The sequence below is a fragment of the Falco peregrinus genome, chromosome 2, assembly GCF_023634155.1.
Source record: "Falco peregrinus isolate bFalPer1 chromosome 2, bFalPer1.pri, whole genome shotgun sequence".
In the NCBI taxonomy this organism is placed as follows: domain Eukaryota; kingdom Metazoa; phylum Chordata; class Aves; order Falconiformes; family Falconidae; genus Falco; species Falco peregrinus.
In genome coordinates, this window is record NC_073722.1 from 6,882,242 (window position 1) to 6,954,330 (window position 72,089).

At 37.9% G+C, this 72,089-nt stretch overlaps 2 long non-coding RNA genes across 2 annotated transcripts; both read right to left on the minus strand.

The window, feature by feature from the left end:
* Positions 1-2,112: 2,112 nt before the first annotated feature.
* LOC114012481 (uncharacterized) lies at positions 2,113-13,060 on the minus strand. Its single transcript, XR_003554945.2, has 3 exons — positions 12,910-13,060; positions 3,868-3,930; positions 2,113-2,518 (listed from the first exon to the last, which is right to left on the minus strand). It is a non-coding gene; the product is annotated as an uncharacterized LOC114012481 (long non-coding RNA).
* A 37,661-nt stretch (positions 13,061-50,721) lies between these two features.
* LOC129783959 (uncharacterized) lies at positions 50,722-59,899 on the minus strand. The gene is made up of 3 exons (XR_008746163.1): positions 59,699-59,899; positions 59,260-59,323; positions 50,722-50,840 (listed from the first exon to the last, which is right to left on the minus strand). It is a non-coding gene; the product is annotated as an uncharacterized LOC129783959 (long non-coding RNA).
* Between the last annotated feature and the right edge of the window lie 12,190 nt (positions 59,900-72,089).

Consider the following 72,089-nt stretch of genomic DNA (forward strand, 5'->3'; position numbering starts at 1 on the left):
CTGTTCCTCACCAAAGCCTCCGATTTTGAGCACTGCACCCCTCACCTCTCTATTCTATGCCACACGTGTAAAACATCCATGGCTCCACCTTCTTTTACAGCTAGAGTATGCCTTTCTTTCTCATTAGCACATATCATGTATAATTACAGTTTTCAACAGTGTGGGAAAATAATGTGAATGGGATCCATATGTTCAAAATAAAGCTCAGTGTTTTGTTTACATATTTCATGAATTAAGGCACTCTTTCTTTTTCCTTAGCTGCTGGTAGGTTATCTTGATAATCATCCTGTTTGATAGCTACTACTTGTTGCTATGTAAAATGAAATTGTCACATATATAATCAAGTTGGAGGTTTTCTCTGCAAGATACACATCACAGGAAAAGAACATGTATTAAAAATCTCTGCGTTTTCATGGAGGAAATAAAAATACCTGATTATAATTCTACCTGTATTACTACTGAACTCAGAATGAATAATGACAAAACTGAATCCCCTACCAGTGACATGATTTTCAACGCTGATCTCTTCACAGAATCACGGTAGGTTAAGTAACATGAGAAGACCATTAGGGATGGAAAATCTTGACAGCATTAATAAAGGGGGATATTTACAACTTATATTTCAACATGAGTAGAAATTTCATCAAATACCATTCATTACTATAGCAGGGTATCCAGTTTCCTTCTTCACATTTATAAGTTTGATGCTTAACATAAATACTTGTTTGTTACATACTTAATCAAATATCTGAAGAGTCAAAAAGAAGCATTAGGTCATGCAGTTATACTAGAGATGAAAATTGTTTTGCTCTACTTTTGTAGAATTCTTCATTATAATTAATTTCGCTGGGTTTTTTTCTGATAGTGAAGTGCGTTTTGAATTGGGCATCTGATATCAAGTAAAGGCTATTACAACACACAGCTGAAGACATATATGGTGGTAAGGTGTTTTACATTTTAGTAGTCAAAATACACCTTTATATCTGAGTTGCCTTGTACTTAATGTCATATAAGATCATTTCAAGTTCAACACCTCCATTGTTCTCATTAATCCTTTTAATATTCAGCATGGAGAGTGCCAACAGGTCACAAAAGTTACTTTCCCTTGTACTGTGAAATTTCAATTGGATTTGAAAGAAGCTCTGAGCTCCTGGGGCTGCGACCTCAGTCAGGAAGCCCGTAATTTCTAGTGTTCAGTGGCAGGAGGGCAACGAGCTCCTCTGTCTCACGACCAACCTCAGAAACAGCCACATCCCTTGAGACTGAGTTTTAGAAAGGGCAGCTTTTCAGCTCAGTTGGTTAACATTTATGTAAAACCTCTTAAAATCTCTAACAGTAATGCATACTGAGATTGTTATATTTGCACATAATGGCATTCTGTTCACACTTTTCTCCATTAAAAAACAGGCACCTCCAAAAAGAAGATGTTGCACCCCGGGAATGAAGCTCAGTTCTGAATTTAGGATACCCTGCCCCTCTAAGCTTCCTTTTTTGACTAGGTTAAATGTGCCCTGATACAATTTTAAAAGCTCTCTCCCTCTCTTAAGGTTCTCTCTCTGTAAAATGGAAATCATAGCCCTGTATGTCAAAAGGAGATAAACACTTTAATATTCTCCAGGTACTTAGCTGGAACATTGATAAATATCTTAAATGAGACAAAAAACAAATGTATAATTCCACATTTAATTCAAGCTTTAAGGATGTGAAAGGGCTTTGCAGTGAGTGAAAACAAAGAATAGTAGGAAATTGCTTAGAGTATGTGTGAACGTGTAATTAAAGACTATACCTTAATGCAAATGGCAGATGAATTAGGACTGCAAATCCACTTACTGTTAGCACTCCTTGCTTCAGAGAATTTCACAGAATAATGTTCTTTTAATGTATTTGCAAGTAATGATGTACAACCCTATACATACATATATATATATATATATACACACACACACTTTTAAGCACTGAATGAGCAATGGATCAAGTCTTTGATTCAGGAAAGATTTACTGTATAACAACTATAGGAAATAAAATCTGGATAAGAAATGTCTTTTGTACTGAAAATTAATTTCAAAACAATTTATTCATGAAGTGCTAATAAAAAGCATAGATTTTGCTTTCCAAGTTAAAATTCAAACAGGCATTATAAAAAAAAAAACAAACCACACCACCATCTTAAACCCATTTGAACCAACTCAGTCAAAAACTGCATTTATTACAAACTGTAACCTTGCGGTCATACTCCTATTGTTATTTACCCACTGTTATGATGATTTACTCAGCTGCCACCCCACAGCACGCATTCCCTTTGGGTGCATCTGCCCTACCCTCTTGGTGATCTGATGGCACATTTCAGACACAGTCCACTCATCACCCACCCTGCAAACACGGTGGTGCACAGTGGATTCCTGCTTTCAAGCTTTCGGGCTCACCACAGGCAGGGTTGAGACCAAGCTGGAAAACACACAGGGAAGGTAGGAATACTCTGTTTCTGTGGTTTTATGCGGTGTGGGTATGACCATACCTGCTGTTGTTGAGGGAGAAAAAAAGGCAAAAAGGAGAAAAACAAACAAGAAACCAAAACAAAAATGAGAACATACACTCCAGCACAAGAGCAATGGTCTAGGTAGTGACTATTTTGCCTCAAAGTCCTTCTCAGAAGCTACCCACTCTGCCTCTTCCCTCTCCTTACAAACATCAGTTTGCTACAGAACAGGATGCACTTCAGAACTGCTCTTCAGCTGATGTTAATTCAGCTCAGTTAATTCAAAGCTTCAATGAAGGGAAGGAACAAAGGGTAAAATAAATAAAAATAATGAACGAATTGCTTGGTTAGTGTAATTGCATATGCTTCAATAGAACTACATTAATTTCCAGCAGCTGGAGGTCTGGCTCTTTATTTTTATTTACTTTACCTCCTGTTCTTAATTTCCCACCCTCCCATTTGTTTGTTATTTTCATGTTCTATGGTGGCTTCATTCAGAGTGTAAATTCCTTGGGGAACCACCCTATTTTTTAAAACAACCACGCAAGTCTAGGGCACAAAGTAAATGCATTCCAGTGTATGATAGGTAGAAGAGATGTGGTAGGTATAGGGACTGTACAGAACTGGAACAAAAGGTACATCTAAATCTGGCTCCATGTATATTTACTACCTTGGACGAGATTGTTGACAGCCAGAATTTTTATTGCTAAGGATTATTATGACCAGCCTGTGACAGAGCTCCTTAAAATTAGTAAGTTAATAAATTGACCTCTGCTTGAAAGTTCTTTCTGAATAGCTGAGGTGAGGTTGATAACAACATTTTTTTATTTGTGTTCTCATTTTTTCCCAGGGATTGTTATATCTTACACATTAGAGAATTAGGTATCATTCAGTATTGTATAACTATCATTGCAAATTACCATCTTATTAAAAACACTTGCATGTCAAATTAGCTTTCTTAATTTTTTGGGGAAAAAAATTAATCCATAAAGCAATAACAACTCCTAGTCAAATAGTCCTCTCGGTACCAGTTGCACAAAATGCTTAGGACTAGGACTCACAGGACATAAAACCTGCAATCTTGTAATGAAAATGTGATTAGACCTTCACTGTTCCCATGGGGAGGGAAGGCTTTTTTAATGCATGTAGCTGTCCGGCCAGTACACATGCAGCAGGAGGCTGGGATTCAGCATGCAACATTACTACATAGAAGTATGAAGTTTTTTCCTCTAAACCACTCTGAATTATCTTTATGCAACAGAGATGCAGGTTTCAAAAATGGTTCTTGCTTCTTTCTCTCTGGCAATTTTCAGTTATATTCCTCAGATCTATCTATTGGATGCTAATACTGAAATATGTTAACATATAACACAAAAGAGTGTTTTACTTACCCCTTTACTTCTGTCCTCTCCGTACAGTGTTTCCACAGGTAAAGCAGAACTTCAGGTCACAATCTGACAGGTTATTTTTGAGACATAAGTTTTTACCTTGAAGTTGTATTATGTGGTCAACTTAATGATAAAATATTGTTCATATTAATTTTCTAACAATGCGTAGGAATGATTCAGGTCAAAGTAATCTTGTTGCATGGTTTTTGTAGCAGAAGTTAAAATCTTCTTCTACAAGCCAAACTCATTATCAAAGTGGTGGTATTCAGCACTATCAATGATGGTATTCAGCACTATCAATGAAATTTTAAATACAAATAACAAAGCACTTGGTACATTTTAGCCCTAAAGCTAGACTTATTTGGCAAACCTGCTCATAACTTTAAAAATAAACTATTTTGAGTTAAGTGGAAACATCAATGTATCCCTTTACCCGCCCCCCCCCCCCCCCCAGAAAAAAAAAAAAGAATAAAAAAAATTATTAAATAGGCTGTAAATCACTGTCACCCACATTCAAAGATTTTGCTTGCAGTTATTTTTACAGACCATTTTCATGTAAATATGCCATAATCATTTTCCCACTTGGTTTCCATTTCCTTATGTGCAAATGTCATTCTGAGATATAATTTACAGAACATCATCCCACCAGTTTATACTAATGTGGCAGTGTAGGTGGAGGAAAGTGAAAAAAATTGGTTTGTGGAAGAAAGACTGATTGCAAAGGAATCTGTTGCTACTCTGTTTTAAATGAGGACTCCTCTGTCAGAAATTAGGTTATTTAAATGGTAGGTAGGAATTAGATTCTTGACAGAAGAGTATTACTGTTATTTTCACATGAATCTGTTATTTCTAAGGTTTTGTGTTAAAACTTGTGGATGATGTAAGGAACCTAAAAAATGCAAAACTCACACCATCTCCTACCGATCAAAAGCCCCTGTATTCCCCCCTGAAATTAAGCTAGCTCTCATGTAAGGATTTAACAAGGACAGCGGGTCAAAGACTGAGCTGAAGACGGAAGTTGAAATGGAAGTTGTAAAATTTGGTCTGGGACTATTACAGAGCCAGTAGTTAATGAGTTTAGGCCAACAGTAAATCAGGAAAGGTCTAGCAGAAAAGGGACTAAAGAGCTCAATGTTGTCTATAGTGTTGTTCTCTTATTTCAAGAGCTTTCACTCTCAAAGTCGTTAGGGTAGATGAATTTGTTCAAAGTCCCAAGGGATTTGATCTTTTACTATCAGACAGGAAGAAGAGTAATTTTTTCAATACAGACTTTATCTAGTTTATGATTCCTCTGAAATGTATTTGCATATATATTTACTATGAGAACCTTTTCCATGAGAAAAGATATAAACTGTTTTTACCAATAATTCATTAAAATTTATCATAGCTTTACACTGTAAATATCTGTATGAAAATGTTCCTAAATATAACCGACTTTATTACTGACATAAAAATGACTATCAGGTTTTGAAATTTATTTCTCTTATCTCAGTTATTTTGTGTTGGAGAGGTCTGCATGCACTTCGAATGTTAGCGCTCATTAAAGTCTTAGTCTTAAAATCCCTGGTGAGACAGACAGTTTTCCTGGGATGAAGCCCACCTAAATGAGACCAGACAGATCTGGTGAAGCAGGAGACAGGGAACATAAGAGTTTACTAGGGGGTTACTAGGTTTGTTTTGCTCTTCTTGTCTGCTTTTGTACTAAACCTTTCAAAAATTGCGTCTTACTGACTTGTAAAAAGCTCAGCCATAAGTTCATCTAGGTACAACCTATGAAAGACCTCTAAATAAAGGTTATTGTATGGAAAATACAAGTTTTATCATATTTCATACTTAGTTTTTCATCAGACAAAATACAAAACATAAAAAACCCTAAAAAGCCTATAAAACCCAAAAATATGCAACGTTTTGCCTTTTTCTCAAATTAACAACTTGGCTTTTACATCAGTAAAACTGAACTGTATTCAACAATGTTTATAGATGATTCTTCAGCTTAAGCACAGGTTACTAAGTCTTTATTCCAGTTTTCAGTTGTAAAAATACAATTTTAATAACAATTTTTAATATTCCAGTATCTTTATAATTAAATTCAAAATTACTCCAATTTAACTTGAGGCCAAAGATTTTATTCATAAGTTATTAACCCTATTGTCAGCAGCATTTTTCCTATAAAGTACTTATTTTTACTGTTCCTGAAATCTGTGAAGTAAAAATGTAACAAAAATTTAAAAACAATTTCCCCTAGTTAATTAGTTCATCATGCCGTAAATTCCTATCACAATTATAAAATGCCATAAGTACCACTGACAATGTGTATTTCCCAATTATTAATTGTTGCTGTCATTATTAATTATTTTGTGCTGTCAGGTAAGAACTGAAGTTATCAAAGTAAAATGAGAACTCATCCCATTTGACTCAGTCTGGTCACATAATTAGTACTCATTTATAGACTCTTCCATTAATGGTGTCACTGCATTTACAGACTACTATAGGGAGGGGAAATAAATGTCCCAAATCGTTTCAGGCCTATATAATGTGTAAATTGCAATTCCAGGTACAGTGGTAACGCCATTTATAGTGCAGTTCTGTGGGGGAAAAAGGAGTTCATTATAACTATGCTATATATTTTTATTAACCATTCTACTGCAGCTGAGATATTGATAAGCCTCTGCACTTTAATAGTTAAGGCAGGAGTCTCTCAATATTGAAGTTTTCCAGTACTAGAGAAGAAAATTAATTATTTTACTGTAATGGTAAAATTGGGAGAACCCAGAGCGCACCTTTATAACCAGTTGGCTATAAATATATATGCTTAAAGTGCCTTTAAGTGCCATAAAATACAACATGCTATCTGACCCTGTAAAGTAAATGTTATGTTACTGTAGCACAAACCATTTTCCTTGTCCTGCCAATAGTTTAAAATAGATTCCTCGCAAGCAGGCGGGGGTGTGGTGTGTGGGGGTGTGTGTGTGTTATGTATAAATTCTTATTGCTCAATAACAACAAGTAGAAGAAAGGCAAAAGCCGTGAAATTTTTAGGTCTTCTTTTTGCCTTTCCCAAATGTAAAGCCCTTTTCCATGGCACATGTGGTTAACTCAGCACTGCATGAATTTTGGTCCATTTCAGGGGCTGAGGGCAGGGTAAATGCGTGCAACAATTTGCCTTTGAATGTCTTTTGCACCGCCTGCATTAATTGTAGCAACAAGTAATACCTGTAAGTCATCACCACCGTGCAACAACTACAGACACTTAAATTCCGTTTAGGTTTTTCAGACTGTGGAAAAGATACAGAAGTAGATTGTTGAACTTAAAGAGGTAGATTTTGTTGTATGTAAGCGTTCCAAAGAAAAGAATTAAAAATATATTCTGCTAAAGGGACTCATCTGAGCAAATAGTTTAAACTCCAGAATTTTGAAACTCAAGCCCATAATCCTTGTGTTTATAGACTAATGTAGCATTAGTTGCATTTTATCAGAAAGCAATTTAATTTTCAAAAGGGATAAATGAAGCAAATGAAATAAAACAGCAAAGGACTCTGATTTTTTTTTTTTTTTAAGTTCAAAGTTTTAAAACTGAGCTTTAAGACTATACTACAGTTTTAAAAAACAAATAGGGAAACATCAGAAAATAAGTTTTTTCCTTCTCTTTCAGATGGTATGTGAAAACCCTTGAACAAATGCATGTCTCTGTATTTTTACAAGAGTTTCAAGTTACAAACTGCATTCTCTAACTATTACGAAAAACCATTGTATTTGGTGGCAGTATTAAATTATTTTATTGGCCTAGGATGTGTACTAGTCAAAGCAGAACTATTTGGTCAACCACACATACAGGACTGTTTACCCATGATTAATATAGCACAAGTTAATCACACGTGAGTAGTATGTGCAGACAGATAAGGGGCTGATTGCAAGTCCCAGATTTACCTCCATGATCCGTAAATTGTCTCCAGTCAACCACGTTTCCTCCAAGCACAAGGAGATGGAAGGAGAGATCAACTCTGAATACTAAACAACCCAGCTTTCGAAAGAAGATCCCCAAATTTAAAGCTACTTTTACTACCTTCTCCTCCTGGCTGTCACAGGTTTGATGGCTTCACTGCTGCTTGAAAGGGCCAGTCTGTGAAAGAACACAAGCCTTTTTGTGTTTGTTTAGTGACTACATAGCGCAGAAGAAACTCGGGACCATAATTTTCAAGTAGGCTGGAAATAGCAGCAGTTACATTCTATTCTAAACCAACAGAGTGTCAACATTATTGTTGAAAGTGCATGAAAAACCACAAAAAGAGAAATACTTAGGAAACTGGGAAAAAAAGGTGGGCAGAAGCATAATACACCCAAATATCCTTTTTATCTTCCTGTCAGCATCTGTAGTAGTCTCAGGAGCTTGCCCGTTTTAAGAGAAAACAGAATCTGTGATTCAAAGATACTCTAAAATCTGAATTTGATGTAGTCATAAAATAATGCAAAACAAGGGAGACACTGGGTCTACACAGCTAGAGAAAGACACCCTTCAGTGACTGAAATAACCGCTGCAAGGTGGACGGGGACAAGCCACACGTGGACCTGAGAACATATCTCCACCCTGATTTGCAGGCACCATCATTTTGTCGCTGTTACTGTTGTCCACAGAAAAAGAATGTTAAAGGCTTTCAGTGCTCAACCTTATACAACATTTGTAAATATATAAATGTTAGTCCCTGGGTTCTAGAAGACACTAATCCCTACAAACCTAAGGGTCATATTCAGAGACAAAATACTGTAAATAGCAGCAGTGTTTACTCATTAAAACAGTTTGCAACACCACAGTTCTTGCTGATTTTAAGAGAAAACAGATTAAGAGAATCTGTGATTCAAAGATACTCTAAAATCTAAATTTTGTGTAGTCATAAAATTATGCAAAACAAGGGAGACACTGGGTCTGCCATGTTATCTGACAGCAATTAAAGAATGTGTAAACAGCATGTATATCCTATAAGGCTGCCTGGAACTCCTAGTTTAATATCTCACATGAATATTCACTACATCTTAGGAAGCTTTTTTGCTGTTTGCCAACTTTGCTTCTAGTGCCAGATTGAAAGGGACAAGGAAATTTTTCTAAGCACCCTGAATGCTAGATTCTAGATGTGGTACTTTGAAATACTTCTAAAAAGGCCATTTTATTTCAAATTCAAAATGTATAAGCATTATGCTTCCATTTCTGCAGTGTCTGGGAAACTGTCCAAATAAAACCCAGGGTTGTACTATCCACATTTTGCAAACATTTCCCAATGTTCTATGCTTTTTTCCACAAGTACTGTAGCCAAATAATTTTTGTCCAAATTAGCAGCAGCCACTCATCCAGAAAAAAAGTTAACATTTTGACATGTCAAAGTTTTGGAGAGGAGGGTGAGGAAGAGGGAGAGACTGCTGTCAAATGCCTACTCTTCTTACGGGTCATGCAGAGACACCAATTTAGTCAGCTGAAGATCCACTGTGAAAATAAAACATTGTACCCTTGTGCACCTTTAAATAGGTACACCAATACAGAGATGTGTACACGTTCCTTGTAAGTCATATGAAACTGTTCAAATATAAAAGACCAGCGTTCCCCCTCTTTAGCCCTAGCATAATAGCTTCTCTTTAGCATGAAGCTTGGATCATTTCTGATTATTTTTTTTTAAACCCTGTTCCCTGTTCTCTAACATACCACCCAGGCAGGCTTTTGGATAGACCTTGTGTGTGTTTAGGTCACAGAAAATTAGTCCCTCTGCTTTTTATGTTATTGAAAGTTTGGGACTGCAGTGCAGGCCGTTAATATTGACATTCCAGGACGCACAACTATTGTTCTCCTTTGAATTTCTCTTATTACTAGTCAGGGCAACTGGTATTTGGACTTCATGAACTTTAAAAATTAATAACCACAGGCTTGTTCCTGTTCCCATTTAAGCTAACAAAACTTTTGCCACAAAAGTAGAGTCCTGGGCCCTCAAGGAGGACTTTCACAAGATTCAGCTTCAGCTTTTGAAGTTCCACATGGTTCAATTCAAAACTTGAGTCACTTGGCAGGAGCAATTTTTCAAATTCTTTTTTGCACACCAAAATTCACATTCCAAAAATTATAGAGGCCAGTTTAAAATAGAAATAATTTCACCAACTATGCCATCCTTTCTTCTCTGTTTTTCCATAGTACCTTGCTGTTTACCGTGACCTCGGCAAATTCACCTGTGACTTGCTGTTATTCCGAGAGGATGCGGTCGCTGTAAGAGCTAACCAGCAATAATGTGCTCTGTGTCACTGGGCACCAGTTCATTTGTACAGATTTACCTATCAAAAATACAGGCAGTGAGGGTGGCTTTTATGTCCTTACAGTCTCACTATACTCTGGCTAAAAATAATACCTGAAAGGGGACTCCTTCCAGAACAGAAATATTCATGTTTGACTGGACCGCTTCCTGTGTGCATCACCTACCCACAAGACGTATCCAGCTAGTGGAAAGTTCTTCTATTTAACCACCAGGATGTACCATCACTACACCTTTGCTCCACAGTGATCACATGCACCACCTTCTTGTGACCCACACCTCCACTCCAAAGGAACAGACTAATTTTGTCCTTCTAAAGAAGTGTGGCTGGGGATTTATACTGTCTGAAGAAGAGGTCACTTTCACATGAAAATCATCTGTGCGATCATTTCTACTTCAGTGCAGGAATAGGATGATGTTCTCCCATGATGCCAAGGAAAATAGCATGGCTGCTGCGGCAAGGGTGAAACAGCTTTCACTGGGGAAACTGACATGTTATTTCTTTTGCAAAAACCTTCAGAACTTTCTGAAAAGGGACTCAGTATTTGGTGAAGCATTAAGGACCTTTTGGAAAATGTGCTTTGCTTCCTAAGAAGTTACTCAGAATGTGGTTCAAAATGTGTTTTTCTAACTAAAGAGAAACGTGTGGTGCATATGAAAAAATACAGAAACCCATGAAAGATATCTTTGTTAAATGTCAGTGATATGTGTCTGTTATTTTTCTGTCTTGCAAGCTAATAAACTTAAGACCAGTTGCTTTACGGACAGGGTAGTTATTAGCTCTCAGTAGAAAATAATGCACCACAGGGAATTTACAGTATAAGAAAAATGCTCTTAAATATTTGGGGCCATCTGAGCCACCCAGGGTAAGTGTTTTCTGGCAGCAGAGGTGTTATTGTTGCCATAGCCCTGCCACATGATGTTATTCTCCTAAGTAAAATGTAGTTTTCCTATTAAAGGACTCTGCTTAAGCCCAGTGGCCAGTAGCCATGATTTCCTTCTCATACCCAGGATGGAGTAGGTGGTTTAGAGGATTGTGCAGCAGCGGCAAAGGAAAAGAGCAAAATTGCAATCTGTGTTTTACATAAAGCAGGTGGACTGCAAATAGAAAGGCATTTCATTTCTGACCATGCTCACAGCAAAGAGAATAGTTGAAGGACTATATTACTGATTAGCGACTGTAAAAGGCAAACTTGTTGCTTCTGTCTTTCAGAAAGAAGACATCCAATCACAAAAATCAGACGCTACAAAAACAAATCTAGGAGGAAGTATCTAACCCTAATGGTTTTATTTTCATGGAACCTTCTTTTCGCTGTTAGGTGTCTCCTGGTTTTTCTTAATTGTAACTTGAACCTAGTTATTGAAGATCCAGACTGGCCATAAGAACAGCTACCGTGAAAAACCCAACATCCGGATTATGTGGTGATTGTCAGGATTATCAACCACCTTCCAGACAGAAAAATAAACATGAAATTGTGTTTTCAAACCTCCAAACAATGTCTGGCTGTATACATTCTTGGCCTTAAGCTCTGCTTTTAATAATGTAAATATAAAATGATTCTGCATTAAAACTTGACAAAATTGCTTCATCCCTTTATTCCAGGGCACCCATAGTGAAGTTGAGGGTAAATAGATTAGACCCGCAATGTTATTTTTAGTCATGTGCTTATTCACAAGCAAAGGTCTTTTTAGGTACAAACCAGGTGCAGACCAGCTGCTTTGTTTATCTGTGAAAATGGCCTCAAACCGAACAAAAAAATTGCAGATACCTATCTTTGAATAATAGCATTTCTGTGTCGTACAATTCCTCTGTGTTACTCTTGTGCAATATTTTTCCATAACTAAATAATTGCCAGGCTCCTCAGCTACAGTCAAAGCGTGCGATACCATCTGCCCGAACATGTTTGATCGTCTCCAAAGGACGCCAGCATGGCCATGCTGGGGTGGTGGCCCCGCTCCTTCCCAGGTCCATAAACTGTCCCAGGAGCTGTGCTTCTGCAAGTGCCGCCATAGGCAGCTAGAGAGCTGAGGGGTGGGAGGGGGCACGCGAGCCCCCTGCCTGCCCCTTGCTTCTTGCCACGCTGACACGCAGTTGGTACATGCTGACAGAGCCATACAATAGCGGCACGGATAGAAAACCAGCAAACTGTGCCAAACAAAACAAGCTGTTTTAGACAAGGACTGTAAATCCCAGTGGAGGTCAGTGTCTCCTTGACCACAAACAAATGATCATGATTAATATTAACACCTAAATTTGTGTATGGGGAAGGGAAGAGATGCCTTAAGCAAAGCTGCTAATAACCTAAACCTTCATTTCACATATCTCACAGTGATTTGCAAGCGGTAGCTTCTGAATAAAGGCCGGAAGCAATATCTGATTGGAAAAATATTATGCAGCCAGAAAGCGAGAAGAACTGAGAGAAGGGAGCCTACAGCACTTGGGACTAAGGGCTGAAAATTTCATCTGATAGAAAAATGAGTGCCTGTTGATCTGGAGAAAACATAATGCAAAACATGTTTGCTGAGTGAGAAAAATGTTGATTGGGCAATATCAAAACCAGCTGTGGTGTGACAGTGGAAAACCAATTAAACAAATGTGACATGGCAGCAAAATAGTCCATGTGGATTGGGGTCTGTGACGTTACTAGAGAGGACAGTGACGGAAAAGTTGCTCACTAAGCTGTAACTGTGACGACAGCATCGGTGACCTGCCAAGGATGGGTGGAATTTGCATATTACTTAATGTTTTTACAAATCTTACCTCTATAATTATGATGCACTTCTCAGCTTTCCAGTGGATGAGACACATCCCACGCTATGGTGGAGATAAGTTACCAACACAAGTAGCCTTATTCACCTGGCAGTTACCTAATGTTCTCCTTTCCCTGGTCTTCCCTTTGCATTTCTTGACACTGATCCTGAAACAAACAAACCAACAACATACAACAAAAAAATGATATGCAATGTGTTCTGCCAGACAAGAAAAGTGTTAGATTGTGTTGTTGTGACTTTCAACTCAATAAGAATATATAAAAATATCTCTACATTTTTACTGTCAAGAGCAGAAGACCTTCTATACCTGTCATTCTTCTCCTCTGAAAGAATATGCAGTCTCTTTAATGGGATGGGGTTCATTTCTTTTTGAGCTATTACTACAAGATAAATAATTCTTCTGGGTTTTATAAGACCAAATATGACACATTGCCTCACAGGCTGCATGGGTGAGATACCCTGGTCATCAATGTTTTATAAGGTGGCATGGGATGAGAAACTGTTTTGCATACTTGAAAATACTGGAAAGCTGAAATCCAAACACAGAGGGACAGCAAGGTTTATGTCCTTTTTCTTTCTCTTTTTTTTTTTTTTAATTTTTTTATCTTTTTTGGTGAGTTTCCTCTTGAACAAAGAAACTAGTATTCAGTTTTTCTGTTTATTTGAATGACTAAATGTTTTGCCAATGAGTCACTGTCAAGAGACTAGATGAAAAGACTGTATCATAAAGAGATAATGTGAGAAAGCAATGCAAGTTTATGTTCCAGGTTATTACGTAGTAATTTCAACTTAATGTTAAGCTTCGGTGTATACTTGTGACACTTCAGTTAAACGTGGGATTTTTACGCCCCACAAGGTGTCAACAGTTCTGATTCCTAAAGCTTTTTACATTCCCATAGAACGGGAGCAACTTTCATTCAAGCTTCCCCAACACTCTCCCACCTTTTCCTTAAGGGACCACTTCAGGATGAATGCATGGTTTAGTCTCCATGACCCACTCACTTGTTGGTGCCACTGCGACTGCCAATAAGTGACTGAAATTAGCTTTAACTGCAAGGTGAACACTAAAAGTAGTTAGGCAGACAACATTAATTCATCCTTCACTTAATGCATATTTCTGCTACTGTTAATCTGCTTGAATCAGTGACCTATAGTTAATGGATTCACTAGGCTTTTTGCTTAAGTCTGATCAAGCCGTTACTAATACAGCTGGGAAAAAAAAAAGTATGGAAAATACTTTGAATTTGAATATGATTTTTTAATTACCTTCTCTGTTCCTAATGCCTACAGCCCACTTGTTTCCAGGTCAGGCTAATGTCTAAAGCAATCATCCCAAGCAGCAATGGGTTATCTTTGGTGCCTACAAACCATTCCATTTGGTGTTATCTTTTTTTTTTTTGGTTTTGGTTTTTTTTTGTTGTTTTTTTCAACAGCAGCTGGGAAAGTAATCGCTGGTGGAAACACATGGACACAGTGAGCTTTAGCATCGCCAGGACTGCATTAGACCATGTGGTTAACTTGAACTGCATGTGTTTGGATTCCCTGTCTTAATTCTGAACCCACAACATAAGGGGAGCATATTTCCCTGCTCCCACATCATTAATTGCAATCACTGTTATCCAAATAATCTGCTTCATAGATAAAAACTGTTTTTAAAACAAGTTGGGAGAGAGACAATAGATCGGCTAACAATAGACGGTCTAATAATTTAGGAAAACTAATAAAAAAATAGTGACATATTAATAAACCATTCTGACTTCTGGCTTGTCAAGTATTTGGACTATGAAGCATAACAAATCCAAAATCCATCCTCTAAATTCTACTGACACCAAAATCTATAGGACCTCTGATTCCCGTGTAAGGCAACGGGTCAGTTCAGAGAGTTCAGCCAAGCACTAAGGCCTGAAATTTGGCTTCAGAAATTCTGACATGACTCCACCTCCGAGCGATCGCAGAGGCTTACCAAGTGCTCTAAATAGAACAAGCACAAGCCTCTGAACGAGCAAATGATGCAAGAAGCAGCTGCATTAAGTTTTAGCAATAAAAACGTTGTTACCTTCTGCCTTAGACAGATTTTCTACGTGACAAACATCAGAATAAAACAGTTGCAATATTCAGCACATTTTTATCCAGATAAATATTGAAAACATATTTAATGCAATATTGAAGGGATTACAGAATTCAGAAAAGGGAAAGTCTGACTAATGCTGCAGCTGTGCAGCATTCCAGTGAATCCAAGCCATTGCCAGCATTTATTAGCCACTCAGCCTTTGACAATAAACAATCTTCAGCTCATGATCATATATCCAGACAGATAGATGTACAGTATTGCTTACACAGACACATTAACACTGTCCTGTCTATGTGCCATGAATACTCACAACCACTAGTTTTAAATCAGCAAGGCTGTTACAAAAGGTGTAGTTAAATTTTATTTCCTCTAATAACTATGGACAATTACAATATAGTATGTTTTGTTGTACAGTCACTTTTGTTTTCTGGAAGAATTACTGTGGGCTGAAGTACATGAAGACTGTTCATTGCTGGCATTAAAGACTTCAGCCATTTTTTAAAATCAAATTTTAGAAATTTTAGGTTGGAAAAGATGTTTTTTTCCCCACACTATTTGGAATCAAACTACTTAAAGTTGCGATAGTAATTGCAACAGGGACCAGGTTTTCATCCATTGTAGTAAGCATGCTTTGAAAAAGAAAACACCAGTGGAAATGACTGGTTTTGTATTTCTCCAGAGGAAAAAAAAAATACAATATTAGGAATACCAAAGAAATTATCATGATACTATCCCATTAAATCAGACACAGAAAAAACTCAGGGGTCTTTTTCAATCATCTTATGGAATAAGTAACAGAAGTTTTGTGAAGCCTCTTCCATTTAAGCATGCACTCCACATCACATTCAGATCACTGGGCACGCATAGGATGGACTCAGAAAGCTGCCTCTCTTATCTTCTCTCACCACCAAAGTATAAACTCCAGTTAAGAGCCTTATTTATATTTGGGGTCTGGGGAAGGTTCAGAAGAGGAAGCAAAGAAAGAATTGTCACTAACTAAACAAAACTGCTCAGTGTGAAAGTGTTTTGGTTTCTTGAAATACCTGGTTTACCAGGGGCTTGCTCAAGGGTTTATAATGGGCAAGCTGAGACACTTGTTTTGACACATAGCATTACAACTGGAATAATACTAGCCAAGATAAATCTCAGATCAGCTATTCTGAGAATAGCTAAACAAGAAAATAATTTTTTTCTAAACAAGAAAATAAAAATGCTTTGTAGAGGAAAGGACATGGACTTGCTTCAATGCTTCTGGTAATACAGAGCAGAAAGTCACACTGGAGAGCCTCTCATTTAAAAATAAATATTTTTTCAACACAAAAGATAAAATAACTTTTTGCCCTCCTTTCTCTTCTATCTCTTTTAGTAAATGAAGAATGAAATGTCACCGATATTATCTAATTATATTCTTATTGAAGTTCAGCATATCAGAGAAAAATCTCAATACTGAGAAAGGGGTTATTGTCAGCTGGACAGTGTTTTATTGTGGTACCTTGCTAGGATAGTTTTATAAATACAATTCAAGAACAAGTGGAAAAAGCAACAGAATCCTTGCAATATATGGAAGCATTAGGGTAAGAGTAATATATATATATATATATATATATATATATTCATTTTTACTCCAGCACTGAATGTTCCAACATTAAATACAACAGGTTAAGTTTTTGAAAAGCATATTTTTCATTAACATCAAATTTTGCCTTCAGTGCAACCATCTCTGGGACATCCAGACTTCTAAAAACGATGATTCTCAAAGTAGCTTTGGGTGGCGAGGAGGCAAGCCAGCAGCGGTGGGACCAAGAACTCAGGTGGGGACCCAGCAAACACCAACTCCAACCTGACCCACCACACAGGTGCCCGAGCCACCAGACATACCTGTTGTGAACTGCTGCAGTTCATAGTGTGTTTTAAGATCTATATTTTGATGCAAAGCAAACTGGATCATGCTACACCTTCAAAGAGCATGCCGTACCTTACAGAAGAAGTAGACAAGTAGTTCAAGCAGGTATAACTCACGAGCAGGACAGGCAAGTCCTGCTCATACTTTCAACAGTCATCCCAAATTCCCTGTGCCTGTTAGTCATTACGTTTCAAAACATGTCTCATGGTGGTCTTTTGGGTAAAAGATGGGCCTGTGCATCTTTCCACGTCCAGGAGTCACAAAGACCTGCAGCTGTATGGGCTTTGATCCTTTGGCCACTAGGACAGCAGGGCGGGGATGGCAGAGAACTGCCCCAGGGAGATGAGAGACATCTCTGACCGCAGCGAGCCAGTGCTGCATCGTGCCTGAAGCTGAGGTATGGAGCAAGAATTCCGAGCTCAGAACTGGGTACACCTGGCATGAGATAATTAAACACTATTGTGGTTACACTGAGCTCAGATATTTTTGGTAAAACAAGCATTATTATGATACCGCTTCAACCTGAACCTGCTCGGTGGCACAAAGTTGTCAGGTGGTCAACCAAAAATGCTCAGTGTTACAGTGTCATAACAGATCGTAACATTGATAGTACGTGTGTCCTCTTTTGTTAATGACTGAAGAATGCAGGAAATTTAACAAACTGAACATCAACTTTGAAAGTCCCACCATGGTTAATAATTCACATTTACTAGAATTTCACTATTTCAAATAGAATTCCACCCTGAAGAAGCAGGATATCACCCCTGAGTTCACACTGAGTTCAACTTGAAAAGCACAACAGTACAGTATGTGCTGCTGGATATAACAAAATTCAGAAAATGACTGCAGCTAAACTGAGATTATTGAACCTGAGAGAATTGCTGGAATCAATGATCTCCAATTGAAAGCCTACCACGGTGGTCTGATCCAGAGGACATTTATTACTGTATAAGGAGCACTAGCCCAAGAGACTAGACAAAACTCAATAAATACATTTTTCATTTATGAGTGCAGTGATAACCTGGACAGTCAACTAAGATCCTTTAACAACAACAAAAAAATCATTCATTTCTTTGGCCTTTGTTAAATCTTTTTGATGCTTCACAGAGGTTTAGAAGAAGCTGTGGTCAGGGATCAGGAGCTCAGATGCAACTGCCTGCAGGTGATAGTCATATGAAAGATAAAAGGACCATAATACCATATGGCATCCAAGCAATCAAAAAGAACATTGGCAGAGAAGAAAATAAGAAAAAAAAAAAAAAAAAGCCTGAGGTACACAATTCAGGTTGTATGTTTCCTTTCAAAAGAGATACAGAATAAATCCTACTTCTTTAACATTATAAATTACTCTTCTTTTTAAATAACTTATGAAATGATGACAATTAAGGTATCCTCTAAAGGTCAAAGTAAAACAGCAACAGCTTCTAGCTTGTCCTTTCCAGAATAAAGGATAATATTTGCAACTAAGTTTTTTTTTTTTTTTAATTATTTTCCTAAAAAGTCACATCTTAAATAAATGCTATTATTTTTCGAACACGTCACTGTGTTCTTTCCACTTGAAATTGTCAAATATTTATGTATATAATATGGTTTTACCATAGCCATTCTAAAGAACTATTCTTGCATTAGCCCTTTCTTAATGAAATGCTGCTGAGGTTCTCAGCTTAATCTTCTGATTATTTGGTTATAGGCAGAGTTCATTGTGGTTTTGAAGATCAATATTACTTTAAATTCAAACTCAGTCAGATTCTCAGGATCATCCGTAATTGCTGAATGAAGAAACTGAAGATAAGCTTGAATAGGAGTTGTTGTAAGGAGCTGTTATTTTGTCATACATTTTTCAGTGATTGTTTCAACTCTTGTTTGCATCTCCAGGATATCATACTTTGATAATGCCATGACAAGAAATCATTTGAGGACTTGTGGCTGCATGTCTGCATAATATAAGGCAAGGCCTGCGCAGACTTTATCCCTCATTCCTCCCACCTCAGTTCAGGCACCTACACTGGAATACAGGTCACTCCAAGCACCTTCTTATGGTGATTCAGGCAACTTCTATTTCAAGGCCTTTTAGAGACTCCAGCTGTTACATTCCAGGTGAAGCCTCTGGCTAAAATCAGGTGGAATGAAACAGGCCAGAAAGGCAAACTTTGGACTGGACTTCAGAAGAAGTCTCGCATTTATTTCAAAAGTTGCTTAATATTAAAATTCAATCTCTTTCTCGTTTCTTCATCCCTAATTTAGAAGATAATAATTCTTCTCTAGCTAGCCGAAGTAATTCTTGGGATAACTTCTTTAGCAATTTAAAACCATTTATTTCAGTAAGCAAGCAGGTAGACAGGAATATGTTAGGCATCTTATCAGTTGGCATTTTCTGTGAAATTCAGTTCATTGGAAAAAATGTCCTGTTTGAAGCTTGAGCGCTTCACAGAATTTGGAGCAAGTTTGAAGATCAAAAGCAAGACACAGATAACGATGAATTTGTGTGATTTTCTTATTTCAATAAAAATATTTTCCCTGCCATAGTACTTTGTGTATACTCTGAATACAGAAGTCTTCTTAAATTGAAGGAGGGGGGAAGCAACCAAAACCAAAAGGTCTAGACACAAAGAAGTTTGTTTCCTAACCTAATCACAGGAACATTAAGCATACACATCTGCATTTGGTGATATAGGAAAACTTAGAGAGCATTCCTTTTTGTTCTGCATGTCTCCTTATAGCTCTGATTAAAGCTAGAAATACTATTACAGATCAAATAATATTATATCATGTGCATGGTTTTGAGCCTACAAAATGGAGGTCAGTTTGAAGGACTTTGTACTTTTTCTGATTTATCCATTGATTTCCTTATTAAATAAAAGCTAAGGAGGCCTCATACTTTCATAGCCAAAACTACATTTCATTAGGAAAAAAAATCCTAACAATCCCTCTTTCTTGCAATGATGCAGACTGTTGAAGTGACTGTACTTTATCAGCTACTACAGCTGACATCTTCCCCTCATATTTGCCTTTGACTGGCATTTCTGCGGCAAACTTCAGTAATCAACTTGCTTGAGAATTTAGCACTAAGTATTATTTAATGTTATTCCTTTAAAATGCCCTTTATATGACTTTGCAACTGGCAATAAGATGGAAAAATAGCATCACAGACAACGAGCTTGCTTCCCAGGAATCACTAACAGACCATCAGCAAGGATGACCACAGTAATTTGGTGCTTCACCCAGCAGCACACTAGCGCCAATTAGAAGCCCTGGGAAGCCTGGCTTGAAAATATATGTTAACTGTGAGCAGACATATCACAAATGCTTTGCAGAGGGAGCTACGTTTGGAAGCCTGAAGACATAATCACTTCTTAAACCTAGAAATACTGCCCCTTTGTATTCTGCTACTCTGGCCAATTTGTTCATAGGTTAACTGGCTAAGTCCCTAGCAATCACTCATCTCAACACAATATGGGAATCTCTGAGTTAAGTAATGTCCATGATATTCATTCTATAGGAAAAAAGATAACTACTTTGCCTGCAAAATAAAGTACTGGACCATGCTGAAGAGTTGCATCAAATGCAAGAGATTTCTGGCAAGTTAAACGCTGCGGCAGATAGTGTCAAAGCCTCATAAGGACCACAGATGACCCCTTCCCATTATCATTAACTAGCTGTAAGGCACCCGGAGCCCATGTCAGATTTGAAAATGTCAGAGTTGATAAGGGATATTTGCTTAAATTCCTATTTCATGTTTGGAGGGTCTATTCTGCTACAGCTGAGTAAAACCAGATTTCGAGTTCACTTCAGTCGGATTAGTTTCCTCCATGAGAGGGGACTAACTGGGATTCATGTCTTCCTATTGTTCTGTGTACAACCTTTATCAAGAAGTGTAACCGCAGAGTACCGACACCTGATGTACTGAAAACAGGGAGATATACCGCCTTGTGCTGACCTCGCCATGTCCTGCAGAGAACCGCTAAGCTAATCCAGGGTAAGTGAGGCTCTGATGTTTAGAGCAGGTCTGCTTTACAGCAGAATATTCATCTCTGAATGGGGATAGGAAGAAGTGTCCAGAAGCGTTATTTATAAAGGAAGATAAGTGCTGGCTAACTTTCCCGTCTTATGCTTGTATCATCTAATTACTTTGGCATGGTGTTTGGCTCTTTCATGTTCCAAGTCTGCTTTGTGCTCTGGCAATTCACATCATTCTCCTTCCTATCTCTTACATTTTCTTTCCCCTCCCTTTAGATACATCATTAACAATACTGAGTAAACTGAGCTTCAGGGGTTTATATACGCTGGGTGTTACATAATTTCTGCTCCCACTTTCCAACCAACACTATTTATTTTTTTGGCTGCAAGACAATACGCTATAACGGAGCACACTTTTAATGGGATGTCCCAGACCCCCATGTCAATCTCAAAGCACTCCCCAAATAGTAAGAGCTATGAATCCCAATGACTAGCTTCTATAATTTGGGGAGGGGGAAGTCAAGAACTATTAATTTTTTAAAGACCAGTGAAAAAACTAAGTGAAGCAAAAAAAGTCATAAGATATAAAACTTAATCTGGCTGTATTAATCATCTTTTCATAGAGCAGGGCCTTTCCTCCAGTACTAGCAACCTGTAGACTTCCCAGATTGTTTACACCTAAGAGAAGTGGCTTTCCTCCCTTCACCTCCTGCTGTGGGATCCTTCCCATCACAGTCATTTCCAGCACTGTACCTTTCTTCATCAAGGGCTTCTTTCCACCTCTGTTTTAGAAACTTCTCCCAGCTGTGCGTGCTCCATCACTTGCAGGGAAGGACCTCACTTCCCATCTTCCCTCTGTCCTGGGGTGGTTTTTTTTAGGACGATGGGCTGCAGATGAGACAAGGCCAAGAGACAGCCTTTCTAGGGAATACCACACATGGTAAACCACAAAGAAATAAAACAGGTACCATCCTCAACAGACTGGGATATAGTTTGCAAAATTTTACTCTTTGGCATTCCCTAATATGTGAATTTGCTAGGAATTTTTCTTACTGGCTCTGGAATGGAAAAAGACAGACAGCCCCAGGAGAAAATACCAGTCTGGTTAGCGCCAGCACAGGCTTACGGGTACCTGTACCAAAAGGAAGCCTCTGTGGTGGGTGAAGAGGAATAGCTGGACTAAAAAAAAGATCTAAGAAAAGGCAGAAGATCACCTTCAGCTTCCTATCATGAACAGGGCAAAATTTTGCCCTGTTTGATGCAAGAAGAGGATGCTGAGCCTCCATAGCAGGGTTGTCACCTTCACCCCCCATCTGGCTTTTGCTGCGGCACTAGGTGGCCTGACATGGTGTAACAGGGCAAAAGCAGCTTAGTTCTCACCAGGGAAGGCAGGGAGGAGCCTTGGCCTCATCCAGACATGTTGTCAGCAGTCTTCCCTGGACACAGAGATGATTTCAGCCTGAGCAGTATCGATAGTGCTTTTGCAGAGGAAGTTGGTGTGTCCAAGTGTGAATATATGCATGTCTAAGTGCAATCTTCTACAGCAAATTGTTAAATGTTCAAACTGCAACATGGTTTATGGCTTGTATGTGCTATTAAAAAGGTTTCTACGTGATGACACAACTCTTTCAGTCTCAAATCCCTGAAGCCTGACAGGATTTGTAAATGCTTCATCTGTTTGGTCTTCCTAACACTAAAAAATCATTCTTTCAACCTCACTACCTTTATCTCCTTCTTTTTGAGTTATCTGAGTTTGAATACCCTAGTAAAGTTTCATAAATGTTTCTTATGTAAAGGACACTTCCTAATCCTAAAATGAGGCAATAAGATATAATTCCACACTCAAATTGTCTAATTACAGTCTGTTAGAAAATGACAAATGTCTCTCTCAAAGAATAAAAAAATCAGCAGGTAGCTGGCAGGATAGATTAGGTTTAATTATAAATATTTTCACTAATCTGTTAATAACGTGATTTAGGAAAAAGATTAAAAATGTAATCTAAATATTTCTTGCATCCATTTTTAAACAAGTCTTTAGTTCTTATTCTATACACAAATGAGTATATGGCTCTAGCATTAATTTGTTGAAACTAGATCAGTATCAGGGGAATCTTTGATCTGCACAATTATCAATTAGATAATTAAAATCAGAAGAGTGAATATGCTTTGAAGATTTATTAGTAACTTAATTTATTCTCAGTTATTAATTTTCATTGCATGAAATTGAAAAACATGAAACAACAAAGCATGCATGCTGGCTCTGTAGAGGTCTTTGAACTAACAAGTCTCCTATGAGTTCCAGGATGTATATTCTGGGTTATTTAATTACACACACACACACACACACACACACACACACACACACACAAACACATATTCCTAAGGAAATATAAGCAGAGTCTGTGAGGGATAGATTTGTGATTAGTATTGTAACAAATAATACACCTATATTAAAGGTTTTATGAAAAAAACATAAGGTAAGTTTTGGAGTGTTTAATTACATTTTCTCTTCAAGTTTACTCTAAAAATGCCTTTCACCCTACAGTAGGGTAGCTGTTGTCATCCCAGTTCAACCTTTTTTCTTCACTACTACCTATTGCATTAATGGGAATTAAATATAACACATCAGGCAAATCAGATCATCTTATGATTACACACAATAGCCTGCTGTTTAAAATGAAATAATGGAACCTCAAGCTTTCTTACATGGATTAAAGAAATTATTTTTAAATTTATGCCGTCTGTTTGTATTTACCAAAGGTGTCACACAGTGACATTGTACTCTAATGTGCAAAGGTACATACGCCATATAATTTTCTTCCAGTTAGGCACAGTGATTACTCTAGAATCACACTTTCTGTGAAGCTGAGTATTATTAACTAATCCAAGTGGTTACTTGGAAACTTAAAGGTCAGAAGAAATCTCTGGACTAGCTGACATAGTGGAATGACCAGAAAAACTCATATACAGACGGTAAAAATGAATGTTCTGAGGCAGTACTTGTGATCCATCTCAGAAAAAAGAAAGGAGCATGTCAGAGCATTTCAGCAGCAAGCCACCAGCCTGATACCACACAAACTGAGCTTCATCATTTAAATATCATAGAAAATTACCAGAAATGAAACTGTGCATCATAACAGCCACATAAGTCTACCTCCCTGAGGAAGGATTTAAAAAGCTCTCTCATCCAAGGTCTGTTTGCAAGCTTGATTTTTTGAGGGCTTACGTCAAATGTTCTGTTCATTCACCTCGTACTCAAACACAGAGATGGCATTTGCTACTATTATGTACAAAGAAAACACAAAAAAAGAACAGCATCCCCTGTCAAGAACAGACTTTGAGAGAACAAGTATTCTGCCTGCCAGCCCACTTTTTTTTATGTAGTTTTTCTAAATGTATAAAGGGTGAATAACTGAAGATTCTAATTGCATTGCAGATGAAATCCTAAAAGTTACCCTGTTCAGTCACATACATCTACAGCCATTTGTTCTAGGAATCAGGCTTTCCATTGCACCTCACACACGTGATATTTTTAGTATTTCCTGGTTTCAGTTAGGAAAGAAATCACAAAAAGATAGCTTTTCTTACGTATTTTTCTGTGTATTTTTATCATCATTGTATCTTAGGAGGAACCCACAGCAAAGAAACCAAGCGCACCATGATAAATAAGCATCTGGACCATAAACAAGGGTGAGTTGCACCTTCCATTCAGATGAGTATTTAGGTAAATGTTACTTTAATCAGAAGTGATCAACATGCCTTCAAGCTAAATGCAAAAACCTAGCCCAGTGAACTGCTATTGCAAACACGAATTAAAATGCATCAGTTATGTCAGATGAGAATAATCTCTTTCTAATGTCATGGAGCTGAGTAAAGACAGAGTTACAACTTCTACTTAAAGGTCTCTGATACAAATAAGTGGAATGGCACAATCTCTGGAATTCATCAGGGAAAAACTACCTGCATTTTGCCAAGTTAATGAAATGTTTTTACTGCACTATGGATTGCTTATTGTTCAGAGTGGTCAGACACTATGCCAAGCAAGCATCAGCATAAGCTATCCCTCTCCTCCCTAATTTATTTCAGCAAAGCCTACAGTATCATCCTTTTTAATTTTTAATTAGCATTCTGAAAGCAACTGCACGCTGCTGTGCCCTGCCTCAGGAGGAATCTGGGGAAGACCCTGGCAGCGGCAGCAGCCACCACCACCTCTGCCCTTGTTCCATGGCTGGCATCTGCCTTGGCCACCACTGCAAACCAGGCAAAAAAAGGAGAGCTTCATCTCATATTCACATACTACACAGTGTCTTTCCCACATTGCTTCTAGACAGTAACAGAGCCAGCAAGTTCTCAACAGACACATTTTTATGATAATGAAAATGTCACTGCTTTAAAGCTAAATAAAATAGTTTTATTTTAATAAAGCGTTTGCTTGAGAAGCCACAGAATTTTCACTCTGATACATCTTTCCCTTTCAGAACATAGTCTGATCATTTAAAAAATGCTGGAAATGCACCTTGAATTAGAACACAGTTACTCTGAATTACTTTCCAGTAATTCAGAATGCAAGGCAGCATTTCCAGTGAGTTGTGCCATTCTGATAACTTGGAATAGTCAAGAACCAATTCACAGCTGCTTTGCATTCCCAAAGTGACACAAAACAAATGATTTTTACTAAGGAATTCACTCTTCCTTAAGTTCTCTTCTCCCTTCTTTCACCAACATTATATCAAATAACCAATGCATTAAAAAAACCTCAAAAATTTTACTGAAGAAATAAGAAAGTTATAACTAAAAGTTTCAGTATTGCCTCACTGGAAAATTTTCAAACTCGTTTTTTCATTCTTCAGAAACCTTGTCTGATAATCTATAACAAACCATTCAGCCATGAAAACATCCTCAGTGCTGTGTAATGCACAGCGCAAGAAAGCAGTGGTGCACTTCCCATGAACACAGCCTGCACACACGCGCGCACACACACACACGCACACAGCTTTAGCAGGCAGGTAGGTGGGCATGTGGCATGCGGGGGGGCTGGCAGAATGCTCCCTTTTGGTGCACAGACATAACTGAGCAAGGAAAGAGGAGGCTGTAGTTTGTTCCACAGACTGCCCACAGCAAGCAGAGGAAAACAGGCGTGCTTCAGCCAAAACCAACAAACCTGCTGCTCCTCTCCTGTGCCTCCCAAGTCTGGGGCAGAGCGGCTCGCCTGGAGCATCCCATAAGGCAGAGCTGTCAAAACTGCTAGTGGAACTACGCACTGGTCCTATCCTAGCCATAACGCATGCTACAGCTCTGTGGTGGAGCTCTTTCTTCAGGGGGTGGGGGGTGGCAGGGAGCGGTGTGTGTATGGGATCCTTGTAGGACCAGGGAGAAAGCTGAACTATCTGATATATACATTCGCTTACACAGAAGCTCAGCAAAGAGGGTAGAGCTCAGAGTCCTAGGAGAGAAAATGGGAGTAACAGTTTCCTGAGGACTGCTAAGCCAACACACTATTAAATGTACCGTCTAACATTGTTCTGTTCTTCCACTCTTGCAGCTACCACATGTGATGGACAAAATCCAAGTTAAACACTCTCACCAGAGCATGCTCCAAGACAGACGACTGGGTTTCAGACTTCGCCAATACAATGCAGTTCTATTCTCTATTTATTTTTGTAGTTCAAAGATCTGGCAGTAGCCCATTTGATGCCTGCCATAAGGACCAGTACACTCCTGATTACTGCCATGAGATTTCCAAGCCCACAGACAGCATGTATTCCAGCGTATGCCAGTCACCAAGATAGACTACATACAAATAGCAGGATTCTCTGAAAGAAAGAAAAAAGCCAGGTCCCATTTCCACTTTGAGCCCCCCCACGACAGGCTGCCAACTTGAGGACCTTGCTTTAATCACAGCAACCACATGAAAGAGTTTTTTCTGTTTATCTTGGTTCTTTTAGGAAACCAGTGATAAGTCTGCCATGAAAAAATTCCATCTTCTTCTGGAAGCTGGCATACTTGTCCCAAGATATGGGCTTTGATTTCATTTGAAGTGTGGTTATTTACAGTCATATCACAGAGCGCTTGAGTTTTCTCATTCTACCAGATGACTTCTTTTCCCTAATACGTAAGCTGTGAATACTTCAGCATTCCTCTCAAGTACAATAACATCTCTGAGTGGAAGTGGTGGGAAAAGGGCAGCAGATCCTCCTAAAGCCACAGGTCAAGTGTGCAGGCTGTGTCCTTGATGTGCGTACCCGGCCAGGCGGCAAGAGGTGCTGGAAGAAGATCTGTGGCCCACACATAGGAGGGGATGAGGAGTGTGATGTGACTAACTTTTTTTTTTTTTTTCTCCCACTAGGCTTTCTGAAGCAAATACAACATGTGCAATATTAAATAAGGGTATGAGATTGGCACCCAACTACTGGATATGAAGATGGAGTATTACTTTGCCATAGAATAGCACTAACGGAGAAAAACAAAGATGCAGACTAAATGCAGATAAATCATATAATCCTCTTCTGCAAGAGTTAGCTGTGGTGGTGGTGGTATTTTTGGCTGTGGAGTATTGTGGATAATCAAACAAGTACTCTTGTCCCTTTAAATCACAGCAGTGTATATATATATATATACACTTTTTAACTTTGCTACCATCCATAGACCACTGGCTGCCCCCAGTGCTGTTTGTGGTGCAGCCAGATTCTGTAGTGCATTAGTTTTCGGGGCTCGCTAGGCACCTCATAGGGTTTAAGTGTCAATGAACACAATTCTCCCTCTGCTAACCAGAAGTTTTAGAAGGTGTGAAATGACTAACAGGCAGCTTTGAAGCCAAATGAACCCAATGGATGCAAGGCAGTGGCTGTGACAACAATGGGAGTATACACTGGAGGTTATTTAGGTGCAGGTTGCTAAAGGACTTCAGGCACAGGTGGTAGCAGTCTGCTGCAGACGAATGAAAGACATTTATGGACATACCTGATTCCTGGAGGCTACATGAAGCCTCAACTTCTGGCAAAGGCATAAATGAGGATGGAGAGGAAAACTCTTCTCATATTTGCAGAAAGATGCATAATTTTCAAATTCTGAAGGATCATTATCTTCAGCACAACCATTTTTCCTCTTGAAATGTACGTTTACTTCTGACTTCTCAGCCCTTGGCACCCATAATTCAATTTTCTGGTTTAAAAAATTGCTGAGGTCTCTATGCTAATATCTCAGCAAACACAATATCTCATCTCTGACTGTATCCTGTTTAGTCTGGATTTGTTCATGGTCACAAGCAGCGGATTTGAAATACAGCCTTGCAGAATAATCAGTAATAAACACACGAAGTGACAGGCAATAATTTCGTAGTTTTCATGGGAGATAACATAAGATATTTTGCAAAACTTTGCCATACTGCATGATTGTGCCAATTTACCTCTTGCAGTACGATGGAGTTATTCGTATTGTGAGGTATCAGGAGATGTTACTATAAATCTTGCAGTATCTTGTGAATGTGCAATTACTCTTCACAAGTGCCCAGATGGGATTATATCTCATTATATCAAGTGCTATGCAAAAACCAAATGTCTGGCGGTAATCAATGGGGTTGGAAACTTCAAGAACAATAGATCTGCTGCTGAAAAAAAAAAACAACCACAAACAGTCAGAGTTCCGACTTGAATAACAACTCAAACGACTGGATGTTTATGTTAACATTGTCCAAAGCGTGTAATCATTCTGAGAATGCAAAAAGGGACTGAAACACAAGAGTGACCTTACTCGCAGACTTTCCACTATGTCCTTTGTCTGTGTATCTATGAGTTAGAAATATTTCAAAACATTTTCCTGTCTGATGCTACAGTAGCATTTAGATTCCTGACCTATTTTGGAAACAGAAATAACAGATCCCTGGAAAAAAAAAAAGAAAACCACATTAGAATCACAGAATCCTTTAGGATTCCTTGGAAAAGGAAAAGACCTTTGAGATCAGCAAGTCCAACCATATAAACATATATACAGTATTACAGTTAGAAAAAGGTCCATATTGGTGGAAGCTTAAGTGAGTTCCTATTTTATGAGTGAACCAATTCACTCAAACACCTAGGCCTGTTGTTTGTGTATATAGGTGTAATACATCATTGCCAAATTCCCAATTACAAGCCCTAACCAAATTTTTCGACACAAAACACTCCCATTCCCTCTGCCTGGCACCTTAAAACATGCCACTGAACAATTACTCCCCTTCACATATCACTGCAGCATTCCGTAAACAGACATCATCCCTGGGTTATGCCGCTCAAGAACTGCTTGTGGCCAATCCACACACTTTGCAGTATTTCAATTTAATTCGCGCCAGCAACAGATTTCCCCAGAGAAACATCTTTGCATGATCTCAAATGCACGCCAGAGATAGCCGACTATACAGGCTTGGGGTTTTCCCTGAAGTTTTCTGTATCATTACTAGCTGAACAGGCTCAGTTGAGTATGATTTCAGATGCTCTTTTGTTAAAATTAGCTTTTAATATTAGTCATGAACAGATCTTCATCCTCCAAACCATTTTTTCCCTTAGTGCCAACATATTTAAAGAAAATTGCATCTGAATGCACTTATTCTTATTGTCTGACAAACAGTTTGACTAAACGCACCAAGTGTTGATCCCTCTCTAAAATATTTTTAAATGCTTTGAAATGTCCGTTTTCAGTTTTCTCCAAAAAATACTTATTAGATCAATTCCAAAGGAAGCATGGGACAAATCAGATCAGATTTTTAAGGTATAAAGTGAAAACAGCTGAAATTTTTCATTCAAGAAAAATAACCTTTCATGAAAAGAAGGCTTCAAATTCACGATTCTACTGATTTTTTACTCATTCTTAGAAGTGTTGAGAAGCAAAACTGAAAGCAACTTTTCTTCCTTTCTGTTGGAAAAAGAACCAAAAAGCAGAGGTGGGTAAATTCTAGTTACCTGCCTTTAATTTTGGCCTCAGCAGTGTCATTTGTCAGGATTGCGCAAATTAACCAAGTTCCTTTTACTGAATCCTTGCAACCCTTGCTAATGCATAAGCCTTAACGCATGGAAATACACAGGCATTTTGAGTTCAGTTTCTAGAACAAGTAACCAGGAAAACCACTGTGCTGCCTCCTCCCTCCGGCTCCCAAAACTTGTCTTGAAAATGTTTAATGACCCTAACTCTGCAAAACTCCCGTGCAAATGGATGCTACTTCTCAGACTGTCACGAACAAGGGGAGCTGTAATGGCTGGTTTCAGATGGATGGCACCAGTTTCAGAGAAAAGTTCTTTTTTAAAAAAAGGCTTTGGGGTCACTTTTCCTTATATGCAGCTGCATTAGTCTGCCTCAGCTTTCTCTACAACAAAAGTGACAAAACTCTACAACAAAAAATGAGTAAGTGATGTCCAGCATCATGCCTGGGCTCTTGGGTGGAGAGGAAATTTCCTCCAGGCTCTGCAGACCAGCATCTGCCACTTAGCAATAACTTGGCTGGCTGTGGGAAACTGCAACCCACATATTTATTCTCCCGACTTACCAGTTTTGCTCTTCTGACTTTTCCTTGCAGTTTCTTCCATCCAGTCTGTGCATAATCAACTTCTCTTTCTAAATAGTGCTTAGGACGTGGACTTCAGGTTTCCTTCTTGCTAGAATTCCTGCTTACTTAGTCCCCCTCACTGTAATTTTGTACTTGTTATTTCTGCCTAACACTATGCTCTTACTAGAGAATGTAAAAGCTTGCAGTAATTGCTCCTAATAGCTGCCCTTGAAAGATTACTGCTGTTTTATGTTTGGAAATACCAGCTCTGACAAGATATGCCAACACTTAATTTGTACTTGAACCATTTAGTAGGTGAGTTGACTTTGATCACCTTAACACTTAAAAAAACAACCAAAAACCAAAAAAACACCAAAAAACAAAACAAAACAAAAACCCTAACAAAAATCATATAGCAAACAATGTTAATAAATATGCTGAAATATCTCTGCATTTTTGAACGCTCTTAGTCTCTTTCTTGGTCTGTGCAACTCCAAACAGGGTAAGGGACATTTTGTGCTATTTATATGTGGTCTGTTCAGCTGGGAGAATATGACAACGTGGACTCACTAAGAAATACACAATACATAAACGCAGCTCTTAATTTTTCATGGGTAGGTAGTTAACAAGAGCTCTGCCTACAGATGAACTAAGCAAGTGTTACCTGGATCTAATGATATGCTCTTGCTTTCACTAAAATTGTATAATGCAAACCAGAATAAAACTCTGGCTGTATATCCACAAAATATAATTTTTTTCCACCAGAAACTAGAATAGTTTAATGTGTTGATCTTTACATCCTGCTACAGTCCTTTAATAAAATCAGCCTGGAGTTTGGAGGGCTTAGCTATTGTATTCAAAAGGCATTAGTGTCCAGATTGTAAATTTGACCATCTTTCCCTCTCTCCAGCCCTTAAAAACAATAGCACAACAGAAAGAAAAGAAACAGACTGTGCTTGTTAACATAATTTTCAACCGAAAAAAATATTGCAGTTTTATATGTTCTACTAATTTTTTTAACATAGCCAACACAATACATTTCTAGCAGTTGACTGAGGCTTCTAATCCAACAAAACACTTAAATACATACTTAATCTTCATCTTCGAAGTTGACCTCTCGATATCAACTGAAATACTCAAGAGCAGAACTTGACAGAAATGGTAATGCTCCCTGCCCTAAAAACAAACAAACAAACAAACAAACAAACAAATTTCTAAGAAATTGATCCCAAATCTGTACCCCCAGAAACCCCTAAAAATATTTACTTTTTTTCTTAGAAATTAAAAACAAACAGAAAGTTCTGGCCTCCTGAATGCATGCCAGGAAAGCTCCTGTCATCTGCCAGAAAGTGAATTTACAGCAGGGAAAAAGGTGGCTTCAATAAGCCCAAGAAGAGCAATAAAAGCAACAAAATTATTATGAACAGCCTGGTAGGTAGTAATTACAGCCATAAAACCGTTGCTATTTACACACTCATTTTTTTATAGCTATCATGGCAAAAGAAATGGGAAAAGGATGATGAGATGCTTTTGAGAAGTTTTAATCGTTTGAGAAGCTCATCATTTTCAAGAGAGCTGTTAAGAATGAAAGCACGAAAGGGCTCAGTGGGAAATTTGATAAATGGGCAGTCTGCTCTGTTTTTTGAGGAAACCCGATAAAGACAACTTTATGTGCTGAGTGCAGGAAAAAAAAAAAAAAAAGCCAGTATAATTTTTTTCTGAGTGATGAATTTAGAAATGTTCCTTGGATTAATAAAAACATCAGTAACTATGGGATAGTTACGTAACTGAACTCAGTATTTGTATTAACAACACTTTAGACACATCATTGTTGACACCTTATAATCAATCCACTGCAAGTAGCTTCACTGGGTCAGGGTAGAAAGTGTATCTTAACAATTGTGATGGAAAAATAACCATAAATTCTGTTTGATCCTGTGTTACAGAAACTATAAAGCTGAAAATCAGAATTATCAATGTAGGTTTTGAAATCCAAACAAGGTCAAGGAGTTCAAACTGAAAAATTATTCTCCAACCCATGAAAACTCATACTGGGAAGATCAAAAACCTCCATTAAAAGTCTGAATAAAATCAATATTTCTATTTCATAACAATGTGAAAGACACAGACTTAATGGGAATTCTGTCCTCACACTAACTCTAATATTGCATAGAAAGTTGTCAAAATTAAAGGGTCTTCATAGAATACAAACTGTGAAAGTTTACATAGGAACAATTAAAACATAATTTTTAAAAAATAATAAATTATTCTAATAAAATAGTTCATAGGATTTATTCCTAAAATAGATGTAAACAAAAAAAAAAAATTAAAATTAATCATGTCATATCATAAGGACATTTTCATGTTGTTGAATCAAATCAAGAAAACAAAAGAAGTAATTCATTATTTCTTGTATTGAAAATGTTAAAATTAATGCCTTCCTGCGGAAATTTTGTTTCATCTGCACTGCAGTTTAATAAACACTATAGAAAGAATCTGAATGGTGTGAAACAATAATGCCAGACAGAAATTTTAAAATATCCTTATGATGCGTTATAGCAATGATCAGACATATAATCTGAAAATCAGGTGTCTTCAGAATATTAAAAATCCTGTACTTATGTTAACTTCTCAGGTAGAGCTGGGATTTTCAGAGACTAATTTTTAATATAAAATGGGTTTCTAACTTTCTGAGATGAGCTTCTGAAAATTACAACTGTGTAAGCAAGGAACTGTTGAAAGTTTTTACTATAATAGTCTCGATGGAGATGAGCCAACCAACTCATACGCATATTACAGCACACTCTGTCAACTGTATTATGGTTAGATGTTTCAATGGACTGCTGAAACTTTCAGCAACAGCTCGGTTTCAAATATGATTGGATCAAATGCAGTCACCACTAGTAACTTGTTAGTGACTACAGAAATGCCTGTAAAGTAACTCCTTGGAAAATGGAGCAAATTGTTAATTCCCTGTTTTTAAAAAATGAATAATTCAACCAAAGGCCTAGTTTTCCTTTGGCAAGCTCTGTAGGTATGATGGTAGTGCTGCAGGTCCTTTTTATTCACTGTGGAAATTTTTATTGCTTCAGGGATTCAAAACCAAAAAGAACAATTGAAATATAACTGTTGACTGAAATCAATGGCCAAGATTTGTTCCAAAGCAATCTAGCTCCCCTCTGAAAACTTTTATTATATCATCTCACAGATCTGGTATGTTGACTTGTGTTTTCTGTCCACAGTATGGCCACAGAAGCTACAAGAACTTAAATGTAAAGAGCCATTCATACAATTGCTCCATGAACCTTGAGTCATAATGATTCAGATGCACCACAGCCACCATAAATTCTCCAACCCAGGAAATACCTGAGACCAAGTGCAGCTGCAAAAGCATCTTATAGAGTCACTTTGGTTTTCTGTCTTTCAGGGCAGAAGTGCCCAAGGACTTCAAGGCTTCTGCTTTGCACTCTTCCTTAGTTTGCCATAGCTAAGATAGCGACTTAGAAGGAAAGAACATATTTTGTTTCACAAAGTCATTTTAAAGGACTGCTCTTGTGGTTTTGCCCAGAGATGCTGGTAAAGAGAAGGATTAATGTTTTCTAAAGGAAGGTAAAGTAATATGTGAAAATAGCATAAATTTGTAACGCATGTGGTTGAAAAAGTACACGAAGTTTCAAGGTTTAAAAAGAAATAAAAAGGAAATAAAAAGAAAAAAACCCTATACCTAACCATCTGATTAGATACAAATAACCCATGCCTTCTCCCTGTTCTAATGTCACTTTAGAGTTCAATGTCATGATAAAATTACTTAATGCAACAGCTGTATCCATAGCTGGGAGCTTTCCACACCATAGCGGAAGGCTGAGCTGGGCTTGAATGCTTTGCTACTGGGAGAAGTGACCAAGGGATCAAGGAATATGGTGCCTTCCAAGTCTATGCTGAAGATTCTTTTAGTATTTTTGCTCATGACCAGCTAGATAGTGATAAAAGAAACTATTCCTAATTAGTTTAACTAGGGATTAGTCTAGAAACCAAAGCCAGCCTAGTTCAGTAATATTAATATCCACTAACTAGGTCACATTATCCACAATTACTATAGAGACTATAGAGTTCCCTGTGGGAAAAAAAAAACCAACCTTCTAAGTTATCACAGGACAGGAATGAAATCTGGGATGTATCTAGTTCAATAATGGATTCAGTCAAGCAGAAAATTAACCAACACACAATCTATCCACTAATGCAGTAACACTAGAATTCCTGCAGTATGCCAGGTATCTGTTTCAATCAAACCAGGGGAGAGAAACAATTCAGAGTTGTCTCACAATTTTTGGAGAAAAGAGAATTTCACTCAGAAATGAAAGACTAGATGTTTTACTCTGCTGAGCAGTGCTCAGTGCAGCAGGTAGGAAGGATAGCAGCAGCACCCTCTTGGCTCTAATGATGCTTCAGGTAAGACTGGATTTGCTAAGTGTGCCTCATGTCCATTTGTTGGGCATATCCCCCAACATATTTCTTAAACCTGGTATGGCAAGCCACAGCAATTAGCAGAGGAGCTTGCTCTGGCAATGAATTCTGCATGTGAGCTAACCAAATTTAAGAAAATCCAGATCACAGAAGTCATTATTTTGAATGTCTTCCAGCTGTTTTCTGTCAATCACAGTACTTTTAAATACACCATGAAAGTACCATGTTGCTGAGGACCTTGGATGCTGCAGAATATTTTCAGATGATGAAGAGCAAGAATATATGAGAAAGTATATACCCATACCCCCAAAGGAAAACTCGAAGCAAAGGCTATGTCTAATCTTTTTAATCTGCACATAAAGGGTATTAAGGTCTTGATCTCACAGATTTCCAACACACTCCAAGCATATACTACAACCTTCAGGACTGTTCTGCTTTGCATGGAAACAATATATGAGAAGGAGGAAGAAACCTAACATTGGTTTGTTCCCCATCTGTAGTCATAAACCCTCAGAGTTCAGATGTAACTAAGGACGGCTTATTTGAAACAAAGGTGTGGACAGGTATAGGTCCACCTAAAAAGCTGACACAGGGATCTCATAAACACATCAGGTATATCCATATCCTTTAATTCCAGCTATGTATGTGGTAACCAACAGCACAAGAGACTTCAAGATCTTTTTTCAGTTTATCAATATTGTATGATTTCTTTCTCACATGAAGAGAAACTTAAAATAATAGAAACATCCAAAGCCAGCCTTCGGTAAGTGTAGACAAGATAGCACACTTGCTTTCACTGATTTACACGGTAGATCAGCCACCGACTTCTCTCTCAGTGCGACAGAATTGCTCGCTTTTTATGCTAAACTAAGATGGTATTCAGCCTTGAGAAATACTTTTTTCCCTTTAATAAAAATATTTAAATGTTACCTCAACCTTTAAAAATAATCATAATGAAAAAAAAAAAAGAAAAAAGATTTAATTGAAACTGTTCATCTTTAATCAATTGATTTATTTCTTTTCAAGGCCTAGACTAGCTGTGCTTGAAATGCCTTACTATGATATATGCAATTGGACATTGGCATGCCGGTTCAGTACTTCTAGGAGATTATGTGGTTATACACTAAACAAATGTCAAGGTCCTTAAATTTTCACCAAGGTACGTTCCCTGCGGTTTCATTGCAGAGGTCAAGATTTTAATTACCCAAGGCAAATATATTTTTAAGGTGGGATTATGTATTTATAAGGTTTTACATTGTGGTTTACTCTTTCTGGTAATCAGCATTGTTGAGAGCTCTAGTAATGTGTAATTTATAAAAACAGTCTTTTTCTTTGGTTGTCTTTGAAAATGTATTCTGTTTTGTGACTATATCTTGTCTTCATAAAGTGGTTACAAGTAAAAATGACATGCATCAGCAGCCTTTAAGAATAAAAATAAAGTTGTTTTCCAAACTGCTTCCCTCATACTAAAACACAGTTTGAGAGCAGTGCAGTTTTCAGTTTGCATGGTAGAGATGCAGTAACCAATTGGAAGGCAGTTGCTGCCAGGAACATTTGGTGTCAATTACAGCAGTGCTGGAGAAAAAAAAATAATAACAAAAAAAAAATTATTTTTTTTTTAGATTAACGTTTTTCTTGGGTTTGTCAGAAGTGAGGATTTCCTGCATTTTCTGTTCTGTCAAAAGGTAGTTTGTCCTAGCAAAATGTCAAGATGTCTTTATCTAAGTAATTGCCCCACTTGCATTCTCAGCAGACCAGAAAGTTACTATTTTCATGAGTAATAATGAGCATACTAGAATGTGATTATTAAATGCAGACATCTGAGGGACAGAAATTGTAAAAAAAATGGAGGACAATTTTCCACTTACACTTATTTAAATGGCTGACACTATTATTCCTGGAACTGTCCCATGACTGCTGCTATTGGTGGCCACATACCTCAGAGCCCAGGTCTGTCTTTGTGCCATGAGTAACTTAGCCCAGGAGTGCTCCTGCTGATTTCATTCCCTATCCTTCCAACATAGCTATGGGACAGAATCAGGCCCTTATGATCTAACAGAAAAGCTCTCACAGTGGATAAGTAGAGGTGTTTCACTTTTCTTAAAAGCATTTCTTAGGCCATAATAAAATATACATGGACTGTAGTTTTCAGTTCATAAAGAAAACTAGTGCTTTCTGGGTTGAAAAAATTGCCTCCAATGAATAATAATGTCCTCGCTTGTGGCTTCAGGATTTAAACTCATAGGTTTTCACCTTTTTCAATCCCACAGAGCAAGGCCCTTCCTCATAAACTAAAGCTCCAGCCCACATCAGTTTTATTACATACCTTTAAAATGTCATTTTAGGCTAAAAATGTGCTAAATTAATTTTAAGTATGTTCTACCAATCATAAAAAGAAAAATATATATAGACCTCCACAGACAATGTTGAGTACAGAAATTGTGTCATGTTGGGAAAGAAAACAGCCATAGCTGTTCGTAGACTGCTGGTGAACCAACAGTGAGTCAATCAAAATATTCTTGGTTCCTCCAAAGAAAACCAGTATTTTTTCTTTCCCTCTACATTTGTGCCCCTAGCACACGGAGACCACTTGGCTGGGTGTCTAGCCGAAACGATCACACTTGGCTTCTGAGCACACTGGGTCACCCGTTTTACAGCTGGAAAGGCACCTCCTGGCATGAACTGGGGGACAAGAGGGTGTCACTGGGAGTTACGAGGGAAGCACAGATTTCCCTGCAAATGATGAAGTCTATTGCCTGGCATTAGCAAACTCCAAGAAGACAACAACTCATTGGTGGGGGGGAAGAAAAAAACCTGCTTGCTTGAGCTGGCACAGCCTCTTGTGTGTAAGTTTTGCAATCTTGTATCTCACCAGAGCTATAAAAGGAGGCCCAGAACGTGATCTCATTTCCACCACATCTGGAATGATTCCACTGGAGTCACTAAAATCACTCTTGGTCCTCCAAAACAACAGGCTGCAATTACTTTAAAAACGGTTAGCCACCAGAAAGGGTGGTAGGAATTCTCCTTTTCTAGGGCTAAAATATGCAAACCCATGTCCCACACATTAGACTTCTACCTACTTTAGCAGGGCACTAGCTTTTGGAGTTGCTATAGATCCCTATTTCACTGCATTGAAATCCAGACAGTTCCATTTTTAACTTCATGGGTTGACTGCAAAGTACAAAGTTGCTGAAGCTTTTAGCTCTTGCTTCTAGACGTAAAGGGCTCAATATTAATGTAAAGCTTTATTAGGCATGAAAAGCTACTGAAAGTAACTTGCATTTTTTCCTTCCCTCTCAGACAATATATTTGGGTCCCACAGCAATGAGGATAACTTGACTTTATAAGTACAGTGTGATAAAAATTGCTGCAAAGCATATTTTTTTCCAGAAGTCCCTAAAATTTTCATTAGAAGAAAATACAATTTTCTGTAATTCTGTTAGCCCTGATTATCAGGATTTCCACTACTTTTAAAAGTAATTGCTGCTTTCATCTGGAAGGATAGCTGATGGGATACATTCTGTCAAGTAAAACTAGTATTACAATTCAAATGGCATTCCAGTTTGGTACCTTACTGGCACAAATCAAGGACCAGTACAACTCATTATACAGCCATCTCAAACTAAAGGCCAATAGTACACCACCATTATTCACACTTACATGTTTATGTCTGTTTCTAGAAAAAATTAACATATTTCTCTGCACGAGACACATTTCTTGGTCTGATTAACATCCTTTTAATCTTTCCTTCTCTATTCAACATTTTATCCAAAGATACGTGAAAAAAAATTATTCTTTAATGTCTAATAAAAGTAAAGGTGTTAATTCAATCTATACACAAGAATATTAAAATGGAAGGGAACTGACATGACAATTTGTCTGTTCACCCACTGCCAAGATTGTTTCTAATTTTAATTTGGTGAAACCTGGGAAAGATGTTGTTAGCACATCCCTGTCTCTTTCTCCTACCATTATTGCAGAAGAGTTGACATAGTCTCACTTTATTTATTTAATTCAAAGACCTCCTCACCTTCCTTTGGCTCAGTTTTTTTCTTTTTTTCTCCTCCCACCCATTCCCAGTCATAAAGCTTTCTGTAAATTATAGTAAGCTTCACAGCTCTGTGAGTTTAAAAAAACCTCTCATAAAATAAAGCCTTTTTTTTTTTTTTTTTTTTTTTAAATCAGAACACATGCAGGGTGCTTAAGAGAGATGTGAAAATGCTCTCATTTGACTACCATCATTTGAGGACAATTTTTGGCAGCAGACGAAATTCATAAAGAACACAAGGAATAAATTAGCAGGTCATCAACATCTTTGAGGCCACAGAACATAAGGACAAAAATTATAAGGAATAGTTAGATTAGGTGAATCAATGGATAAATTTTATATAAAAAAAGACAAGAGGGTCACTGTTTGTTTGATCCCCCTGATATTATTAAGCCAAATTGGTTTTTTTTCCATATTTTTTTTTTTTTTTTTTACATCTCCTAACTTTCAGTGCCTCGTTGCCAAGTGCCTGCCTTGGGTCTCCCAGAGCCTGCTCTCAGAGTTGAATATTTACAGTTCCAAATAAAGTGCTAAAGCACAGTCTCACAGTCAGGTTCAATATAGCTCAAACAGTCACCCAAAGTATGGCACCCAACGTTAGTGAAAACATTTGGAAATAATGGTCCACTACAGCACACTGTGTGAGAGAGAGAATAGTATGAAATTTGTACCTCACAATGACTGTATATGTAAAGTAAGTATTTTACAAGCCTTGTTATATCAGATTACTTAGAAATGTGAGGGATTTGTCCCTTCTTTGAGTAGAAAGTAATGTTTCCTGTTTTCAGCTGTCTTACTGTTACCAGATCTATTGCTGTTGCGGTAGAAACAAAGTGAATACATCAACAAATCAACAAGGAAAGATTTATTTTTCTTAATAAGTTAAATGAATAGAAAATGACCCATCTACAGTGGTCTCATGCCTAAACTGGGAGCTAAAAACATCTAAGTAATAGGAATATAACACCTTGCTGATACAATTTAAGCATTCAGAAATTCACCATATGCTTGACATATGCTAAAGGTCACAGGCAGCCAATGGCAAAACATAAGAGAGTTTCTAAATGTTATAAATAATAATCTTCCAGCTTAAAAGGCACTGAGCCCAACACGTAATAGATTTTAATACTGGAAGGACCTAAACTATGATTATCTTCTAGTCTGATCTTCTGCAGTATTTGGACTGGTTGTAACCGATTACGCTGTTTTCCATATATCATCCACCCTCAGATAAACCGTCATCCCCTGAAAGAACAGTATGCAGATAACGTACAAGTTAATGCAGAAAGCATCTGGCTCCAGCCAGTAGGCAAGAGCTATGGCAGATTCCTTCCCTCTCAGCCCTCACCATAGGACCCTTTTCTCCATCCCACAACTCCATCTCCCACATGCCCTTCCCTTAGCCCTTCACTCCTGACACTTACGGGTCGATAACTCGGTTCGGCGTGGAGAGCTGTGATGGCTGCTGGAGGCATGAGGGAGCCACAACCATGGAAAGAGAGAGAAGAGCCATGGAGAGGATGGGGGAAGGCAGCACCAAACACCAACTGGGACAGCAGGACATAGAAACGGGAAAGGCTTGTCCTCACAAGGCAATGCATGGCATCTAGGAAAAAGTCACATTAACTTTTATTTTCATGGTTTGATGGCTCACTCTTCTGGTTGGGGTCAGGTTGGCACATGAAAGGAAACTGGAATTAAATTTTCACCTACATAATAACTTGTGCTGCAGAGTGTTTCCTAAGTATGTTAAGTACATAAATATGTGTGATCAAGTTTATTTATATAAGCAAATGTCTATAAATATTGGAATTTCACATAAAATGTCAAAAGTTCATATTTCCATAATAAAGTAAGTAATTCCAAAATGAGCCTTGATTTACTGTGTGTAATAGTCTTCAGCACTTGAACCCATGTTCTCTCTTGGCTCATTTTTTCCACAGTAATATTCTAGTTCCCCGCCCCCAATTTTCTTATTTTATCCTTTCCATACCCACAGGTTGTTCTCTTTATTAATTAAAAACACAACCAGAGTTAACATATACTAGTCAGCTGAATAATACAGCTTTTAGGCTGATTAGCCCATGAGCCCAGTCAGACATGAGAGCTCCTGAGCTCAGACTTTAGGAAGGAAGGAAGAAGAAGAAAAGGCAGGGGACACCAACTTAATGCTCTCTCCTTCACCTACTTGTAAATACAATTTTTTTTCCTGATAACTTTCTACCACTTTAAATGTTTGTAAAACTGCCAGACAGGTCATAGACAGATAGAGCCCAACAGCATAGTAACATCAGCTTTGTTTCCTCTAGCTCTCAGGTTTTGCCCAGTACAAAGGTACTTTCTTTTTTTTCCCCCTTTTTTTATTTTTTTAATCTTTACAATGCACATCAGCCTTCCAGTCAGCAAAAAGCCATTTTGGCATGCACTTTGTTCTTCGTTTTGATTTAGCTCATCCTTATTTGATACAGTACCAAAGCCTATTCCTAAAGTTACATTACAGCTGCAGGATATGACTCCTTGTATGATTAAAGTTTGGATCTCATGAAATGGGACTAATTGCATTAGGAAAAGGTATGTATGCATACCACAAAATATTTTTCTGTAGGCTGCATTATGCTTTATTAAAGCAAGAGCTGGGAATAGACACAAAAATTCAAGTCCGACTTTGGCAACTGAATCAGTAAACTAAAAGTTAGGAAGGGAAGAGATATGGAAATGTTACAGCTACTGAAGATTAGTTTAACACTTAAGAGGAATGATACGTGGTTAGTCTTTGACATGAAAGTCATTCACTGTGTGGGTTCCAGCTCCTCAATACACTGTTAGTAACACTGTTCATTTTATTGATCAACAGATTATTGTTAGATTACTAGAAACCTGGCCTTGGGCTGATATAACATAGCATTTTATTGCCTTGCTTGCAATCCGGTGTTAGTCCATAAGCCAATGGACTTGTCATTGGTGGCAACGGCTACCAAGTAAATGGTGTTTTCTTATTTCAGCCTCTGGCAGTTACAGGCAAAATATTCTTGGGTAGAGCAGTGCACACGAGGTCTTTGTGCTGCTTTGAGAAAAAAAGACCTGGCCATTTGAAATCCTTACAGTTTCAAGGCTTCCTTAGGATGCAAATGCTTATCTCTTACTTCATAAGAGATGTAGCTTCTCTTAACGAAATATTTCAGTGGTAGATGGATCTGTCACTTCCCGTTATGTTTTGGTGGAAGACCACTTCATTACATTAAACAGGAGAGTTATATAAAAACTTTCAAGTATTATTTTTTTTTTCACAGAAAAAAAGGCTATTTACCAAATTTGAAAACCATACAGGCATTTCTTGATTTTTGAGCTATTTTAGCTATTTTGAAGTTAGAAAGGGAATCTTCTAAGCTTAAAGGGAATGCATTTTTCAGTAAGGAGAAATAAACAAGATGAAACAGGAAACATCCTATCTTTTCTTCCCCAAACTTCTAAAAAATGTTAGGAATTTTTTATAACTATATCTTTGTATTATTTCCAGTAAATTTCTTAAACAATATTTTTATCCTTGCATCCAAATTGCAAGTGAGCTAATATCTAAAATAACCTTCTAGCATTCTAAAAGAAAGATTTTCAAAAGACATTGCTCATCTGCAGTTCAATTGTCTTTAATTATGGCCCAGAATAAGAGATAACAATTTCTTGCTCCCTCCCTCCTTTTATGGGAAGACAGACTGAATTACTTACAGTTACACTCAGCAAAATAATTGGGTCATTAAAGCAGAACTGGGCCACCTGCATACAAACACTGAGATTAAAAAAAAAAAACAAAAACAACAAAACAAAACTAACCCATACCCATTTGGCTGTCATCTAGCACTGAAAATGTCTAAAATCATCACTCACCGTCATGTTTGACCATGAAATCACTGTAACAGCTTGACATCTGCCCAACCTCTGTGGGTTGACCTTTATCCACTAGATACCCAATAGATACTCAAAAGACATTTTTCATACTATAATGACAGGATGCAACCATCCACAAATAAAATTTCTCACTGATGTTGCTACACCACAAGTGTTATGCCATCTCTTGGGAAGGTGGATGTCTCAGCTCGTACTTTCAGAGCTATCAGAGGCTCAGGGTAGAAGGGAGGGAGCAAGAGGGCTGGTGTGAAGGATGCAAAGGAGTATCTCTGGGTACTCTTGTTGATGATTTACTCTGTTGTGGTAAATCACTGAGAGAAGGAAAGCATTCAGCTGGGATGGGTAAGACCTAGCATCATCTCAAAGCCTATTTCCATACCCTATCCAAAACCAGCTGGATGCTAAACTCAGAAACAGGCTTCAGAACAAGAACAGGAACATAACCTTCCCATCCCAAAGTGGATGCCACAGCCATCAGGCTGCAGAGCTATGCTCCCTGTTGAACGCACTTGCACAGAGATGCATACCCTTCTATGTTCAAATAAAAAATGGGGACCAATAGGGACTCCACTCTTTAACAATTAAATAAATACATAAAATCATATTTAACAGAATTCTAACTTTTGACAGAGTTCTATGTGTCTGAACCTTAAGTGAAAGATTCAGGGTCTTTCTAAGTGAACTGAAATACCTTCACAGAGCCCAAGCACCAAAGAATCCACAGGGGTGTACATCTACTTATGCAGCATCCCACTGACAAGACAAAGTGATACAGCTCTCAGATCCTGGCATGCTTTCTCCAGAGCACGCTCTCAGGCCCTTGCTTTGGCTGATCATCGCACCGAGAGCTCCCCCCTGCAATGACACCCTGCGCCCCAAGAACCTCCTTACAGAGCTCTAAAGTCCCTTGGTCAGTTAGCTTTTAATTAACATGCTGAGGGCTCCCAGTTGCTTTAGCTGGTGAATAGGTGAAGTGGGCTTATGAATCCCCAGCCATCTTTGCTTTCTCTTCAGCCACTAACTCTGTCATTCATCTGGGAAAGAAATAAAAAAGGTAGTCTCTGTCATCCAGTAAGATCCAAGCTACTTTTCAAAACATAAAACCATTCTTTAAAAGAAATCCCATGTTAGAGTTCCCCAGAATGTGTCAGAACTGCATTTCACATCATAGGCAAAATGTTTTTTATTTACTCTGCTAGTAGTGCATTTACCTAGCTGCCACTCTCTCACACATCCACTGGGATAACTACTTACATATGACTTTTTGATTATTTCAGTGAAGCATATGCTTTTGAAGGATTACTGTTTAGTGATTAAACTTTTTTTCTACTTGACATTTTTGCATGAATTCAACTGGGCTAGGAATTTAACATAACAAGCAGTAGCTATCCAGACTCTTTAGTTGATTCTTTGTCTATTTAGTTTTAAAGATCACTGTTATATTTGATTTAGTCTAAGTAAACATGTGTGTCCCCCCAGTTTTTATTTTACTTCTCAGAAGTAAATTAAAAGAGAGTAATTCAACATTTTCTGGTGGTCTTCCAGAAAATGGGCATCTTTTCATCATCCAAAGTGAAAGAGAAAAAAAAAAAAAAAAAAGAAGCTAATTCTAATTATATTTTGAGTACCTTCTCCCCACCCCCATTCTGATATTTAGGTGGAGTTTTTATTGCTCCTCTTTTCTACAAATTAGAGTAAGTGCTTTAGCAGCACAATCAACCTCGTGTATTATGGAAAGTGGTCTGGAACACCGCCAATTTGATACTTCATTATAAAAGCAAAAAGACTTGTACAAATACTTTCTCCTCATGAATTCTGCAAATTAAACTCGCATCAGCCTTTTAATACTAAATCCTATTTATTTTTCAATGTAACTTGTTTATGCTGAATACAGGCTGCATTTTGGCACTACTTCTCTATTTTGTTTCATTTTATCACATATGTCACAAGTAATCATCCAAAGCTATGAAATGGTCAAAGACAGATTACTGAACAATTTAAACAGTGGCTTTTAATACTGAGACAAATCAAACTGTCTTGTAAACCACTACATTCAGTGAAGAATTGCATGGGATAAACTCCAGCAGTCAATAAACTATAATGGAATTAAAACCTATTGAAAATGCACCACTCTTGTTTTGATCTTATTTTTTAATCTTTCTAACTACCATGTCCAGTGCTATCTGTACTACCATGGATTAGATATGTGAGGAGCAGCCAGAGTTTTAACGGAATCATTAGACATTTTTCAGGCTGGAAATGTGGTTATATGTAATTTATTCTTCTTCATCTGTGTACTTTCATTTTTTCTCATGTTAAAAACAGTATAGGACGAAATAAAATTTTTAGTGGCGTTCCTCAAAGAAAATGTGCTATTGCCATAACTTTGCCCACCGAGGAGGCTTGCTGTCCCACAAAGATCTTCCTAATTGACTCCCTTTTAAGCTGCCAATTACAGCACAGTTATTTCCTGAAGATAATTGATCAGAGCACAAAATCTCCATGAAGCGCTGTAACAATTCTTCAGATTTGCATGGGAAATATCTGTCAGCTGTGAGGCTCAGGTAATTGCACTATTATCTCCCAAAAGTAGACAAAACACATCTTTACTTTTCAGTTAAATCCATACAACCTTTTTTTTTTAAAACAGGTGTATTCAGAGTCGCACACACGCAGCACTCTCTCTGTACTGCTCTCTCCAGCAGTCCACTGATGTAAAAAAACCGGGAGATTTGTTACTAGAAATAATACTGTACATGTCCTTTCATGAAAGTAAATGTGTACATAAGATCTCAGATTATCTTTTCCACTACTCAACATGCATCTGTTTTCACCCTCATCATTATCAAAACTAATTTCTTACAAAAATGCAGATATTACAGGTGTTGCAAATAGATCCTTCAGTATATCAGGTCTGAGTTTGTTTTAAATGGAAGATCTTTTTTTCTTCATCTTATGTGTATTCTAACAATTAATGTATGTTCAAAGACATTACTTGAAACTTTTGCTTGTTTGCCACTGATCTAAATCACTGTATGTATTTATTTTTGAAAGCTTCTTACAAGTTTTTAATCCTCAGAAATCCTCTTGACAGCAATGAGGTGATGGGAGGCAACCGTAATGATCTCTGTCTTCCACAAAGCAATTAGTTACTCAACTTGAAGACGGATTTTCTTATTCCAAAGCGATCAGTATACCATGGCCCAGTGGGCTACTGTTGTTTACATAGTTTAATAAAATTCAAATCCATAATGTATCAGTATCTCTTTTTTCTTTTACCCTGAGGTAACCCAGTTCCACTGAGGCTGGGGGAATCATCCTTGATGTGCAGTACTGTTGTGACAGTGCTGCTCTAACCCTGCATTATGAGTGAGATTTATTAGCAATACAATTTTTTATTCAATCTCTTCAAACACTTCACAATCATTAACTATGTTTTCTATTCAAATAACTCTTTGCAAGAAAGTTTGAATGTGCCAGGGGTCAGGGTTTTCAGCTAGTACAAAAGAGAGCAGATCTGCTGAAGCATGAGGGAGCCACATCTACTTACTCAACTGAAGATGTGCCTTCTTCATGGCTACTCTCATTTTCCTGACACTCTCTGTCACTTGATTGTGAAAGCACTTCAAGTTTCATGAAAAGATATCATGCTTTTACTTCACACATTCAAATTATACTCAAGATCTAGCTCAAGTACTACTTTGCCTTTAAACAACCTTGCCAGATGAATATTTTGGTGGACATTACACATTAGTTATCAGAAATCTCTGGGTTTGTTTCCTAAACTAGAGAATTATCTGTGAGCAGTTGATTTTGCATCATCAATTCATGCCCTATTTGTTTCTTGCATTTGTCACTGTGATCTTTCTAAATTACTCTTCCAATTCTGGATTTTTTATTTGGGAAGATTACTGAACTAGTAATCTAATCTAGATTTGTTTTATTTCCATTCTATATACACCTTCTTCTGCTATTTAAAAACAGAGGCATTTTCAGGAAGAGTTGTAGGGGGTTTATCCTTACGACACCTAGCTTATCGAAGTCAGTTCTGTTGATAGCCAGGTCTTTGAACAATTAGTTCCCTTTTGCCACACCACAACTACCAGAAAAAAAGTTCCCACTGTATAAATTCAACTAAAGCTCATTTTACTGCTGAACAGCTGGTTTAGAATGTAACTCTTTTATGAAGTGAATGGTGGTTTATGTTATATAGCATTAAATAATGGGCTTATGTTACGTCAAATGCATGGATTAAAAACCTAGGTACAAAACTCATTTGATGTGCAAGAAATCTTGGAAATCATATGTAAGGTGAAGTATGCTTGTTTCTAGTTGAGAAGGCTTCAAATACACAGTGATATTCTAACTTCAACAAAGCTCTTCTCTTAGCATCTAATATTTACAACAAGCAGCATGCTGTGCATCCAAAGAACGTAAACTTTAAGATGCAACTACAAATATTTACTACAGATTAGATACATAAAGAGAATGATCTAGACATTTTTTTTTTTTACAAATTCCTCTGTTTGTATAGCCAGTAACAACACAGGGCACAAGTATATTTTCACAAATAATGTCACAGTTGCTGTCACTGCTTCTTCACTACTGTGACACAGTAGTTTCTCACTGATACCACAAAGTTGTATATAATGCAGCCTAGCAAGTGAGAGCTGCAACTTTTCGTGACCATACTAGCATACAACATCAGTAAATACACATGGCATGATTCTCACCTCAGTTGCTCTGTGTTTTGGGGGGATTAACTCACAATGCCATTATGTCAGTATACAGGTGACTTGCTGAAGCAAAGAAGTAGAAGGATGCTCATAGCGGTGTGAGAACCGTGCCTATGAAACAGAAATAATAACATGGACCATGGATAAATAAGAGGAGAGCAGGAAGACAGTACACCAGCTAGCAGAGTTGGTGGGGCACTCAGAGTGCAGTGCTCTATCACTTAAAGCACTACACCCACCATCTCATTTCCTGAATTCCTGTGGTAGGATAAGACTCTGGGAGTAACATCATGTTCAGTTGGCCCATGTGCCCTGTCATCTTGGATCAGTGATTACTTGGGTCAGGGATGTTGTGCAAACTCACCACAGCTGTCTTGCCCAGGTTTTCTCCCCAGGGATCTGGACCATTATGAAGGGTGCCATGAAGCGTTGGGGGTGGTCTTACCCTGACCCAGGTCTGGGATGTGCACCTACAGCCTTGGTCTCTGCTGGGCTTGTCACTAATGAACAAAAAAAGATGAAGGAAATGAAGGAAAGTGCCCTGGGTGCCACAGTTTAGACATAACCTCTTTGAGACAATACACAGGGCTGTTACTTCAAAAGGTACTACACTGGCCCTGGTAGCGACATACCCAAACATCCTAATGTTCATAAGACACAGAGGGAATTATTGAGAACTCATTTACCCTGACTTTCATGACTTCCAGCCTTTCCTGGCACCCTTTGCTTCCATTGATAAGCTTCAGCTGTAGTGCAATAAAAGCTTCGAGCCCAAGAAAAATGATGCTGCTCTTGCAAGTTCTATTGCCCAAGTATGAACTGTAGTAAAACAGAAAAGGGGAAGAGAGAAGCAGGAAAATTTATACAGTATTGCAGAAATTCTCTTATTAATAGGATTGTTCCTGCCAAATGACACCACCTTCCATTTCCAAAAGCTGTTTACAGCCATTTCCAAACCTATTTAATGGATTTATTTTTTTTATCATGTCTACAATTACACTGCTCTTGCTAAACGGAAAGTCTGATTTTAAACATCTCCTGCTTTCATTTAGTGAAATGTCTCATTTGTATAATCCAACTGCTTCTGTTCCTTGGGAAGTATTGTGTTGTGTTTTGGGTTTGTTTTTAATTTAATGCGTTTATCTTTCGGACTGCTTCAAGGTCTATGCTTTTTCAGGGAAGACTGGGGGAAAGACAAGAGGAGAAGAGGAACCTCCAATGACAGTTCATCCCTTTCTAAAGTGTTTTCTGAGTGAAGGTAATACAGCCTCTAATGTCTCTCACCTTTGAGTAAAGAGCAATCTTTGATAAATACCTTAAACAAAATATCCCGGTTTCAGTGGTTAAAAATATACGAAATGCACCACAAACTAAAGCAATACTATGACTCTCGACTTGAGAGAAAAGATTCATCCTTATGAAGCAAATATAGCTCTTAAATCCCATTTACAACTTAACGTTTGAGGATTTAGTAAAAGCTGCATTTCCTGGGTGATAATTTTTTCTTAGGCTACAACCTTATAATACACTATTTTTCCAGTAGAATTCACATAACAGATACTTTGACATAAAATGTAAAGTTCCTTTTATCAATGGAATAATGACTATTCCATAAATTATTTCAGTCCAATTGCAGTGCAACAGTTGTACTCCACAGCTGATCAAGCAGGACATGCTGCTTTAAAAAAAAAAAAAAACAAAACGGTAAAGCTTTTTATCTTGTATTCTAAAAATATACTGACTGCTTTCGTAGACCGGAAAACAAAAGTACTCCCTTCAAATTCCAACCACAATTTAGAAGGGTGCAAAAGAGCAAAATGGAGTCCCATTTAAAAAACCACATATCTTTGAAGTCTGTGAAGAATTTCCTTATTCTAGAGATTTTAAACACAGTGCCAGCAGTCATCCCTTGTACAGCTACTTCTCTGAAGTAGCTCCAGTTCCAGTAGAACTAACTTCCTCCATATATCTCTACCTGAAAAGTCTGATAAGGCTGTCACCAGAAAACCTCAGGAGCCAAGGGTCCAGATCCTCAAAGATGGATCAGAGGGAGTGAGACACCTTAACATAAATTGGGTGCTTTTGCAGATCTGTGTCTAAATTGTTTATTATTTCTAGTGACACATATAAGTAGTATTGTGAAAATGTCAAAGAAATTGTAAAGAAAAACCATCACACTGATTTGAAAACTACCTATTTGGAGTCACCATTTACAGCACTCAGTGCTCACGTTATGCAAAAACCTCTCTGGAGCATGACTAAAATAGTCTATTAAATCCGGTTCAGTGATCTGCAATGTTTTTAGCATGGATCCATTCATCAAATAAAAAAATCAGGTTTAAATTCCTGTATATGAGCCCAAGGCTAAATTTCTCAACTTTGGTAGCTGGTCACAGCATTAAGCAGGTAGAAGACAGGTGGAATTAATTCAGGTCAGGAGTTAATACTCTGTATGCATAATTGTGTCTAGAGAGGAGAGAGGAACTCAACTACAGTTGTAGAAGAGAAAATTCTGTCCCAGACTGCCAACACCTTACATCCTACCTACGTACACTGCATTGTTTCCTATGGATGATGTTCCATATCTAACTCAGCATCATTCTGCACATGAAGAGCATGCTGGTTTTAAATCACCACAGCAGTTTCAAATTGAATTTGGCACCTACAGCAATGATAGTAATATTCATTTGTAAACAATTTAAATTCCACCATACTAGAACATACAGTTCAAAAAGCTCAGCAGACAGTAAAAAAACCCAAAAAACCAAGCACAGGTCTGTACAGGAGGCAGGCATGTTGTGTGCCATGCTTTCTTTACAGGTTGTTGCAAAGGAGCGTACAAAAGACTACAAAAGACTACTAAAAGTGTCTCCCACCATCCCAAGGGAACAAGCCTCTACAGGAGCAGCTGCAACAGACAAAACAAGTACAGCGGAAGCCTCGGAAACATTCTTCCAACTCTCATCCTTTTTGGAAGGGCTAAAAAGACAACTCCTGTCTCCCACCCCTTTAAGTTACAAGTTAATTTCAGGGGGAAAAAAAAAGAATTCTGAAGAGCTTTCCCATCTGCCTTGTGTAATTTAATTTTCACTTCAGATGTAAAGGACCTATAGCCAAACTCCACACTTGTTTACAGCAGTGTATTCCCGTATTTACTCAGTTATAACTAAATCAAAGTTTTCTGCCCCAGCATTCTGTTTACCTGACTCACTTGGCTCCTTTTACAGTGCCTTTAATGACACATCCAAACATTTTGTGGTTGGTAGCTGTCGTCTCCTAATCTTTAGTGACAGCTCAGCTTGATCTGTGGTGTCTTCTAGGCTTGGATAGAAAACAGAAAATAAAATAACTTTTTTTCTCCTTTTCATCGTCATTTTTCCTCATTTTTTTACTGAAGGTTCTTCTCAACAATGGTTTTCTGGTTTTCACTTTTAATGACTGTGTTTTCAAACTCTGAATTTTAACTGCTCCTCCCCACGGCCTGAAATGTTTCTCAGCATTTACACATGCTTAGGGAAAAGTTATCTAGTGCTAAAGACTTTAAATAAATTATTTTTCTATATTTATCAAAGATGCCTGATGTAGTAAAATTGCTGTAAAAAGAAACGAGTAATTTTTTCCCCTCATTTTGCCTCACCCCCTTGGCTTTCCATTTTGGAAGGGAAAGACAGCTAAAGACAAGAGCTCAGCACTGAAGGAAAAGCACGATGAAGAATGCTCTCGAAAGATGGCCTGCAAGACAGACCCCCAGTAGTTTTGAACAGCTCTGATCACTTGTAGTCATACAACTGAGAAGAAAGGAAGAATTTATCAAGCCGACACTAGCCTCCTTGCTCTGAGTGCAGAGACCTATCAATTTCTGTCTCTTGGCTAGTCTTTGTAATAAATATAGGCTTGGTGTGTAATGAAAACCAGCTGAGTGTTTCTCAAGGTACAGATGCTTTCTTTTCTTCTGATTCCAGCTAAGATTGTTCTTACTCTTCATAATCTCTCACAGCTGCCAAAAATCCATCTTATCATTGCATGAGGTGAAGTTTCCATTAACAGCTATTATGGTAGCACAGGTCAGGCGTCCAGTGTCAAATGAGCTGCTAAAGAGAAACACTGTGCTAGAAAATGCTGTACTAGAGAGAAAAACTCAACTGAGGTGTGTTTTATTATTAATTTGAATAGTTTTTATGTGCAGATGTGGCTGTGCTGTGCTGCTGACAGACTGATTTCTGATGTCCTGGAAAAAGCAAAGGAAATTTGGGGTGTGGAGGAAGTGGGAATATACAACCACTTGGCTGACTGAAGAAAAATTTTAATAGTTTTGATGATGCTCGGTTTTCAGGATGTCAGCCAAGCAGACTGACTGCCCCTTCAGGTTGGAGGGCTCTAATGAAAGAAGCTCTGACCGTAAACACAACTTGAAATTTTAACAATCACATTGCTGCAGGTGAGGTGCCTGACTCCCAGTCAACACAGGGGAATAAAATAAAATCAATAATAATAATAGTCCCAGGTTTCCAATCACTTAATGGAAAATGAGAAGTGTCCCCCAAAAAGAAACAACTCCATCTCAAATATTTTCATTTTTAAAAGTTCTTCTTCCAGTAAAAGCACCTAAATTGAACACATCCTTTGTTGATAGTGAATGACAGTATTTTAATACTCTTCTAGCATGATGATGGCGTAATTTTCTTTCAGAATTACCTACCTGAAAGCGCCTATTACCTGGAAGACATTTTGAATATTAACATTGTGTATGTGTCTTTATAACTATCTATCTATATGATAATTGTACCAAAGCTATAATCATACAGGTGTATGCACTGTGCGGGCACCAAATGTTAATTGTCAGTGTGCTACGATCTGAACAAAGAAGTAAGCAGATAAAAAAATTATGTGTAATAAGTTTAGGACTTGTTTTACAAAACCCCCCAATTTTAAAATAATGAAATGCATTCTTATTTGGGGAACTGTGACAAAAATATTAACTGTCATATATATTTTAAAAATTACTTTTGACATTTAAAAACACAAAGAAATTCAATATTTTCTTAAAATACAGGCTACTTTCCAAAGTATCAAACATTAATTCTTTCTACAATACCTCAACATTGCAGGCCCTCCATGTGTTCCGGCACTCAAAGATTCCTACAAGCCCTTTATCACCCATGCTCAAGGGCCTTAAATATACAACTACAGACAAAACTGATCCTAAACTGTCAAATTAATTTGCCTAAGATGGCAAATTAAGAGCACAGAGAAAGCTACAACTTCCTTGAACTTCCTTCTTCTTTGTGTGGAGAATAGGCGAGGGCACTTTGCTAAAGAGTAATTTACACTATAAATTACTACACCACGTAGCGTGTGGAGCTATTATTTCCCCCTGGCCTGTAATTCTGAATATGTACTCTACCAAACCATGCCAAAGCTATCAGACACCAACACGCTATTGCAATATCTCAGCAACATCCTGCTTAGCGAAGGTCACCCTTCCTCTACCAGAAAGTCACACCTTACAAGATGATGGGTCAGTCTCTGTGGAGAATGAGGCTTCTTTTGTCAACCACTAGCATTTTACGTAGCATGGGAAAGAATTTCCCACACCAAGACATGAAGACCCTGCACTGAATTTAGTCCCATGTTATGCAGCTTAAAAAATCCCTACTGTATTTAAGCTGTTACAAAGCTTTTACAAAATTACAAGGAAGTACATTAAAACCCATCTTTTCTGACTGCATCTGCACCTCTGGCAGTAAAACGGAGCAAATCCAGTACCAGGACCAAGGCTCTACCACCAGTACTTGGGGGGCAGCTTATGCTCAAGAGAAATAGGCAGGTGCTCTCTGCCAATGCCATCACCACAGCCACCCTGACCCTGGGGTCCCACAGGCACTGGCAGAGACGGAGCAGTATGGGCTCTGGAGGATAACTGGGAAGTGAAGGGCATATCTGTAGTATCTTCCCAGAGCCCCACATACCTAACTCTTACTCTGTACCTTCTACAGTGAAGAAAGTCTGAAATAATACAGTACAGAAGCAGAAGATGCAGTAGTAGGTAGTTTTTTCTACCCTCCTCCCACAAAGGGCACTATGTTGCAAGCAGAGGTGGAAATTTCAGTGCTGAAGAGAAATCATCGCTGAAGTAGACTGCAGCCACTCAGCACAGAGATATACTGTCTCCCTTAGTGCTAAAATTTCAAGAAAGGCATTAAGTCATAGATCTGATTCAAAAGGATGTTGAGTAAAACCCCATCCTTTAAATGGATTAATGAAAATATTTTTCATTTCTCTCACCTACACAAAATCTTGTTTTATAGAACATGTGGTTGACCTATAGACACCAAAGCGTTTGGTTGGGGTTTATTTCTTTTCCTAACTGGAAGAAGATTTACATGTATGTCAGGATTTCTGGTAGAAATCTGGTCTCTTCCAATGTATACTGATAATAGGAATACCAGATTAATGAGCATCTCAGTTGAATTAACGGAAACAAGCCATCAAAGTAAAAATGTACAGCACTGAACACAAGAAAAGAAGATATATTCTGCTATTTAGAATTGCACTTTGAGTAACCGTAACAGGTCACTAAGAACATTTCTCAAGATTTTTTTACACTCAAATCAATCTTCTGTAACCCTTGTTCTGATCCTCAATCCTGGGGTTCTCCTTAAATGTAAGGCTGGGTTTACACAAGGTTAAAATGGTTCAACAGTTAAAGCAGTAAAAAGGATTTAACAGTTGGACTTGGTCATCTTAAAGGTCTTTTCTAACCTAAACTATTCTATGATTCTAAAACATCAGCACTTCTACTGTCATCTCAAAATTACAAGTGAAAAAGCAGTAGGTATGCATGCATCTCTGACAAAATAATTTTCAAGGCCCCTGTACTTTAGCACATTTCTGTCTTCCAAGTAAAAATGGGAAGCCAAACGCATCCTGAAGGCAGAACAAGATGGACAAGGATACTTTTTCCAGGGTTGACTGAGGAAGACTGCTACAGCCTTTGCATCGGTTGCTGCTTCCTTTAGGGCTGGCAATCTGCTAAGCTGCCCTTTAAATCCCAAGAGGATTGAGTGCATTTGGCCAAGCTGCAATCTCTTCCCACTCTCTTTCTCACGCTCACTCTCTTCTTCTTAAAGAAGGGAAGATTTGATCACCCTGCTTCCAAATAGGCAGAGAGAGAGTTGGGAAATGCCATCCGAGGTGGAGAGGACCCCTGAGAAACTGTAACACAAAACAGTACTGGATGACACCAAACAGCAACACAAGTATGACAAATCTGAGACAGTAACTGAAATCAAAAAGTAGGGAAAACCAAGCTAAAAAAATTTCCAGCATCAAGATGTAACTGTAGGCATGAGTGCGACAGGAAGCTGTAGAGATAAAAATGGAAGGTAAAGTTATGTAAGATAAATAAACATCAAAACTAGAGTGGAAATTAATGTTAAAGATGTTTGGCTTTTATCAGCATCACCCTTGATTTAGCTCATGATTCTTTTGCTTACTTGGTATACACATTTCTTTGTGACTACCACCAAACACCAGCGGCTGTAGATGAAAGACTTTGGGTATGATTTAGTGTGGCAGCTCCTGTATTCTCTCTAGTTTCTCTCTTCCTCACAGTATGAATCCAACACATTCATATGCACTGGAGCAGAAATAACAGTATTTCCAGTTAAAACTGTTATATAAATTAAGTTCTGCTTTGTTGGTTACTATTATGTCAAGAATTTTTTTTTCTGAGAATTTTTTAATAAAAGTAAGATGTTTCCATCCATGCTCCTTAGCCAAACTTTTGATTTCATTAAAAATTAAAAGTATGAAATTTGTTGAAAAAATTTTTGAATTGAAAAAATATTACCACAGTTGTGGTACAGATGCCTTATCACCACATTATCCTCCCCAATTAGGGTCTTTGATGAAGCAGCCTCTCTTCTGTTGCCTTACAATCCCTTCTCCTATTGAAGCACCTGGTGCTTCATGAGAGATGGCTGGGCCCTGGCCGCAGGGGAATAGAGGTGCATGAAACATCCCATGTAGTTTTCCCTAGTTGTCATATCCACACTTCCAGACAGACTTTTTCATTGAGGTACCTTTGGGTTTCTCTCCACAGATAATTGAATTTCCAAGTAAAACATGAAATGCACAGTTTTATATAAAAAACCCACCAGCTTTGATATATAGTTTTCAACCTGTCCTACTCATTATTATACACTTAGTATTTCCATGTGTGCTGAGGAGATGATATTATACCTGGGTCAATCATATACACGCTGAAATACACAACTGCATCTTGAGCATCTGCAAGATAGTTCTGACAGACCTGGCAAACAACATGGGAGCTTTACCAGATCCTTGTTTCCAAGTTTAGTAACTGGAAAATAAAAGCATCTTGATGCATCAGGGTAGTAGAGCAAAACAGTATGTACTGACAGCGGCTGAGCTGGTTTTATTCTTTATATAAGTAGAACGTTGCATGGCTTATTTTTCTGTCAGTGAGCCAGAAGTTCATAGGTAGTGGGGCTAAGTTGATCCAGAGGTTACTGGGAAAGAATTTCACTCACACCGCAGCATGCCCTCTCAGCACAATGCTGGCTCCTTCCAGCATCTACTTTCTTCTCCCCTCCGCGTCCTTTACGTTTTTCATTATTACTGTTACATTCAATAAGGTAGCAACATATGTGTTATTTTTTCCCGGTCCAGCAACAGTAAGTGTTAAGTAGACGATAGTTCCAAAATGCAACGTGTATATCATATTTTGTGACTAACACAATCTCCCAATCAGGACATTTTGATCTTCCAGTTATAGCTAGGGACTTTTTCAGGAAATGATCTTTTTACATGCTCTCATAAACTCTCAGAATGTCTGGTTTTGGTTCACTCTGCTAAAGAACACCAATAGTTTCTCTTTGGTTTTCCAGTGTATGTTTATTGAGCTGATAAAGACTGCAAGATGTATTGAAAGAAACACTTGGTTTATTTTATTTTATTTTGGCAGTGATAAGAGAGTGGAATCTATTTTAAAACCAGGAGAAAAATAATTGGCATGTCCCAGTTATATTACATTTTATACATATGCATACATGAATGCATGCACACAGTGATATTAAAAAAAGAAAAAAAATTATGGGTACCTTCCTGACTTGCAGCCAAGCCACATAAATGCTAGCCAGTTCGTGCATTTAATTGTATCAGCATATAATGGTAGACAGATTTTCTTCCCTTCTGGGCTGCAGCATGAGAGGAAGCTTTCATAGGAAACAGGGGAGCGCAAGGTAAGGGGAGCAAAAGACCTCACTTCCATTGTAAAACAGAGATAGATTAAAAAGCATACACATCTAGATGATACACTGAAACATAGTGTCATGCCCTCCGTATAATTTATAGAATACATGCCTGAACTAATAAATGCCTTAGGGAATAGTTAGTGGTGAGTGGAAGCCTTGCTTAAGTACAGTGGTTACATTAAAATCAGCCTAGACTAGCTCATGTTCTGGTTTAGGTACAGGCAACAAAACAGAAGCTGCAGTTGAAAACTCAGAAAATCTGCTGAACTTTCAGACCTCTTTGTGTCTGTCTCCTTTTTCACATACACGCAAACACATGCACAAACACACCCTTCAGTAAATTCCAACCAGGAAATAAAGAAAATTGCTTAAAGAAACAGATATTGCTGTCTTGTTACTATGGTCAGCTTTCAGCAGGGTATGCAAAAAAAAATACACTTTATGGCTTTTAAGCTTAAAACTCATGTTAAAGAACAAAAGTCTGCAAGGTCTTTATCCGGTACATTGAGTTGAAGGTAAGGTCATTGCTTGCCAGCAGGCTATGACTGACTCTAATTAAACATTTTTATACCACTCATCTGCTGCTGGGGAACATGTCATTAAAACACAGGAAACATTAATCTGCAGATTAATGCTATAAAAAGAAAACTTTTACTCAATCTTTACTTCCAATTAAAAGAAGCTTACAAAACATTAACCCTTAGAATTCTACAACAGCACCACCTAATAACAGCTCCAGGTGGAGGTCTGCCTTTGCTAACTGCCTGTTTCTTCATCTAGTCACACCAGTTTTGCCTCAGTGTATCTGAGCTACATTTACTCACAGCACGTGTACTGATCTGGTCTTTTGCCTGCATCATCACAGATCTTATATTAGGGAATTGATTAAGAGTATTTACTACATTTTGACTATTCGGAACAGATTTCAAATACTTTTCAGAAAAATGGTGGGTGATCTCTCTATAAACCCCTATGTCTTAGGAGCACAGCGTATACTATTATTTATTCATTATTTATCAACCACTGTGGTCCATCTTGAAGCAATTGCATTTCTGTGTGAAGGCATCTCTATGCTAGCTCCATCTGCTTATAAGACCACGCAATTTTTTGGACTCCGTTTTAAGGTAGGGGGGAAGAGGCAAAAGGAGATTTATGGAAAGACGCAGATTTCCATGCTCTTGTCTATTTACCAGCAGTATGCAATTTACTGTTGGTTGTGAGGTGCTATTTAGTCTCTTGAACCTCTAGTTCTCTCATCGAATCCGGCATTTATTCTCTTTCCTTTCTGTAAGGAACGATGTTCAAGATCAAATCTTTTAAAAAGGGATTTATAGCCACTGTGATTAGCAACACTTGATTGAGAAGGTATAACTAGTAACGTTCATTTTGTCTTAATACGCTGCTTAATTTGAGGAGTCCTTTACGGTTTTAGGGCATTTGCTTCCTATCGGTATCCATATATGAATATGTATAGATGAAGAAACAGAATATTTCCATGTTACACTATCTCAGTCTGCACATTTAGAAATTTAGCACACAGTTTCAACAGTAGCATATTATCACTGCTTTTACTTTTCAATCTTTTTTTTTTTAATATATATATATAAATGTCTGTCATCCAGGCCTCAATGTTACACAAGCATTTAGTTAAACTAGTTAAACAAGATCAGATTGTTGCTGGAACCATGTTAGAAGTATTTACAGTAAAACTCATCTGGCTTCCAGTATTGTTCTGAAGCTGAAATTCAGACCAGTCTTGAAAGTTCACAGAGGTTCATTAGCTTATTTGAGCAAAACCTAGGCTCATTTTCAAGTAGGCTTTGGCTCATATTTAGTCCTAGATAAAGGGCACAGTACGATAGTGATATGATTAAAATGTCTTGAATGCAAAACCTCTGTTCACTGTTATGATGTGGAAGAGAAACATTGTTTTGGTTACCCATTCAACGCTCATCAAATCGGTCACTCACTTTCAGAGGGAGGTTTGCTGCTCATGCTCGCCAATACTCACCATGAAGCTAAAGGATTTACACAGTCTGCTAAGAAGAAAATACATATCATGGGCAAATGAAAACATTGCCTGTTATTTAGGAAGTAAAAATGTCTCCTAAGCTGGGAAAAGCAAAGTATATTCTACCTTAACAAGAGACAAAAAGTGAAAATAGCATCCACTAAGTCCTCACATACTTCAGAATTTATTTCATATCATTATCATCACTTAATGGATTTATACATCAGTTGTTTCTTTTTGTCCATTAACCCAATGACCCAGATTTTGCCGCAGATCAGATCCAAACAAAAATCTTTCTAATCATACTGGAATGGAAGACCCTTAATGAAGTTTAAGGATACTCTGTAAACCTGGTTTGTCCTACCATGCCAGATTGCATGTTTCTAATCCACAGAGAGTTACAGCTAGTTTGTCAAGATTAAACAAGGGAGGAATGAAAAAGTATTATTACCGCCTCTGAGGCTTCAAATCAGTTTTCAGTCTGCTGTGATGACCCTGGCCACCTTCAAGGTTCCCTGGAGAAAAGAAGAAAAGGAAATTAATAAATAGAGATTCATAAAGACAGCTGCAGCTCTAAACAACATCTACTGCTCTCTTTTTTCACCCCTTAGTATATTGTGAAGAAAGAATGCCTCATCCATATGAAAATATAATAAAATTCATATGGGTTTTTTATATGGAAAAGGTATGTAATTAGTTATAGTTTAAAATAAAACATGAAGACTGGATGAATGTATGCTCACAGTAAAATAAAAAGCAGCACTTCTTGCCTTTTTTTTTTTTTTTTTTAGAAAGGCTCTTTTAAAAATCCTAGTAAAACCAGCAGATGGACTAATTTCATTTAAGCTAAAAATAGTACACAGCCAGAGAAAGTTAAATTTGTGTCTCACTTCATAGGGAGTGTCAACCATACATTCAGAGGGATTCACTGTTTTGTGGGCCGCTTGGGATAGGTATCATGCCAGACGGATCGCATCACATCACAGCAATGTACTTTTTCATCCCAGTTCCTCTGGCATCTTTGCCTAGGAATCAAACACATACCTTTACTGCTTAACAAATCATTATCTTTACCATATAATGCTTAAGAAAAGAGGACCAGAAGTCTCATTTGAATATTGTCCATGTAATTTTTAGCTCACTCCCTGGGTCCACTTTGGACTCTCCCAGCCAGGTCTCTTCAACACAAATGTTGAATACAGGACTTTAATCCTACAGCAATGCAGACTCAAGGAGTCACTACTCTATGACTGGCACTAGAAGCTCTTCCCTAGTTTGTGCTTAAAGATATAAATACAATTGAATGGATTTGTCCAAGACACGGCAGCATTTTCAGGAGGCAAGAAAGGCTTTTAGGAAACAGTCTTGCTCTGTGACCTTTTGGGACATTAGAAAACCTTATGGGCGTTTAATCTGTACATCTTCACATATGACCGAGTCCCATTTCCATATATACTGTTTCTCTGTACTGCCTCTCTTTTTAAACAGATATGTCATGACATATCAAGAAAATTTCACAAAATTCCAGGTTTCATTGAGGATACTGTGATAAACTGTAAAAATGACTGACCACCAATTTAAAGAAAAGATCTACTCTGTCTAAAAAAGTAGAATCCACTAGTTTTTTGTGTTTCTCCTACTCAGCTATATGCAATTTTTGTACTTAACCGAAGCATTTTTCTTTCTTTCAGCTCAGTCTGGAAATGATCTTTCCTGATAGTTCATCACAGAGCAACTGTAGCTTTTTAAAGCATAATTAACATACAAATAAAGAATAAATAACTTGGATTCCTGTTATGTCACTTTACAGATACACTTTGCAACATACCTTCTCTGAAAAAAAATATCCAAGCCCTCAAACAGGATCAGAGAAAAAGCTATTCTGAATCACCGTAGGAAGAAAAACTCAAAACCAAAACACAAAAGCAATGTCCTTCTCTCCTTCCCAAGAGAAAATACAGATCGACTGTATTGGCTTTGCGTGGCAAGATTTTGGGGGGCGGTGGTGAGTACAGGGGTGGCTGCTGTGAGGAGCTGCCAGAAGCTTCCCCCATGTCCCGCAGAGCCGATGCCAGGCGGCTGCGAGAGGGACCCGCCGCTGGCCGAGGCCGAGCCCCGGGGCGATGGTGGCAGCGCCTCTGGGACAGCGCGTTTAAGAAGGGGGGAAAATGGCGCAATGGCAACTTCAGCTGGGGGGAAGAGTGAGACTGTGAGAGCAGCAGCCCCGCAGCCCCCGGGCGGGTGCAGGAGGCCGAGGGGCTCCAGGCCCTGAGCAGATCCCCCCGGCAGCCCCTGGTGCAGCCCCCGGCGGGGCAGGCTGTGCCCCTCAGCCGCGGGGAACTGTCTCCCGTGGGGGGGCCGCAGGCTGGGGCAGGGCAGGGGGCGAGGGGCGCCCACCGAATTCGCCCTGTCCCTGCCCTCAGCTGTGCCAGGGGGAGGTGGGAGAGACATCCAGCATTAAGTTGAGCCCGGGAAGAAGGGAGGGTAGGGAAAGGTCTTTTTTCTGATTTGAAAGGTCATAATTTCAACTAATTTCCCCAAGCGGAGTCCGTTCTGCCCGTGCGGTAACTGGTGGGCGCTCTCCCTGCCCTTACCCCGACCCACGAGCGTTCCGCTCTGTGTCCCCCCTGCCCGGCTGAGGAGGGCAGGGACAGGCGGCTCCGGTGGGCACCTGGTGTCTGGCCAGGGTCAGCCCACCACACCAACCAACCAAACCAAATTACAGGAGTAGGCATGAGGAGGAAGGGGAAAGGAATAGGGATGGGAAAGAGCAAAGAGAGAAAGGGGTAGGGGGAAGCAGCAAAGAAGATAAACTTTTTGACAGGTGGTAAAAAATTTCTGGAAACACTGCTTTTACCTATAAAAGATAAAGAAAAAATAGAACACGCTCAGAAATGTAGATCTTTCATATTTGTACCAGGTTACAACTTCGGAATAGAATTACATTTTAAATCATAACTATGCAGAGTAGATAGTACTGGGTAATCCAATTTGTATTTATAATTTGAAGTATTGCAGAAGAACCACTGAGTGAAAAAGGAATGCAAACTCAGAATATGTGTTCAGCAACATTTGCTTAGGTGAAAAAAAAAAAACAAAACCAAAAACAAAACATAGATTTGCTACCGTTGCTCAATATTACATCTCAGCAGCTGGGTCTGAATGATTTATGTACTGAATTATTAAAAGTAAATCAAATAAACGCATGGGAACAGTAGGCATTCCATTTGCTTTCATTAAATCCCCCTCAGGTTATTTCTTTTATATATCAGCTATTTGACCAAGCTGACTGAAGGGCTGTTCAAGTGTCATGCTAATATTTTGGCATGCCCGATAAGCAGTGATAGAGGGGAAGACTTTTTCTGCCACTCTCATGAAGTGTTTCTGAAGTGTTTATCCACTTAATTATGACAAGTTGCGTTAATTAATACTGAAGGACCTTTCTGATGTGAAGTTCCTGAAATTACTGTAATCTCAGTGTTCTGAATATTTGCAGGACACATTTCTAAGAAGCTGTGAAATATATTTATATATACAAAACTTAAAATACATTTTCAGAGTTGCAATCATGTAATCTTACTATATTTTCTGTTCCCAAGTATCACAGTGATTAAATTTCAAAATTAGTTATCTTAATGAGACATAATATCTGCGAATTATTTTAGTATAATTCAAGTTAAACAAATCTAAAATACATCTTCAATCAGAAATGCTTACAGGCATTGACTCAGGCTTTTTTGCAATATGATTTCTTTGTACAGAATATTGTAAAACATACATAAATTCCATTCATTTTTTAAGGTTATCTTTTGGGTTATGTTCTCTGTTGTGCAAACTTTCCCATACGCAAAAAAAAAAAGAATTTCATTATGTTTTATTTTATTCTACTCCCAGTTATGCTTCTCAGGATTCATGAAAGCTCAGTGCTCTCATTCAAATTGTGAGAGAACAGACTTTAGAGGACTTATATATACCTTTTTGGACTGAACTTCTTTCAGGTTCATCTATGATGAAATAAATAGCCTGGGCCCGTGTTGTTTCTCAAGAAGGATTACAAAGGAATTGTCCATATGCAGGATCTAAGCCAGTGAAGCAATTTCCCTTTCATATTCTTTCTTACAAGACAGCCAGTATGGAAACATCATATTTGCTGAAGGTTTACAGGAAGAAAACACTGTTTTCATGTATGAGCATGCTCCCTGATTAATCAAGTAGTCGGTTCCCATGACTGTTCATATACACATATAAATATATTACTGGTTTAAATCACTAGATATTTGTCATGTTCCGTAAAATTAGCACAGTTTCTGAAATGGAGATCTATCTGTGAAACTGGAGATCCTTTGAAGAAGTCTATCCATTGCTCCTGAAGACACATTTATACTGCTTTTCATTGTGACCCATTATCATGTAGGACTTGGAAAAAATGTAGAATTAAAATAAGTTGACTGGACATTATATTCCCACTCCTATCACCATTTCTCTTTCAATTCACAGCTAACCTGCATGCTCCAAAACAGGTTATGAAGTTACATGGACTTAACTCTGAGGAGTAACATTGCCAAGTATTTATGGTATTTCCCACTATTTAGGAATGAGAAGTTTTTCACATAAAAGAATATTTAGCACCCAGTGTCTTCACATAAAATGTTGGCTTTCTTAACAAACAAACAAACAAACTCACAACTATTATTTTCTTTCCAGAGAACCTTTCCTGATGTCCCATATAAACTAATTTGGTTGGTTTGCATTCCCAAGTATTGGGTTCTTACCTAGACTACAAAATATAAGTTACTGGGAACCTTCATGAGGCATTACCATTCTTCTCTGAAGGCCAAAATATGGCAGATTAAAATGGCAGTACATGTATGCCAGTAAGTGCAGCACAAACAATTCTCTTAAGGAAACCACACATAAATGGCAGCCAAACGAGATTTTAGCCAAAATTTTTCAGTATTTGAACTGCCCCAAATCAACAGACAACATAAAGGAAACATTTTTCATTGTCCTGGAAAAAAATACCTATTTTTTACGTAGCTTTCCTTTCCCTATCAAACAGAATAGCACTGCCATAAAATAAAATATTCACATTAAGCCTTCTGTACTGAATAGCAGGGAAAGAAAAAGCAATCAAAGATGAGATTATTCTTATTTATTATTTCATTATATCTGAGGAATAGTCTGCAGATATCATCTATAGGTAAATCTTGCAATTAAATTGGTACAAACTGCAGCCCAAGACCACCTCTGAGTTTAAAATTAAGTCCTATCCATTCCAATTTTATCAAACCATTTTTAAATTCATAAGAAGAAATTCTAAAACCCTCAAAAATTATAATATTATGATAGTGAACAACAAATAATCATTTACTAGTGTTACACCTTGTGTCAGGTGCCAGCATTCTGAAAAAGCTGACTCTAATCAAATGAAACAGTAATATTTAAAAAGGAAAAGTTGCCATTGGGCATCACAAATGGTATATAGAAACTTCTGTAAATCCTTGGAAGTTTTAAAGAAAAACATAAATTTTCTTTTTGTCTCTGTAGCACAAAGTATGTGCTGTCTTTCCCTCTACCCCTAACCAGAAAAGGTTAAGCTATGCTCTGAGGAACTTATTTTCAGGTCAGCAAAGTAAAAGCACTTCTATAATGTGAAGTTTCATCTTTCAACAGGAAATGTCTGCCTGGTGTAAGATTTACTTTCACAGCCATCCTGAGTTTATGATAGCAATCCCTTATGCTACAGGAAAAGTGAAGTAAAGCAAATGTACTATGTACTATATAAAGTATAAGATAAACATTGCCCATTTTTCACTTTAACAACGAGCAAAAATTGCTGTTTCCGTTATGAAGAGAAAGGGGTGGGGTAGCTGAGTGTTCTCTGATGCTGCCTTATTTATTTACAGAAATTTTTAACGTGCTCTCTTCCTGACCACAACTAAAATCAAATGACAAGAGGCAGTTTTCCTGCTCACTTTTCCAAACCTCTGTTAGTCAAAATGCTTTCCCACCAGCTGTTTCCTTGGGGATATGTTCTCCATGACTAAGCTCTGTCTCCTGTCCCCTTACCAGCCTCTACATCAGATTCTTTCGTCTTTTCCCCATCTCTCCCACAGTCATACAATCAAAAAACAGTGGCTGAGAGAACTGGTATTGTTTCCAGTTGCCTCCAGGGAGCCTTTCCTGTGTTTTGTGTGGCAGCTACTGCAGTTTTACAACAGAATTTCATTTCCCTTAAGGCCCTAAAATTACAGTGGTCTGCTAGGTCCCTCAGGTTTTAGAGAAATTTAGTTTCAGCTATAGATTTTCTTTAACTTCTTTTTTTTTTTTTTTTTTTTTTACATTTAAATCATCTTTATTATATTTGTTTTAATCATGCATTTTAAAGCATTGATGACCAACAATAAGAAGAGGATATTGCACAGAAAATAGGACTATATTAAGTAAGTATAATACCTAGGAAGCAACGTTAGATAAATATGCATCACCTGCTAACAGGAAAAAATAATGAACTGGAAGGGAATGCTGTTACATGAAAAAATCAGATGATTAACCGGGAAAAGCCAAGAACCTTTTCTGAGTCACTGAGGTGAATTGTAAATTACTGAGGATCTGCCACTTTAATTTACTGTTTTTTCAAGCTAACAAACTTAATTAGCATGAAAAATAAGGCTCCCATTTCATCATTCACCTCCAAAGCATAAGTACAACTGGTGTTTGTATGGGCATCTAAGAAAGTAAATGAAATCTAATAGGTACCGTACCATCTAGCTGCCTACCAGATTTTGTTTATGCCGAAACACCTGATTTAAGTATGCAGGTTGGGTATCTGTAAACAATATATGCTATTTCATCTTACTATTTTTTTGGCCATTTCAGTAGAACTGCACTTCTGGCATCTTCTACAAAGTATGACATGATCGCTGTTTGCAATGGATCCAAATGCTTCAGTATTGCTGCTCTGAAATGTATTACCTGTAAAACTACAACATGGGACTTCCACGGGGCAAGGGGACTTCAGTTTTTGGAGGTCTGAAAGCAGCCAATAGTCTCAACTTTATATGTCTATCTCTAACTTATGGTGGCAACACTATCATTGGATCATTCTGACACAAAAAAAGTGTTAGCTGAGGTGGGCTTACCTCTGCTTTAAGGATGGAGATCTTACAGAAGCCCAGTCGGACTACCAGCTCATTTCAAGCTTGCTGCTGAATTTATATTGAGTGTTAATGACTTCCAGCTAATTCTAAATTGGAGTTAAGAGCTTACAACAGAAATTGACCCTTGCTGTCCCAGTGGAAAAGTGGGAGTGAAATGATTATCTGGGGCTATTTGTTAGGTCTGAAAACCCACTTAATGGATCAATAAATCAAACAATGAATGAAGCTGGGTTTGAAAGTAGGTGTGTGGATTCTAGTACTAAATAGGTGTTTCATGTGAGGGAATGGTGTGGGTTATTATATACTGAATGAAATTAGCTGGATAGTATCCTGCAAATCCCCAAAGCAGTATGACATTTGTTCTAACTTTACTATCACCATCCCTTCTTGTTACGTATTCAGTAAAACACCCTTGTATGTGTGCCTTGTGCAAAATGTGTCAACCAAATAAAACATATTTGTTATATTTTAATGCAGTACACTAGTAATATATAAATGTCTGAGTGTTTGCCTAAGTAGAATAGTCAAAGTGCTGTCAAGAAAGATCAAAGAAAGCTTAATGCTCATGTTTAAGACATTTTCTGGTCTAGGTAGAAAAATGTATCACTGAACTGCCATAGAACAAAAATGATAGACAGAGCAAAAGAAAGACAAGCTTGCTTAGAAAAATTAACAGAAAATGAAGCCCAAAACCTCATCTTTCCTGACCAGTGCATGGCATAGGATAAAGGCACTCCAGAGACAGCTGCTTCTTCCAAGTCATAGACAGTTCACAGCAGATATATACAAAACTACGACAGGACATGCTGCAAAAGCCACACACATTACCCCAGGGTTTCTTCACTAACTCGTTAGTCAGTCAATCAATCAATCATCTTCATTAAAACAGTGACATCTAAAGGGCTATCAGAAGATCTGGGCTGGAGGTTTTTATGATGTTTTTTAAAAGTATTAAAGTATGCCAGACTTTTTTTTACAAAAATGGTAGAAGTAGTAGAGAAAATAGGTTTGCTCTAACATACAATAATTTATGCAAACTTGAAAGGCACTACGTGCTATGATTTACTGTAGTGTACTGCAATGCTCAACGTTCACTCAGCAGAATGACTGACTCAGTAAAATCACACTTTTTCAAACTGTCACCTCATTATATGCTTAGGTACTACAGTGGAAAATAAAGCCAGAGCTTATTGTATTCAGTGTTAAATAAATAAACGCAGAACAAGAAGGTAGCATACAAACCTAGTTTTCACATCACAGATATCTTAAGACAAAGTACATATATATATGTTCCCTTGCCCCAAAAAGACTTTGCAATCCGGCAAATGTGATTCTTGAGGTAAAGGCAATTCCTAAACCATGCTTACCGATATCCTCCATAAAAATTTGTCCCTATTCATGCCAGACAGTAAACTTTTGTGCTAAATCCCAAGAATCATCCTCAAATAGCATTTTCCACACATTTTCCAGTCCACGATGTTCAGTTTCTTATAATGCATTTAGTATAACCTCAGTGGAAGGAAACCCATACTTCAAGTACATTAGGACACACCATCCCAGAAATCTTACTGTGTTCAGAAAACATTAAATTAGGAGGAACTGATAGCATGTTAAGAAAGGGCAGAAAATCAGTATGATTTTAGACAAATACAGAAGCGGGTTAGCATCAAATAAAGTCAGGGGCAAAAGACTTAGCTTAGAACAGAAAAATTGTATGCACCAAATCAGAATGAAGAATGATTAAACAGCAGTTGTTAAGAAGAGATTTTAAGGAGTGCCATGGATCACAAGCTGAACATAAATCAAAGTTTTGTTCTGTGGAAAGAGGCAGGCATCGCATCAGGATGTATTTTACAATATTGCCTGTAAAAGACTGAAGAAGAAGACCTTCCTGTGACTCTGCCAGGAGGCATCTGGGTGCTTGTCCTGGAAACACAAAACTGGGAAAAGAGGTTCACCATTTAGAGTGAGTCTGAAAATGGGTGACAAGAATGAGAAAGGGTGAGAAATTAAGGGGAAGGGGATGAGGAGGGGGGATGGGGAGAGAGAGAAAGGAAAGGCTGAAACTGAAGCTACTTAAGACAGGATGAAGGTGACTGTGGTGTTCAATTGAAGTAAACTGAAAAGAGACCAACTATTAAACTATTTAGAGTTATGACAGTAAACAGACACAAAGTTATGGGCTTAAACTTCAACAGCAATAATAAGTTATGCATTGGGGGAAAGCTAATAAAGTTATCTGGTGTGCCCAAGGAGAGCGTGGACCTTGCATCACTAGAAGTCCTTAAGACAAATTAAGAGACACGGGCATACTTGATTCTCCTGCTGGGGCAGGAGAGATCTCAGGAGGCACTTTACAGCCTTAAATAAGTTATCCTGTGATTCTGCAAAACTATTGCCATCATAATATTATTAATCTCTTCAGAAAGTACACAGTCACCACAGAAATAAAATAGAGATAGAAGAAGAATGCTGAGTTTTTTAGTAAGTTTCTTGCAATTGATCTGAAAGAAAGTCCCTGTTAGGGTCCTGGGTGCCTATTAAGAAAAGCTCCAGGGAGATACACTTCTAGTATTTCCCATTTTGTCATTTTTTTTACCCTCACTAAATTCTTTAGATTCTGTTTTGTTTGTAGTGTATCACATCCTCCACAGAAATTTTCAAATGCATCCCCTCAGAACAGTTCAAGAGATCTCCTGCATGATAAAGAAGAGCCAGGAATCTTTTTCTCCTTTTTTTTTTTTTTTTTTAAAATGAACATGTTTTAGAGTTAATAATATGCTGAGGGAGCAGCTGCACTCAGCAAAACTCCAGCTATAAAACCCCAAAAAAGCGTGTGTTTCTTTCACATCATAGTGCAGCCAAGACAGCTGAGTCTACATCTGTCTCAAATCACTGGCAGGTAAAGTTTGCATCTCACTACAGCGATGTAGTCCCACTGGATTATTTTATTTACTTGAGACAGAGCAAACTGAAACATTTGGTTTAGCTTGAATTTGTGTTTCTCCCCAAACTTCACATGACTTTCAACAGGGCTTTTTTGCGTTGTTTCAATGTACCTGTTTTTATTGTATCCATTGTATACTTGCAGCAACAAACAAAAGCTATAAAAGTGATACAGGATTGCGATGACCATTTATGCTGCCATGTGCTACAAGGACTGTGAAAAAGAAACACACAATGCTCATATTTGTAAATTCTGCACAAAAACTCAAGATGGGCAGCACTGAAGTAAATTTCAGTTGACTGTAAAACTGGAGGAATATATGTACATATAATGGCAATTGAAGTATCTTTGCTTTTCTCTTTATCTAGCCCTCAACCCTTTACCTTTTACTAGTTATAACCTTCCTGTCGCTATTTGTGTCCACATTCCCTTAAATCACTTCTGTTCCCATAAATCGCTTCCCTATTGAGAACACTGCAATGAGTTTGTGTTTACAGACTGTCGTTCAAAACATATAACGTGAAAAATTGTTTTCCAATCTCCTAAATCATGCATGCACATATCAAGCGACTGATTTGGGCAGTACTGCTTGACCAAGTCATAATATTCAAGGCTAAGAATCCCAGTTAAGAAAAACACTGACCATATTTTATAACATCTGTATTTGCCCTACAACTCTTCCTGCTCATCCTTTGCCGCCCTTCCTGCTCTCACCTCTCTTTCTCATGACCCAGGATCTTCAGTCACACAGATCTGAAGGCTGGCTTAAATTCATTTTCTTCCAGTGATTCCTTCAGCATCTCTGCCTCCTACTCTGCCTTTTCTAATGCCAGTGTCTCTTTCTTCTTCCTCAATAAACCTCAGATAAAACTATTTAAGGATGTTTTTGATCTGCTTATTTACAGTTTTGAGATTATACCTCGCCCTTAGATTTTTCTACATGGCAGTACTATATTCTGAAGTCCCTGAGTCGATGTATCTAGCCAGAATAAACAGGCCAAGGCAAGCCCACAATATTCACTTAAGATTTTGGACTTTAGAGCTCAGTGAAAACGCGAATCAGAAAGTGTGAATTAATGTCATTGGGTGTAGCCACTGACTTACCTAAATTAAAAAGACAATTTGACACGTTATCAAGAACAAAAGACTACAAATGAAAGCTACAGAGAATGAATTTTCTACTCATTTTAAAGTGTAAGTATGATCTCCGTTTTCAAAGCAGACCTCCTGCAGCTTTTATTTGACTTTCATGGCACAGTAATTTAGGGCACAGCGATGCACTTCAGTTGCCTGTTTTGCTCCCAGCACTTGCAGCACTTTATAACATGGTTACCTGTAGGCCAACACACCTGTGATCATGCAGTTAAAATGTCAAAGAGATTACAGCTCAATCTGCATTTGCTGTAGAAATTAGTAGGAAAAATAAACAGCATATACAGGACATGGACTGCATGTATAATTTGGCAACCATAAAGCATAAAATTTGCAAGTGCAAAATGATCTTTCATTGTCATGGTTTCACAGAAATGTCAAGGACTCATCTAGTCCTTTCCTTAGCTCAAGTGTAGTGTGAGGAGTATCTAGGTCATCCTTTACACGTATCTAATCTTCTGAAAAATCCCCAGTGGGTGAAATCCTACAGTCTCCTATTGTGGCTTGTTCAAATGCTTAATTATATGCATAGTCATCCAAACTAATGCTCTTTTTTCTGCAGACCAAGTCAATTCTTAATTGTCCTATTTCAGATGGACATGGAGCCCTTTAGTTTTCTTGCTGATTGCAAAACATCTCTGCAGTTCTCAAGTTCCCTTTCATATTTAAACTTACTCTCTTCTCCTAGCTTTGACTCTTTTACACATTTTATAAGTACATTCTGTAAGCTACCCTCCAAGCTATAACCAGAAGAATTAAATTGCCCTGAGACTGAGACTAGGAAAGCTTTCAGCAAAACCTTATTGACTTTGATATCAGCGTGGCCTCAAACTTACTGGAACTGCAGTTCAACTATGTTAAAGCCAATACCAACTGCTCTTTCTACCATCTCCATAATCTGTTTTTGAAAATATGTTGCAAGACTGTCATATATGCATCTGAAATGAAGACAAAACATATTTGCTGTTTCCCCAAAAAAACCATTCCTTTTTGGGGGGTGGGGGTGGTGGTGAGTAGAAATCCAGGTGGGAGCTACATTGCATCATATTACTATCAACTATAGCCTGTGGGATCCCCTCTATTCCCGGATGGTCCCAGAAGGTAATCACTAATAATCCAGAGTGCAATGTAAGCATTCATGGGGGATTTTCGATACCCAATCACTTTTTCTCCAACTTGACATTTTGGTTCTTCCCCTCTTGTTCCTCACTAATATTACTGCATTAACCATAGAGTCACAGTAAAAGTCTGACACCGTACTCTCTATCCCATTATTATCTTCTTCAATAAGCATCTGCAATGATTATTAGACCTGTCCTTTTTTAATTTTCTTACTTTAACTACCTTTAACTAACTTAAATTGCTTCTGATATATTTACAGAACCATTACTTAATGCCTTTTATATATGTTTTCCTGATCAATTGACTTCTTATGTAAGGACCTCTGATTTCATTCCCGTTAGCCTGTGCAGTCTTTGCTTATAATTTTTCATGATTCCTTTCGGATTATCAGGTTATCAGGATGCTGATTTATTGACAGCCACTTATTCTTCCTGTCATTTTTGTGAGTCAGGCTTGCTTGCCAGAATGTTTGTATTCTCTTCTGGTTTCCTTTTTTCCTTAGTTTGCTTTCATAGACCCTAACCTAGCAACTCTGATTTTGCTAAAATAGACTTTCTTGAATCCCTTATGACTGCCTGGTTCTGATGATTTATATATATATATATATATATATATATATATTTATGATGTGGATAAATACTTATTAAGGATGAGGCTGGGAAATCACCGTATTCATTTTACAAATAAAACATTTCCAATATGACACACTGTCTTCTTAAGTGCAAAATGGTGACACATATCTCACTGCCTGGTCCCTCGAGTTTGTAAAACTATTTTTTCATATTGTAACTCACATGTGTTGACATATAAGATCCCAAATGTAAACCAAACAGGGAAATGCTGAGGATGTGTAAGAGACAGTTCTTAGAGATATGAAAGCAGAAAGGGCAAGGCAAATAT